General features: G+C 56.2%; 2 protein-coding genes and 1 long non-coding RNA gene across 8 annotated transcripts; 1 reads left to right on the plus strand and 2 right to left on the minus strand.

The window, feature by feature from the left end:
- The first annotated feature begins 10,110 nt into the window (after positions 1–10,110).
- HDAC7 (histone deacetylase 7) lies at positions 10,111–46,637 on the plus strand. 6 transcript variants are annotated; one of them, XM_043885934.1, is made up of 27 exons: positions 15,421–15,466; positions 16,175–16,258; positions 26,413–26,463; positions 29,706–29,893; positions 29,992–30,082; positions 30,393–30,504; positions 31,297–31,412; positions 31,582–31,707; positions 32,032–32,123; positions 32,311–32,406; positions 32,545–32,725; positions 32,909–33,105; positions 33,337–33,510; positions 34,676–34,895; positions 36,452–36,585; positions 36,740–36,860; positions 37,118–37,167; positions 38,348–38,455; positions 39,336–39,391; positions 39,582–39,669; positions 40,793–40,912; positions 41,135–41,232; positions 42,445–42,563; positions 43,175–43,308; positions 43,626–43,710; positions 45,155–45,293; positions 45,436–46,637. In XM_043885934.1, the coding sequence occupies exons 1-27, from the start codon at positions 15,442–15,444 to the stop codon at positions 45,479–45,481; spliced, it is 3,051 nt and encodes a 1,016-aa protein (XP_043741869.1). In that variant the 5' UTR covers positions 15,421–15,441; the 3' UTR covers positions 45,482–46,637. The 6 variants fall into 6 exon arrangements, with proteins under 6 accessions (XP_043741920.1, XP_043741879.1, XP_043741900.1 ...); XM_043885985.1 differs by lacking the exons at positions 15,421–15,466; positions 16,175–16,258 and adding an exon at positions 10,111–10,328; XM_043885944.1 differs by lacking the exons at positions 15,421–15,466; positions 16,175–16,258 and adding an exon at positions 10,158–10,342.
- Positions 11,520–17,150, minus strand: LOC122682813. Its single transcript, XR_006337527.1, has 4 exons — positions 16,878–17,150; positions 16,208–16,322; positions 15,131–15,213; positions 11,520–11,669 (listed from the first exon to the last, which is right to left on the minus strand). It is a non-coding gene; the product is annotated as an uncharacterized LOC122682813 (long non-coding RNA).
- Positions 46,638–47,575: 938 nt separating the features above from the next.
- On the minus strand, positions 47,576–55,605 carry SLC48A1 (solute carrier family 48 member 1). The gene is made up of 3 exons (XM_043885997.1): positions 55,336–55,605; positions 49,459–49,626; positions 47,576–48,840 (listed from the first exon to the last, which is right to left on the minus strand). Exons 1-3 carry the CDS (start codon positions 55,469–55,471, stop codon positions 48,704–48,706), a joined length of 441 nt encoding a protein of 146 aa, XP_043741932.1. The 5' UTR covers positions 55,472–55,605; the 3' UTR covers positions 47,576–48,703.
- Between the last annotated feature and the right edge of the window lie 7,084 nt (positions 55,606–62,689).

The raw sequence follows: 62,689 nt of genomic DNA on the forward strand, positions 1-62,689 counted from the left end.
AACTTGTTTTAATTGGCATCACTTAGGTAACAAGCAGGTTAAATGTTCCCCCGCATTTGCTTACTGGCAATGTTTCACCCTACCTTGAAAAATCTTTTCTGTGCATTGAGCTTTAGTCCACCCCTGTTTCAGTGTTTAATACCAACTTGTGTGAGCTCTCTCTGTAAGGATTTTAAAGCATCGTCCGCGGCAAATGAGAGTGGACACCTCTCATTTGTGACCTTCTCCCCATTTTGGACTCTGACATGGCGCTTCCTCTTGTTCTTTTAAGTCTCTGACCGTTCCCTCTCCACTCTCACCAGTGATCCCAGGTCTTTATTTGTCCTTCCCTTCTCTTCTGAGTTCTGGAGGCCAACTGTTCACTTAACTTCCCCTGGACTGCCCCACCAGCACCTCAGTCCACATGTCCACAGCTTGACTCTGCTTTTCACTCCAGATTTGCTTCTCACTCCCTATCCCCTAACTCGGCTTCCTGAAGACCTTTGGGTGATGTTTGGAAGGAGAAAGAAGAGCACAGAGGCTAACACACCTGAAGAGGAAATGAGATTCTACCAATGAGATTCTGTCTTCAGCTTAGAGGACCAGGACTGGCAGGAGGAGGAGGCAGACTTCTGTCTAGGAAGGTGGCCCACTGTGGCTCAGTCTCCCCGCTTCCCTGTACACTAGGGCTGGACCTAGGTCTAGAGATGGGTGCTTGAAAGCCAAGGTGGGATGCCGTCCTTCGACAGTAAATGAACCCTGGACATTGACCTCACTGGCCTTCCCTTTCACTTCCTGAGTCTCTTCCCCAGCAAGGGACTAGAAGGGCTGAAGAAGAGGTTAAGCTACCATCTCCTCTAAACCTGTGCAGTTTGATACAGTGCTACTGAACACCTAAAACATGGCTACAATTTACTGCAAGTAAAATACACACTGGATTTCAAGGATTTAGTATGAAAAAAGCATGTAAAATGGTTTCTCTAATAAGTTTGTGCTTTGACTGCATGCTGGAATGATGTTTTTACATATATTAGGTTAAATAAATATACTATTAAAATGAACTTCACCAATGTATTTTTACTATTTTTTTTTAAGACAAACTTACAAATATGGTTCCCATTCTATTTCTATCGGGCAGTGCTGGTCTAGCCCCTCCCAGCAAGCAAAACTCCAGGCTCTAGGCTGAGTGGCTCCATTGAGGGGTCATGACAGATGCAGATAGAGACCCACTGGAGATGCAGGCCAGCTGAAGTCCAACCAGATGTCACCAACCAGGCAGTGGTGTCTCCCCCAGGCAAGGCAGAGCAGAGCAACATTTCCTGGGCAACAACTTTTCTCCTGGACTTCACGAAGCTTCTGAGCTGGCGCGCAATTCTACAGAGCTTGTTCCTGTGGACAAGTTACTCTAAGAGAATAGTCCCCCAGAGTTTTGGATCTCTCCCCACCTCAAGAGTTCTTGAGGAAGTTCTCCATCATTCCACTGGGGCCAGACCCTTCTCCAAGAGCCAGAAGCATCCTCCCACCCACCCACTCGGGCTTTGGCTCAGCCCACGTGTGGGCTGGGAGGGGATGAGAGAGGAAGGTGGGCCTCTAGATACACCAGCTGGGCTGCAGACATGGTTTATGTTCCATTTCTAATGCCTATCCTTCCTCTTGTCCCAGTGACAGAAGAACAGAAAGGGAACAGGAGGTGGCTGGGGGGAGTGGGGGGTGGGGTGGGGGCAGGCACAACTCACTGGGCTGCCCTGCTCTGGCTCATCCTCCCATTGCCCGGGAGCCAGTCTTGCCATAGGAGGGCACCAGCAGCTCCCGCCCCCCAGCCGGGCGGACTCCACCTCTCCCAGGTCCTGGCTGGGATCCGCAGGCCCCAGGCAAGGGGGCGGGGGAGGGGAGCCACTCCTACTTTCCCAGCAGCTGCTGCTGCCTCTTCCTGTTTTGCTAAAACTCTGGCTCTGGACCCAAGGAGGTGGGGGAAGTCAGTCGCCAGCCGCTCCCGACCCCCCCGCCCCCCCACAAAGGTCAACCTCGTCCCCCTGGCCCTCTCAGCTGGTTATTTATAGCCCCCAGGCCCCGAATGAGGAGCTGGATCTCGCCTCCCTCAAATGTCAGCAGCTGTGGCCATTGCCCCAGGGATGCAGCCAGATGCTCAGCCCACTCCAGATGTGCAGTGCCAGGACAAGGGGGAGGGCAGGCGAGGGCCTCTCTTCAGGTGGTGCGGGCATTCCCTGCCGCCTGGTTCAGGGTCCGGCCCCTCCTCAGCTCTGAGTCAACAACACCTGAGTAGGGGTGGGGGGTGTAGGGGGGAAGGTCCCCCAAATGTTCTCCTCTTCCACATTCCGGATCCCAGAATGGACAGCTAGGGAAAGACCCATTTGGATGTCTTTGCATAAATTAGGTCAGTGCTCATTTTGAGACTGCCTCTGTAGGGGAAAAGTTCAACTGAGAGGGACAGAAGGGACAGCGCTGTCTCCTATTACTAACGTCAGCTCGGGCTTCATCCCTAACAGCCAGTAGACGGCAGGTTCCACACGGAGCACTTCACGTTCTGGTCCCGTCAGTTCTCGCAACAACCCGAATACGGCAGGCCCTTCATGCCCCAGTTTGCAGAAGAGAAAACCAAGAAATTCCACCCAAGCAGCCTGACTCTAGAGTCTCAGTTTTAACAACAGGACTACACAGTCTCCCTCAGCCGGTCCTCTATGAGTTTTAGTTAAATGGTTCATTGAAAGCTGCACTCAGAGAAGCCTGGGGCCCAGCCTCAGGGTCTGCTCAGGGGGAGAGCGGCTGTCTCAATGCCTCCTGTGCCCTCCTGCCCCTGCCACTCAGGCCAAGCTGGTATGAGGGAGGTGAGAGCAGGATGGGGACTTCTAGAATCACCATTCCAGGCACAGAGGGGGCAGGACAGAGCAGAGCCACTGCCCTCACCCACAAGGACCCGACGGTCCATCAGTGCCCTTCCAAGGAGGAGCTCCCACGACTCATGAACCCAGCATCCTTTGCAGCACTGGTGGTGTAGTCCCTCATCTGACAGTTTTCTCCATTCCAGGTTCTTTTCTTTGGCTGTATCCTGCTCCTGCTCTCCAGGAGATGAATTCACCAAGGATAAGGACTGTGGCTCCCTTTGCCTCTGTGCCCAAGAACCTGGGCCAGAGGAGATGCTCAAAAACTAAGAAAATATACTCACTGAAAAAGAGTAGAAGTGCTGGCCACAGGTGGGTGGATACTTCAAGGTCGTAGCAAGGACACTCCCACTCACCCCGCTGTGTAGTTACCCTCACCCCCTTTCACCCTCACCTTACATTGAAGCTCTTCTACTGCACACAGGACACCCTAAAGACACTCCTGGGGAAGAGAGGTAAGTGTTCTTAGGCCAGGACCTCCTCAAGGTCTTTCCTGGAGATTCCAGGGTCAGAGGTAAGTGCCTCTCAAGAGAAACCATTAAGATAGGTAACAGGGTGGGACCCTGCCCCCTGCCCTCCAGTCGATAGAGTCACTGGGGCTAGACAGGGCCCTTCTGGGCCATGTAGCAAGGCTGAACTCCCAAGCCCACCAGTGGGTGGACTGCAGCATCCCTGCAGGGGCCACTGGAGCGAGTAATTGTGAGCTGGCTGCAGAGAGGCATTTTGCAACTCAGACGAATTTCTTCTCGCTCATGATTAGGGTATGGCCCAGTGGCTGCCTCCGTGACCATAATCTCTGCTGGCACAGGCATCTCCGGGGCTGGGCGGTGCAGGCTGGGGAAGGAGCGCTGACCTAGAAGCTGGGACGCCTGACTTCTCTGCCTGCTCCCTACCACGGATTAACCATGACACCGCCAGCAAGGAGACTGGGTCCTCGGTTTCCTCAACTAGAAAGGAGTGGTTTGATTAGATCAGAGCATCCCGAACCTAACCAGACCTTAGAATTACCTGGGGAACGGCAGATTACTAGGTATCCCCCACCCGCAGCACCCCAAAAGATAGAGACTGTGAGAGGGCCCAGGAATCTGCTACTCACAGGTTCTCTTGCATGATTTTGATATAGTGTCAGGTTTGGGAGATCCTACAGATTGGATAGTTTTACACACTGCTTGCAGCTCTTAGGAGCAAAGATTCTAGTAAATGGAACAGCCATAACAAGAGGTTTTGGTGCTGTGGGGTTTTATCAGAGGGCAAGGGATGGGTAGTTTATTTCATCATCATCATCATCATCAATTACTATTTTTTTCAGTCTCGTTGAGATATAATTGACATGTAGCACTGTGTAAGGCATACTGCATAATGATTTGATTCGTATACATCATGAAATGTGTATTACAATAAGCTTAGTGAACACTCATATAGACACAAAACCAAAGACAGAAAAAAAGATTTTTTCCTGTGATGAGAACTCAGGATTTACTCTCTTAACAATTTCCTGGATATAAAGCAGTACTAATTATATTTATCATGTTGTGCATGATCATTATACCCCTCATACTTACTTATCTTACTCCTGGAAGTTTGTGCTTTTTGACTAGGTGTGTGCTCAGTTGCTCACCTGCGCCCGACTCTTTGTGACCCCCTAGGACTGTAACCCGCCAGTCTCCTCTGTCCATGGGATTTCTCCAGCAAGAATACTGGAGTGGGTTGCTGTTTGACTACCTTTCTCCAATTCCCCCTGCCTCTAAGCCTCTGGTGACCACAAATCTCATCTCTTTCTTGAGGAACTTGTTTGTGTGTTTGTTTTTGAAGCATAATTGACTTCCAACATTCTGTTAGTTTCTGTTACAAAACACGGTAACTGATATTTCAGTATTTTGATCATCATCATTATACTTTCTATTATTATTTCACGGCTGGCATTATTGTTGGGGAGGGATGTGGCAGTGTCCTCATCTGTCTGTTTGTGTCACTAACAGGGCTCTGGCTTGGGGGAGTGGGGGGGGGCTCTCTTACCTCCCAGCTGGAGCAGAATTGGGAGAGAAAGGAAGGGAGGAATGGGCCGTCCTGGTAGGTGGGGCCTTTTGGCCAGGGGACCTTTCTTTCTCTCCCTCCTGGGTGGAGTTTGGCTGGATGGGCTTTGGCACCAGCCTCAGGAGCTGGGAGAGTATCTTCCCATCCATATTCCTGCCCACTTTCAGTCTCAGCAGCCTCACCCCTGGGGACTGACCCTTCTCCCCCTCCTCTGGTCCCCACTTCCTCCCCAGGCTCCCTCAGTCCTCACCAACCCCATTCCTGAGCCTCACTAATCTGTTGGCCACCCTCTGCTTCCTTGCCTCGCCCTTGCACATGCCATTCTCTCTACCTGGAATGTCGCCCCCTTCCCCCACACCGATTCGCATTTCTGGGCTCCTTCAACACCCAGCTTAAAGCTCACTGACTTCATTTAGGCTGTGATCTGCTCAGGTCTTTTCTCTTTGCCATGTACATTCTAAATAACAGAATCAGAAAACTGCCTCAGACTCAGAAAAGTAAGTAGAGATGACTTAGACCAGCTCTCTCATTTAATAGATGAGAAACCAGCCTGAGGCCCAGAGAGGTCTTGATTTGGCCGAGATCACACAGTGGTGAGATTTTTAAAATAGTTGGCTGCAAAAGAGGCTTTCAAGTATTTTATGTGTTTATTTTATTTCCTCAACACAGTGTGAGCAAAATGAGGGCAGAAACTGTGCTTTTGCTTTTATTTTTGTTCTTTATCTGCACTATGGTGTGTGTGTGTGTGTGTGTGTGTGTGTGTAGGGGGCAACTGTAATATTTCTAAATCTCACAGTGGTACAGCCTTCTGCATATATTATTTGTATAATCTCAGACCAGGCTTGTGGGGTAGAAAACCAAGGCCTTGCTATTTTACAAAGCAGGAAACTGAGACTTAGAAAGGTGTGACCCAGGAAGTTAATGGCAGAACTGGGCCTAGAACTCAAGTTCCGTGGCTCCCAGTGTAGCCCAGGGCCCTGCACCCACGATGCTCTCCTGAGGTTCCTGGCTGGGGTCTGGAGTAGCCAAGGGGGTGGCCTCTGCCATCCTCCGCGATCACTGTGCCTTCTTCACCTGGGGTTGAGGAGCTTGTCTCTGGCTTCCTGCCCCTCCCCATCCTGTCCCACTGCTTTCTCCCTGTGTCCCCCTAGGTTATGGCTGGCACATACACACATACACATATGTACCCAGAACTGCAGGTGTCTAGGGCAACAGACCACAGGGGAAACCACATCACCTTTGTTGACAATGGAGGGAGGTAGGGGGATGAGGGAGGTAGGAGGATGAGGAAGGAACTTGCTTAGTTTTCTCCACCTGCCTCTGTCCCCACAGTCATCTCGCCTCCCAGCTCGGGCTATCTGAACTAGTGGCCATGACCCAGCCTCTTCTTAATTTAACTCTGACCCAGGAGGATGTATGGCTTCTTCTCTCAGATCCTAAAATCCTGAGCGGAAGTCTGCCTAGCCGCACCCCGAAGTCGCACTCCTCCATCCTAGCCAGAATACTTACATAGCACCTCTGATCCCTCCAGAGCAATGCAACAGACAAAGGTGGGGGCCAGGGAAGAGAGGACATGACTGGGGTCGTTGAGGAAGGAAACTTGGCATCTAGAGTGTCATTCCTTGATCAGCGGGGACCTCTAGTAACCAGGCTGCACTGGAGAAGGAGACCTGGCCACAACTTCTGCATTATTTTGATCTGTTAGAAGAAACTGCACAGGCTCTGAATCAGGTACATTTGTGATTGAATCACTTACTGGTTCTATGCGTGCATGCATGCTCAGTCGCTAAGTTGTGTCTGACTCTTTGTGACCCCATGGCCTATTCAGTCCATGGAATTCTCTAGGTCAGAATACTGGAGTGGGTAGCCTTTCCTTTCTCCAGGGGATCTTCCCAACCCAGGGATCGAACCTGGGTCTCCTGCACTGTAGGCAGATTCTTTACCACTGAGCCATGTGGGAAACTCTGGCCTTGGGCGAAACTCTGTCTTACTGAGCTTTAGTTCTTTAACTAAAACAATGGGGATAATAATGAGGTATAAGTGAAAGGGCCTTGAACAGCATGTGATACAAAGGAGCCGCTGGATAAATCTTAATTACCCTCCCTCTCCTCCTTCCTTCCACTTGTTATATCTGGCTCCATGAAACACTTTATTTGGAGCTGGGGATCTATCTCCCCTATTTATATTTCTAGTCCAAACCCTATGCATTGGCATCTGATTCCAGGTTCAGAAACTGGAATCCAAGGCCCAACCCACCCAAGGAAGTGGCTGTCCCTCTGAGATCTCCCCAGGCCAGGGATGAACACTTTCTGATTGGCCTTGTGGAGAGTGTGGGGGAAGTGCGGGTTACAGGAGGGATTGTGGCTTCAGCTACCACATCTAGAAAGCTGGGTCAGGAGTGGTCTCAGAGGCCTGAGGTTTAGACCGGATGACTCTGGATGGGGCTTTAAACCCTGGCACAAGATGGGCACCCAACAACATTTGTTGAATAGATGAATGCCCTCCTCAATTTCCAGTTGTGTAACTTTGGTCAGGTTTCTCAGCCTTTATGAGCAGTCATCCGTATGTTAATCACAAGCATAACAAGGATTACTATTATGAATAAATGATCTAATATTTGCCAGGGGGATGGCATAGGGCTGCTGCACGGTAAACAGTAAAAGGTAGCTAAGCGAGGGAAGGAAAGAAGAAAGGAAAGAATGTCAGGTAGCCCCAGAGCCCCAAAGAAAGCAGAAGGCAGTGCCCTCAGGCTTTGTATGGCCAGAGCCTCAAGGAAGATACCAGGGAGCCAAGGCAGGTTCTATGAGACTCATCTCTTCTACAGGGTGCTTAATTGAGCGGTCTGTGCAAAAACAAAACAAAACAAACCTCTCCACATGGTAACGAGGGTAGAAGAGAAAAAGGTAGCCTGAACTTTTCTGCCTTGGGTCTCTTTTCTGGAGACTCCTTAACACATCCCATTAAGGGAGGTGTGACTTTGAAACTGGCTTAATCACTTCTTGGCCTTTTGGCTAAGATCAAGTGTAGAAACTGGCTTAAGATTGGGCCATGAGATGCGGGTGGGGTGGTGGTAAGTAAAGGGGCAAAAGAAGGAGCGGCACAGTCCGGCTTCTGGATGTAGGACCCACCTGCTGTCTTTTTCTCTGCCTTGACTTCAGGCAGGGAATTCTGGTGCGCGTAGAAAGCCATGTGCGGAGTACCGAGGGGACAGGCAGAGGTTGAAAGGAGATAACCTTTGTGCTCAAATCTCTTAGAACTCAGTGGTTAGGTTAAAAAGAAAAAGAAAACTCATAAACAAATACATGAATGATGCACATGGTAGAAATGAGCAAACAAGGGCCTGATTTCAGTCCAGAAATAACTACAGGAGTCCTGGGGGGGGTGTCAGGAGGGAGCATTGTGAGGCTAAAGGAGACAGACAGCAGGGGAGAGGCTGAGCATCTGAAACAACCAAGCAATTTTTCTGGAGGCTGTGGGTATGGAGGCCATGGGCACAGACAGGGATTTGGTTTGGAAGCAAGGGCTGGGAAAAACACACCTGAGGTGGAAGAACATGTGTCTTTAAGAGTGTGGGGAGTCCTGAGAGAAAAGATATACTGAAGTTGTTCAGCTGGGGGATGGTCCTTGAAGTCTATGAATCTGTTCCAATTCCAAAAATGACCCAGAGGGAGCCTGAATTCTGTGCAAGGCACTCAGCAAGACACTACAAGGAATGTACCCCTGACTAAGGCAGTAGCTGGGCTCAGGGGACGTCCACTCTGGAACATTCTTGCGAAGGAGGAGAGAGCTGAGACAAGGATGCAAGTGGGTGAAGGTCAAAGTACAGAGGAAGACTGACAAGAGCGGAGTCCTTCAAGGAGAAGAAAGAGTCCCTCTGGCTATGGGAATCAGGGAAAGGCTCCTGGAGAAGGTGGGATAGACCTTGAGGATTAGACAGATTTTAACAGGAGAGAGTGGGGAGGTAGGACATTTGTTTTTGGAGGGAGCGGGCATGAACCAAAGTAGGGGAACGGGAGAGCATGAGGACATGAGGGGGGCAGCCAGTAGCCCGGTTTGGCTGAAATAATATTAATAATAGTAATAACAGCAAAATAACATCTAAGTACTTAGTACTAGCATCTAAGTACTGAGGACTAAGTATCTCCAGGCCCTGAGCAGAACCGAGGAAGGGGCGGGAAGAGAGAGAGATGTGTGGTGCCATGTTGTAGGAGGCCTTCATGTTGGGAAAGGGGTCTGTGAGGAAAAGTGAACAAGTGCAGAGGGGTGAAATCTGCCTGCTTTGGGAGAGCTGGGACCACAAAACGGCCTGAGGTAGGAAGCAGGGGCAACAGGTGGGGAGGCTGGAGCCAGGTCTGCAGGAACAGGGAGGCCATGGTCAGATGTTGGACCTCAGCATGGCCAAGCTCTCCTAGGCCCCTGGGACTCCTGTTTTTAATCTGACACGTCTCTGGCTCAGCCTCAATTTCTTCTTTTGCTGTAGCATTGTGGGACTCCAGGCTTCCCAGGATGGAGGGAAGCAGGATGGGGTCAGAGGGAAGCTGCCCTCTGCTTGCCAGGGGTGAGCCCCCCACCATCAGGGAGAGACCAGCGTTTCCTGTAGACTTCTCCACTTCGCAGGAGCCGCTGTGTCTCTGACCCAGCAGATTGCCAGAGGCACAGGGCTGACAGACCAGGCCGGGAAGCACAATGGGGAGGTCCTCAGCCCCTGACCCCTGACCCTGACCTTCTGGTCTTGCTAACAGGGGAGCCGGGGCAGGGAGGGCTGCTGTGCAAAGCCAGCCCAGAGCTGAGTTTATTAGCTGAGGGAGAGCTGGAGGCGGCTACATTCCGACTCACAGACTGGAACATTTCTATGATCCGCTGTAATGCACTGGGAGACACTGGGCACATTGCTGAAGTTTGACTCATAGGGACCGGGAGGGGGAAAGTGGGGGGGGGGAGGGTGGTGGGGGGAGAGGAATGGGAGGAAGAGAGGAAGAGGAGAGGAGGGAAGGAAATCCCTTGAGAAATTTCTTTAAAAAAAGAAAACTTTCAAAATCCTCACCACCCCACCCCCCTTTTTCTTTTAATAGGAACAGGCTGGACCCTTCTATTCCCCTCAGCAGGCACGGTGGGGGGGGGGGGGCATGGCAGAGGGGTAGGGCTGGGCAGTGATTCAAATCAGATCCTGGAACTTTCCTCAGGCACGTTGTGCTTGGGGCGGGGTCGGGGGTGTCCGTCTGGGATTCCTCGCCGGGACCGGGGACTCCACGCGCGTCCCGCGGCCTCCCGCCCCTCCCCGGGTAACTGCTGGCTGGTGGGCCGTGCGAGCTGGTGCCTGTGAGCGCGGGGGTCCCTCTCTGCGGCGTGTCTGTGTAGACGACTCTGCCCCGGGCCAACATGGATGTGTGCTCGCGGCCCCGGCCGCCCGCGAGGGTGCGTGCGCTCAGGTATCTGGGTTTCCGGGAATTGTGCGCGGGTCGCTGCGCCGCGCGGCGGCCGGGACTTGGGCTGCAGCGCGGCGGCCGCGCGCGGGTCGGGGCCGCGTCCCCCGCGTTCCGGGTTCGGCGCTGCCTCCCCGCGATCCGGCCGCGCGGGGTGTCCGCCCGCCCGTCCGCCAGCCCGGGCGTCGCGCCGTGTCTGCCGGGTGGTGTGTCCCCGGGCCGCGAGCGCCTGCCCCCTCCCTCCCCTCCCCCTTGGCCCGCTCTCAGACTCAGATAAAGCATTTCCTTCCATTGTCATCCTACCCGGCCGGCCGGGCTGCCAGGGCCCTCCCCCTCCCGGCCCCCTCCCTTCCTCTCGCCGTCTCACAGTCGCTCCGCAGCCTCCGGCGACCGGGGGGGATGTGAGGCCGGCGCCCCAGCCCCCCGCCCCGCCATGAGCCCCCCGCTCTGAGGGCCCCGGCCCCTGGATGCACAGCCCCGGCGCTGGTGAGTACTGGGCTGCCGCCCCCCGCCCGGCCGCCCCGCCCTGCGCGCGGCACCCAGCGCCGCCCGCTCGGGCTTGGGCTCGGGCTCGGGCTCGGGCTCGGGCTCCGGCTCCCGCGCGGGGCTCCAGGCGGCCCCGCGGGCCCAGCCTGGCGTGCGCCCCCGCGACCGTGCCCGCGTCGCCCGGCTCCGCGGGGCTCTGGCAGGCTCCCGGCCCGGGCTGGTTCCGGGGCCGGAGGGTTAAGGGCCTCCTGCGGGGCGCCCACATCCGCCCGCCCCGGGGCAGCGACAGGCCCGAGGGAGGGAGTTGGAGGCCCCGGGCCGCCGGTGCGCGGGCCCGGCGTCCCATCACCCCCATTCGCGGGGAGGACTGACCGGGGGACCCTGGAGGGAGGGACGGCCGCCGCGGCCCCGGGAGGGGGCGGTGCTCCCGGGCGGAAGGTTTGGAAGCGCTGGGCAAAGGGCAGGACCCGTTGAGTTGGGGCCACACTCTGAGCCACGAACGTCAGCGCCCCCAGCCCGCGGATCCCGGCTGGACATTACTCCGACCCCTCCGCTGGGGAAAGTGATCCCTGGGAGGGAGGGTCTCTGACAGCGAGGTTTCTCTGAGCAACGCCCCCCCCCCCCCCCCGCCCCCGTCCTTGCTCACCCATCTGGGTGAAGAGACACCTGTGCTCAAGTGAGCTGTGGAGGTGCTGGCGGGGCGCGGGAAGATGGGGACCGCAGGCTGTGTCCGGAGCGGTGGGGGACAGGATGTGTGCCCCCCAAACCTGGGGTCTGTTGGTCCTGGGGAGTGAGAGTAGGCGGCAAATCCGGCAGCTGGGCTGGGCTCTGATTCTGGGCCTGTGAACTAAGAGAGAGACCTCTGGGACTTGCAGGCCAGCCAGCACCCCCACCCCCATTTCCTTCTCGCCTGCTGCCCAAGCTACCCTTTCGGATCTGACCTGGCCGGCCACTGGGGCTCCTGCCACCCAGTCCAAGCCATTCCCTGTCCCTGCTGGTGGTCTTGCGTGCCCCAGAGGCCTCCCCCTGCATCTGGACACTGCTTGTCCTGCTGCTGCCCATCCCGCGCCACACCCTCATTGAGCATCTGCTTGAGGCCCAGCTCTGCCTGCCAGTTTCAGTGGCCCTGCTGGGGACTCAGCATCTGGATTCATCATCCTATTCCCTGGACATGCACCTGGGTCGATGAGGACTTTGCTCAAGACCCCTGCCCAGCCACTGGGTTGAAAGAAAGGAGACTGTGACTCGGTTTCCCTGCCCCTTAACAGTGGCCCATTTCTGCCCTGTAGGACCCCGTAGGTCAGGTCCTCCAAGTGGCTTGGGCAGCCACACACTCCTCATACCAACCCTCTTGAAAGCTCCTTCTGCAGCCTCTGCAAGACCTCTTGCAGAGCTCATTGCTCAGCATCTCAACCTCCCTACTTTCTTCTGTCTGTTCCCTTTACCCACTGAATTAAGAAGTAATGTTCCTCTTCTGTGGAGTCACTTCTGGGGAAACAAAGGCACAAGCAGTCTCGCTGTGTTGTTCCCAGTGAACCTGAACTGGAACGAGGTCCGGGACCCGCTGGGACTCTTCCTCGGCCTTTAGTCCCATGATATTTCTGGACCCCACCAAGGCCAGGCTTAGAGCTGCTTCTTGGTATTACGCCTAGAATGGCCCCAGGGCAGTGTTCTCCTGAGGCCTCTGTGTTCCTTAGCCTGAGCCCAGGGGTGGGTGTCTCTGGCCACCAAGTCTTAAGCTGTTATCCTGTGGCTGGGAAGGTTGCATTCAGGTCTTGCACTGACTGTTCCCCAGAATCTAAACTGGTCACTCCACTTTGACACTGAAGCTCAGTTTCCCCATCAATAAAATGACCACAGAGGAGAGGCTGACAATAGGAGATGGACTGGTGTCCAGGATGGGAGCTGTTATGGCCCCCATTTCCTTCAGTAATAGTGGACCCCAGCTTTCATTCTTCTCTGGGAATGAGAGTTGAAACTTTCTTTTCCACCATCCTCTCCTCAATCTGGATAGAAAGCCCTTGGAAATGAGAATCTCACGTGTGACGGATGTGGGGAGTGGGTACCCTCCTGGGGCTGCAGGCGTCCTTGTCCAAGGCAGAAGCCTGCGTAACCTCCTCCACCTCTTTACCTTCCTTCTCCTGGCCTTTCTTTTTAAGAGCTGGTAATTTTGAAGTTGTCAGGGGTCTAAGATAAGCTAAGGTAAGGCCCAGGGTCACCCAGCTAGGGAATGGCAGGCCAAGCGGGGCCAGGACCAGACCTTCTAACTCTGCCATTGCCCATTCTCCTGGCCTTCTCCTCTCCGGCCTGGCTCAGGTCCCACCCACACCCACGTCACGCCTTGGCCTGACCTGTCCTTAGGCAGACCTGAGACCAGCCTGTGGTGGGGTGAGGGGTACTGCTGGAAGCAGGGCCGGGGTGAGGCATAGGAGCTGGCATCTGTCTTCCCAAGGCTCTGAGACTGTCGTTTCTGTGTTGGATTTGTTCACTAGATGGGGCACTTCCTCTGGGGCAGGAAGCTTTGATTTCCTGTGGTGGGGGCGCTGGTAGGATTAGGAGTGGGGGACTGAGCTCTGGGCCATCCCTGATGTTGTTTGGAACCAAAAGGAGCAGGGTTTTCTGCATAAGGCAGGGGAGGCAGGAAGGAGAGCTTCGGTGAGGAGGCCCCGGGTAAGGCCCGAGAAGGAGGCCAAGAGGGCAGTGAGATGGGGAGGCGGGGCGGCGGTGGGCAACACAGCAGGAAGCCTGGTCAGCAGGTGACCCTGCCGGGTATTGTGTTTCCCTGTGATATTTCCCCCTGTTTCTGTGGCAACCTTCCCAGGGGGACCCAGGCCTTGGAACCGCAGGAAAGTGCCCCCAGACAGCCCTTTCCTTAGTGGTCTGAGTATTAGGAGGAGTCCTTAAATCTGGCCACCTCCCTTACCATTTTGGCTCTCGGGGACCAGGGCTTGGGAATCTTAGGCAAGTAAGTGAGCATTGGGGGTGGGGGGTGGGGGGCTGGGCTGGGTGGAGGCCCTTTTGCACCTCCTGGGGGGGGAAGCAGAAGAGATGTTTTGCTGGACTTTTGGGGTAGGGGGTTCTGTGCCTCTCCTCATTCCATCTCTCCACTGTCCTCCAGCTCCCCCTGTGAAAGGAACTGGACACCATGCTGCCTGGGGCAAAGTGGGGGGGTCAGAGTGGCAGAGGTGGGAGAGATGTTTTCATCAGCAGAGCATAGCTCCTTTGGTCCTGCACCAGTTCCCAGAGGCCGAATAAATTCAGGATAGTGTCTGTTTCGTGTGGATCTACACGTGATGGGTGTGTATGCACAGAGTGAGTGGTGGGGGGTCTGCACGTGTGCCCCTAGGCTTGTATGTAGAGGTGGTGATTCCGTGGCAATTTGCAATCCATGTGGTGGCTCTTTGTTGGGTGTCTGGGAAAGACGCACACATGTAGCGTGGATGTGTGTGGTCTCTAGAGTTGTGTACCTTTGCACTCATGGCTCTGCGTGGGGTGGATGGATGTGTTTGGAGGGGATGTATGCCTGTGCAGGAATGGCTTTTTTTTTTTGAAGTCCAGGTATTTGCTGGAAAGCATGCTCATCTCTCTTCAAATGCTGGTTCCCAGGCCACTTGCTTTAGAGTTCAGGACCACTTGGAACTGCAGGAAAGTACCCCCAGACAACCCTTTCCTTAATGGTCTGAGTATTAGAAGGAGTCCTTAAATCTGACACCTCCCTTCCCGTTTTGGCTTCCTAGGACATTTCCAATTCCAGGTACATTTCAATACCTGGGAATGTATTCAAAATAAAGATCCTCATGCCCCATTCCAGACTCAAAATCTGCAGGGGTGGGGCCTGGGAGCCTGGATTTTGACACGTGCTTCAGGTGATCTGGTGCCAAGCCGTGTTTGAGGACTGCTGGTCTGGCCCACCTCTTCAGTTTTTCCTTTGAGGAAACAGACCCGTAGAAGGTATGTGGTTTGTCCAAGGACACAAGGATAGTAAGACAAGAACCAGGACAAAATCCAAGCCTTTCAACACCAGTCCAGGACTCACCCATGCGTCCTCTGGGTGTGCAATTGTGTACATGTCCACACTCAGCATGACACTGTGGACCAGACGGAACTGGAGTGGATGCTTGCTGGCCTTGACCTTTTCCCTGGGGCCCCGGGCTTCCTGACCTTGCTTTTCCTGTTACATCCTGCTTCCTTCTCCCTGGGGAAATCCTGGACCTGTGGCTCATCAATCCTAAAAGTGACGTTGGCAACCAGAAGGCCCCCTTTGCTGTGCCAAGCATTCAGCTATTTATTTACTCATTGGATGCTTACTGAGACTTGCTGTATGCCAGGTCCCGGGCACAGATACACAGTGATCTCATTGGCAGGGCGTCTGACCTCAGGGAACTTCCACTCTAGTGGCGGAGACGGTAAGACAAGTAAGCAAGTCAAGAAATGAGTAGATACATCTAGTTACCCATTGTGATGAACCCTAAGAAGGAAATGAACCGGGCGCAGCAACAGAGAATAACAAGGGGGGACTTCCTTAGACAGGGAGGCCAGGGGAGGCCTGCCCGAGAAGTGACATGGATGCCTGCTCTCACGTCCCCAGGCTGGAAGTGAGCCCTCGGAACTTCTGAGCCATGCTTGGCAACCACCTGGATCCAGGTGAGGGACTTAGGCTGAGGATTGGAGCCCGAGGGCCAGCCTTTGGCCTGGCACGGAAGACCTCAGGGTCTCGGCTGCTCAGGCAATCCACAGAGGCTGATGGAAGGGGAGAAGAGGAGGGGGAACTGGGCAGGGCTGACCTCAGGCTGCTTCAGCACTTGGGGGAGCAGCCTCTTTCCCTTCCAGGGGCTGAGTCCAGGGTCCCGTGGATGTGTTGGGTGCCGGGGAGGCGGCAGCAAAGTGCCGCCCTGTTCCTGACCCTCCTGCTTCACCTTCCTCCCTCCTCATTCCCTTCCTCCCCCTCTCGCCACCCTGTAACCCCTGTGCCAAGTCCCTCCCTTCTTGGTCTAGCCTGGCTGCCTCTGTGGCCACTGGGATCTATTTACCTGGTTCAAGAGTCACTGAGAGAGGGGGATCCTACTTAGAGAGGACTTGGGCCCTGGAAGAGAGGACACACCAGAAAAAAGGACTGGGGCCGGGGCCAGTGTGAGGCCGGAGCAAAGTGAGGGCTGAGGCTGGCCGAGTGGGGCCTGGGGCAGGAGAGAGAGAGGAGGAGACCTTGGGCTGGGCGCTGCAGAGCCTCTCCTGGGCCCTTGGAATCTGCTCCTCAAACCGGGAGAGATTCTGCGCACGGGGCGGGGTTGGGAGGCATTGGGTGGGGGCGGCAGAAGACAGCTAGAAGGCCGTGCCCCTCTGGTCCCCCTGCAGGCCCACCCCTTCGGCCCCTTCTCAGAAGGTTACCTTTCACGTCAGCCAGCAGCCTTCAGACCCTCTCGCCTCCAGCCTCTTCTGGTAGGTTTTCCTGGGGGCCCCGGAGCTGTGGGCTGCAGGATGGTCCGGCCCTCTCCTGGGAGAGCTGTGTATCAGAGGCGCCCTCGTGTAAAAGAAGAGGCCTCCAACCACCCGCCTGGAGTCCCTCCGCCTGGGCCTCCTTTCGGCTTCTGATACACTCACTCCCTGGACTCCTGTGTCTCCCCGGCCTTCCGCCCAGGACGGGGAGAGAGGACGGCTCATGAGGAGGGCCCTGGGCTCAACTCACCATCCCCACCCTGTCGCCAGCCACTTCCTTTTTTCCCCATGTTGCCTGCAGGGATTGGAAATCCTGGTGGGCAGAGACCTTGGGCCTTCAGGGAGAGCCTGGCACCCTGGAGGGAGGGAGGGGGACCCTGTCCCCCTTCAGGAGGCCAGCTCAGCTCCCCCCCACCCCCAGGAGGCCAGCTCTGGCTCCTGCAGTGCCCCCCCATGCCCCCCCACCAGCCCTTGAAGTCCCATTTCTCCCTCCCCCGCTGCCAGGATGAGAGGGAGAAGCAGGGCAGGCTGGGAGTCACAGGTTCGGAAAGAGTCGGGGTGGGGGAATTCGGCGACTGGGGCGACGGGGCTGTAACCGTGTTGTTTTGCTTGCCCCACAAACCTGCACGGGCATCCGCTGCGCCCTCCTGGGCGTTCAGGTTGTGGAACTGCTCTCAGAATGACAGGCTGGTGGCACCCGGTTGGGGCAGGGGGGTGGGGGTGGGGTGAAGGGGGGAGCCCCAGGCAAGGGGGAGCTGGAGGGTTAAAAATAGCAACAGCCGGGTTTCGGTTAGCAAATGTGGAGGCGGGGAGCTGGAGGCGGGGCAGGCGGCAGGCCGTGTTTGCCCGCAGCTCAGGGCTGTGTTTCCCCTGGGTCCCAGGAGTGAGTCACGGTGGAGCTGAGGAGGCGCGCTGGCACAGCCCCCCACCCCCTCCTGCCCCGCCGGGCGAGGGGCTGGGCCTTGACTTGGGCTCCAGGGCACCGGAGGGCCGGCCTCTCCCTTCCAGGCCTTCAGAGTCATCTGGAGAGTCTGGCCATGGAGATGGTGTGGTAGTGGGGAAGAAACCATTCTCAGACCAGAGACCTGGATTTGAATCCCAGTTGAACAGGCTGAGGAACCTTGTACAAGGCTGCCAAGGACTCTGACACCTGATTTCCTAATCTTTCAAGCGGGGATTTACTCATATGTGCCTGTCAACCCTCAGTGGATTCAAAATGCACCCTGCAGATGTGAGTGATCACCTTCACTCTCCTGGGCCCATCGCAGAGCTTGCAGAAGGGCCCTCCAGTGAGGGCACAGGGAGGAATGTGGTAGCGTCCCTATTTTCCTCCTGCAAAAAGCCAAGCGTAGCCCTCTCTGGCCTCGGTTTCCTCATCCCTGTAATATGAAAGTAATCATTGCTTCAAGCTCCTTGAGTTGCTCTCAAGATTCAAGTCAGTAAGACTAGCACTGTGCCCGGTATGAGGTCAGTGCGCAGAGAACATCATCACCATTATTGATGTTATTGTTCATATTTTTGAAGGTCAGGGATAGGGAATGTTAAAGACATGAAGAACAGAAACTGGGCTCAGCCCCAGTTCACAGGAAAAACCAGGCCAAATTCACAGATTCCTCCACCCATCAGGGCCTGGAACAGCAGGAGCCTGTAGCCAGAAGTCACAGGGTGGACCCCTTCTCTCTTTCACTCCCTCACCCCCGCCTCTCCCAGTGAGGCAGGATGCAAGGGACCCTAGGGCCCCGCTGCCAGCTGGCACTGGGAGGGTCTGGGATGGGACTGGCCCCGATGGCCCTGCAGTGCAGTAAGTACCTTGCCAGCATCTGCCGGGGTGACCTTTATTTTAGCCCCTCCCTGGCAACTTTTAAGAGGAGCATGAGGCAGGGGAGGGATGAGAAGGTCAGTGATGTCAGCAGTCTCTATTCCCAGCACAGCGGCCCTGGAAGAGGCAGGAGGCATTTCTTTCAGGAAATGATCATTATTCAGGCTGCAGGCATCCATTAAGTCAGTCCTGACTTGGTGCCCAGGCCCGTGCTTGGCCTTCTGTGTGCCTCAGGGAGAGGCCGAGGATCCTGGGCTGCAGATAATGCAGAACCCCAGAGGGGTCCACGAATACGCGGAGTCAGTGAGAGCCCTGTGTCCTAGTTCTAGATCCAGAGCTTACAAGCCCGTCGGCAGTGCCATCTTGATAGTGCATGGGTATATATACACATATCAATTCTGTTTTATTGTTACAGAGGCAGTTCATGCACCTCGTAGATAGTCAGACAACAGAGGAGCAAAGATGAAAGAGTAAGAAACATCCAGTCCCAGCAACGGGAGCTCGCTGCCACGGTCCCTCCGAGCACCTTTCCATCCCCTGACATGCCTTCATGTTGTGCATTTTACCAAAACAAGACCACACAGCGTATGCCATTTTTTTCAGTCAGTGATCTCTACCTTCCACTACAGTAAATTCTCATCTCATCAAATCCCCAGTTGGCTAGAAATTTTCCAAGAGAGCTGGTTGGCCCAAATCAGTACCCAGGACCATGCATCAGGCATTTGAATTCCCTGAGAGCTGTGCACGCACCCTAGCTGGATCTGTGGTCTGGAGAAACCCCAGCTGAGCAAGCCTGAAGGGCAGCCCTGGCCGCAAAAGGGAATTGTGTCACCTGGAGCATCTACCCGCCACCTTCCAAAAATAACAGGCGAAATGAGTGGGATTCCGGGGCTTAGCTGGGATGGGGATCTGGTATTTAACTGTCATGAATATTAATGTGGCATCCTGTGAGTGCCAGCATTCATAGCTTGTTACTATTCATGGACTCATATCCGTGATGCCCCAGGCCATGGAGCAGGCAGGGTCTCCACCATGATCTCTGTCTCTCTCCGGACATCCAGGTCCAGGGGTGCTGACAGCTGTTTGCTTGTGTTCCTAGCCCCCAGGAGCCTGTCACTAAGTCATGTCCGACTCTTGTGACCCCATAGACTAGCCCGCCAGGCTCCTCTGTCCATAGGATTTTCCAGGCAAGACTACTGGAGTGGGTTGCCATTCTCTTCTCCAGAGGATTTTCCCGACCCAAGGATCAAACCCAGGTCTCCTGCACTGCAAGCAGATTCTTTACCACTGAGCTACCAGGGAAGCCCTGAGGATGCGGGCTCTTTTTTGCACGCGGGGCCCCCTCCACCCCTGCCCATGGCCTGCCCGAGTGTGTAAGGCCTGGGCAAGAGAGGGAGAGAGAAGAAGAGAGCATCCTCTCCCTGGGGATTCACTCCTGAGTAGCCGCTCTGTGGGTGTCTTGCTTGGGTTATGTAACCTGCGTTTTAGACAGGGCCTGACGGTTTCCAGAGGGCCTTCACACAGCGTTGGTCCCCCGAGGCAGCCCTGGGGGTGGGGGCAGCTTACAGGAAATGATAAAATGGTAACAAGTACATTTAAAAAGCAGGGAAAATGAAAAGGATGAAAAAGGAAGTGGAGCTGGGGTTAGGGAGTGCCTCTTGGAGGCACAGGCAGAGATGGTCCAGTCTTTATTTTTGTTGTTGTCTTCTGGACGCAGTGCCGGCGTTGTGGGAACACGTGAGTCACGCCCAGGCCTTCCGATGCTGGGACCACACTCTGTCCAGTGACCCCCAGGTGGCCTCACCTCACCTCGGTGGGTGGGGCTCATTGTACACACCAGTGTAGTGATTATGAGCTTTGATCCTGGAGTCCCAGAAGCCCCACTTACCATCTGTATGACCTCGGCAAGTTCCGTAACCTCTCTGAGCCTCAGTCACCTCCTTTGTGATTTGAGGATGGTAGCAGTGTTGACCTTGTAGGGTGCTTGTGAGGACCAAATGCGAGAGTCCAAGTCAGTACTTAGCACAGTAACCAGCACCCAGTAAGCATTCAGTACATGGTTGTTGATCCTTACTAATGTTACTCATTACTGTAATAATAAAATAATAATGATTGGTATTAATATTATAACTTAAGCTTTTCGCTGGCAGTCTCTGGAGTGGGCTGAGTGTCCTCGTGGGTGGCACGGGTGAGAGGAGCCAGAAGGGCATAGCCGAGAGAGAGACAGAACCGGCGGGAGGCAGAAATGGGGTTCGGAGGGAGGCAGGGTCTGGCCAAGGGGGGCCCAGGAGCCGAGGGATCAGTGAGGGCGGGGCGTGAACACAGACCTCAGAGGGGAGAAAGGAGCAGCTCTGAGACAGCCCCAGGGCGGTGACCGTGCTTCCTGTTGGGGCAAGCGCTGGCCCTTGAGAAAGACTGGCTGGGGCTGGTGGCTAAGAGGGAGCAGCTGGTCTCAGTGGGGCACCAGGGGGTGGGGGAGGGGGAGAGACAAAGGCAGAAGCTTGACAGAAACTCAGCTCTTCTCCCCGAATTACAGATGGGGGCCCCATCTTGACTGCTCAGGTTGTTTTGCTTGTGATAGGAAAGACAGATGGTGGGCAGACATCGTGGTGAACTTCCTATTTCAGGGATTGGCGCTTCTGGAGCAGAGGGCTGAGGGTAAGTGGCAACTCTGGTTTCCGAGGCCTTTTGGGACCTGAGAAACTTACGGCAGTCTGGACGAGGGGGCCTGGCCTGGGACTGGGGGGAGCCTGCTGCTGAGCGATGCCACACACCCTGAGCAAGTGGTTCTGCCCTCCCCTTCCCACCATCACACAGGATAGCCAGGGAGGACTAAAGTAGTGGTCCCAAGGCCCCGGGAGCCGGCCGGGTTTGGAGAGACTCCCATTTTTTCTTGCCAGAGGGCAGTGAGATGCCCCAGAGAGCGCCAGTCCCAGGAACCAGCCCCTCAGGACTCAGAAAGGCCCAGCTCCCCTGCCTCAGGGTGGTCTCCATCGGCCAGGAGAGGCCACAGAAGGGACTGGACCCCGGGGCAGGGACAAGAAGCCAGAGAGGACGCCTTCCCACCCCCAGGGAGCTCAAGCTGCCGCTGCCATGGTTACATCTGCTTCCTGTTTGATTCATCTCAAAGAGCAGAAAGGGGGGTGCCGGCTCCCAGCGCAGGCCACCGCTGCGTGGGGCTGTTTACAACAGCCGCATGTGGGATTCCCAGAAAGAGACTCCAAACCGGACATCCTGCGGCTGCAAAATACCCAGGTGTCAAGAGCTAAAAATAGCTGCCCCAGGGCCCCAGGCACGGGGAAAGGGGCATGCTTGCTGCGGAGGCGGAGGTGGAGGGCCGGCCTTTCGGCCCTCACATCCAGCCTCCTGCTTGCCGCACAGCTTCGGAGCCTGAGAGCTTGGGCCCCCCGCCTCGGCCTGACTGGAGGCCTTTGTCTGGGCAGGCCCGCGTCCCAGGCTGCTCACCTGGGAGCCTCCGCCCCAGGCCCGCCCGCCTTCCTGCCTGCCTGGTGGAGCTTGCTTTGAGACGCTAATGAGAAAGGCTCAGAGGCCCTCGGGAGCATCTAAGGAAGGGACAAGGGAGGATACCCGAGATTCTGAAGATGACGGCGGTGCTCATCCAAGTTCCCGCCTTGTCAGTTGCCAGCCCATGTTCCCACCTATAGTCCGAAATCATCGCTTGGCATGGCATCTGCAGAGTCAGCAGTTGGTATCTATCTGTGATCTGGGAGGACTGTCTTCACTGGGGCCTAGAGATGGGGCAGGCAGCTTCCGCCCTCTAACCTGCAGCAGGACTGGAGTCTGTCCCCGCTGGTTCAGGTTTCCTGGGAGCTGCGTGATTTTTATCTTTCCCTGTGCCCAGCCAGGTCCTGCATTCGCTGTCCGCCCACTAGCCTGTAGAGTGGAGGTGCTGGGGAGAAACAGCCGCCAGTGTTGCTTGAGAACATGGATTCTAGAGCCCATTTGTCTGGCTGAAGTCCCAGCTTAGCCACTTCCCTGTTATGGGCCTCCAGATGAGTTATTTAATACTGCTGGGCCTCAGTTGACTAATCTATATAATAGGGATAAAAATAGTTACCACCGTATAGGTTTGTCATCAGGGTTAGATGAATTAGCCAGCGCAGGGCGCATAATAAACTGCTAGTTTACAAAAGTTCAGATGGAGAAGAAAGAAGAGCCTGTGTTGGGAGAGTCAGGAGATAAGAGACTGGACAGGAGTGCATCTGGGGGTAGTGGACTGGGAGACGAGGGGAGAACGCAGATGGGACCAGATGCTGAGATGCTTATGCCAGAGGGCTGCTGCAGGTGTGTTCAGGGGCAAACAGTATGAATCACGACCCCACCAGGGAGTACCTGCCATCTGCCCTGTGCTTCACGCGCAGCGTCGCTCATCTCAGATGACCTCTTCCTGGTCCATATTCTTATCGTCGAATTTCAGAGGCACAACCAAGCCTTGCCCAGGCTGCAGCGTGTCCCTGGCTGTCCCTGCCGGTCACTGAGGGCGTTGGAGTGTAAACACCGGTCTATCTAACCTCAAAGACAACGTCCTCCGTGCTGCGGACCCTCACTTATTACACTTCATGGGGCCGGAGTTCCCATCCAGCTTGCTGCACACTAGGTTCTGGATAAATCTGAGTAATAAGCAGCTTGGTGCCAAGATCATGAGCAATAGAATTAGTAAGTAGCAAGAGAATGTCTGGAAGGGGGACATAAGAAACTGTTAAATGGAGTTGAGTCTAAGGAAGTCCTAGGGAGCTGGATGAGTGAGAAACTTCTAGTTTCATACTTTGGGGGGCTCTTTGAAATGTTTTTAGTGTCTACAAGTCATATACTCTTCAATTTTTAAAAAATTGTGGGCTGTCTAGAGTTGAAACTCCTGAAAGTGAAAGCCAGGTTTTATCCACTTTTCCACCCCCTTCGAGCCGAGACCAGTGTCCTCACCGAGAGGTACTTAGAACCTGCTTTTGGGATCGACTTCTTGGGTTTTCCTCCCCACGCTGGTCTGGCCTGGTGGTACCGCTGACCCGCTGGGTGACTGTGACCTAGCCCACCTCCCCTATCTCTTTCCCTTCTCTGGGAAGTGAGTGTTGCCTGCAGAATCTCTGAAGCCTCATCAGCTCCTAACATACACCGCAGTCCTCACTCTGTGTCAGTCAGGCAACTCTGACGTTCTCGCTTCTGTTTATTGATTCTTGGACCTTCCTGGCCATTTCACTCCCAGCTTTGTCTTCTCTGCCAGTCCCCTGCGGAGTCAAGCTTTGTCAGGGGAAGCAGCCCTGAGCTGAGGGGGCTGGGGGAGGGAGGGGGCAGAGTCAGCCCTGGACCCAGGGCTTCGCCTTGTGCCCGCAGGGCAGGGGTCTGCCTGCTCCTCCTTTTTCAGCTCCTCAGGAGACCAGGGAGGGGGACACAGCCTTGACAAAGACATGGGAAGCATTCGGAGGGGGCTTGTGGGTGGCGGTGCTCTTGGGGAAGCCCTCCCCTGACATAGGACTGGCAGCGCCAGGGCGAGCAGGTGGCCAGGCTGGGCTCAGGTTTCTAGTTGCATCTGCTGGGCAGGTGAGGACCAAGGGGAAACAAGGGAGGAGTGGGAGGCCAGCTCGTACAGGTGCTCAGGGACGGGAGAGCTGCATTTGTGTCTGCCCTGGAGGTGGCTGAGGGCCGGGGCAGACCCACTGGGGCAGAATTTCTGGGTAAGATCAGGTATCCAGTTGGGGAAGGTGACTAGATGGGAACTTCAGCACCAGGTAAATGGTCTCATCAGCCTGACTGCAGTTGCCCCCAAAGAAGGTAGGAATAGGGAGTGCCCAGGATTCCAGAAATGAAAGCTGTCCACACAGGCCTGGAGCAATGTGGAGAAGGGCCAGACTTATCCTGTGTTTTCCTTCCCTTGGGTCCATTCACTTCTGATTGTGTTCCACTCGTGAAAGTGTCAGTCGCTCAGTTGTGTCCAACGCTTTGTGACCCCATGAACTGTAGCCCTCCAAGTTCCTCTGTCTATGGAATTCTCCAGGCGAGAATACTGGAGTGGGTAGCCATTTCTTTCTCCAGGGGAACTTCCTGACCTAGGGATCAAACCCGGGTCTCCTGCATTGCAGGCAGATTCTTGACCATCTGAGCCACTAGGGAAGCCCACATTTCACTCCTGATGGCACCCAAATTAGTGATAATAGCACTGTGAGAGGGGCTGATGAGAAGGGCCCCCAAATCCATCCCCAAGTCTGAGATGCCAGATGGTCACTTTGTGGTTTCAGGTCAGCCGCTGACCGGGTGCCTTTTCTTCTCTCTGGGACAGAGGAGAGCTGCTCCCCAGCAATTATCTCTGTTGCTCTGGGCTCTTATGAGCCCCTGGTCTCTCAGCATGGACCCAGGGGCTTGAGAGAAGCAGAGCTCTTTGCAGGCATTGCTTCTGAAACACACTCCTGTTGGTAGGCAAAACACACATACACACAGATTTTCCAAACAGAGTTTACATCGTATCATCACAGAACATCTCTTCTGAGCCCCGTAACAAACACCGTGGAGTTCAGGGCCATTAGTTTTGTCCTCTGCAGAGGGTGCATGGTGTCCGGAACCCGTGGTTACGGGGAGTGGGGTGCAGAGAAGCTGTTTGTGCCCCCACAGTGCGTGCTGCTGGCCAGCCCTCAGGCAGGGACCGAGGGCTGTAGGGGACAGTTCCCAGCAGCAGGGGCTGGAGGCACAGGACTCTACGGTCTCTGGACATACAGCCAGGAGCCTAGTTTCGAAGCCTCTCTCGGAGAACAAGGTCCTGAGAGAGCCCTGGGGTGGGGGGCTATCCCATCCTGGGGAGGGGAGGTTGCCTCCCGCACTCCTGTTCCTTGAGGCTCACAAACCTTGAGAGATACGCATGCCATGTCCTAGGCATGGGGCCAGGAGAGTGTCATTGTGTTCGAGTCACCGGTTCCTAACAGAGCCTGCTATGTGCCCGGCAAGTCATTAGGAGCCAATGGTCATAGCTTACCAGTGGCACTGCAGAGACCTCGATTACTGGAGTGTCGAGGTGGTGGGTACCGAATGGGTGCCAGGGGAGGTCAGGTGGAGCTTCCTGAGGAGATGGGCTTGGGCTGGACTTGAGAGGATAGGCCACATTTGAATAGGTGGAGCGACATTTCCCTACCAAATGTCATCATCCGGGGTGCGGGGCAGTGTCTGGGGGCAGTTGGTGGGAGTCTGTCTGTGCGCAGAGGAGCCTCTCCCCGACAGGCACCTGCCTGCAGGGACTTTTACTTGTCCAGCTTCTAAAAGAGGACTGAGGTTGCCCTTAGGCCACATAGCAGCGCCTGCCAGCTGACCTTCAGAAAAACACCGCTTCTGCCCCAAATCTGGTCTGAGGAGGGCTTCTGTGTGTCCACCACTTGCCCCTCCAGGAGGCCTCTGGTCTCCAGCTCTGTCCCCTCTGCCCTGAGCTGGACAGCAGGAGGGCAAGGTGGCCTCAGGACTCAGCTTTCCCCACCCCAGCCAGCCCCTGGGCTCCCCTAGGCCTCTCTGCTGCTGACTGCCCTACCATGGGGTTCCATGGGATCTGAACTAGATGGTGGTGGGAGGTGGGATGGGGGGCCCTGGGCTGAACCTAGGAGTCTAGGAGAGGTGGCCGTTTCCAGAAGGAAAGACTTCTTTTTTCAGGTTATCCGTGAAACAAAGGCTGAGCGATTCCCTTCTCTGGGGGCACAGAGGCTGCAAGACCCAGGATGGGGCAGTAGGAAGAAGGAGTTCCTCTTGTGGGGTCCTCGAGCTATGCATTCCAGACCAGCCCCTTCACAGCTCCCATCAGATCTGACCTGACCTCCAGGCTACGACCTAATCCCTCCCCTACTGTGGAGGGGGGCCCAGCTCCCTTTTCAGTCCTGCTCCCCCTTTCCCTTCCCTCCAGGCGTCCTTAAAGCAGCCTCATCAGCCTGCTGTACGCCTCACCCCCAGCCCTGTCCTTCCCGTTCCAACCTTGGGAGCCTGCTTTGGCTGCCCAGAGAAGGCTGGGCAACTCAGGGATGGCTGACACTGCTGGGTAAACTGGAAACACCTAAGTTTCCTGTCCAGGACTGAGCTCCAATAGAGAGAGATATCTGAGCCACTTGATAGATTGGATGAGGAAGATGGAGCTGGGGATCACTCTCAAGCAGCATGGGAGTTCGAGGAAAGGAATGGGGTGGGGTCTTGACTTTCTGGCTAGCTTCTGGTGGAGGTGCCAGGTTTTAGCATGCTCGGGCTGGAGTGGAGCCTCCTGGACAGGCAGGCAGCCTGCCTGGCTTAGCCCTCTCTCCTCTCCCTCCCCTGCCCCTCCTCTCCTGGCAGCCGATTCACTCCATCTCTCTTCTCTGTACAGATGGGACCCAGGTGAGCCCAGCTGCCCCCTGCTCCAGCGCCCCCGTCATAGGTAAGAGTATGCCTGAGGGAGAGTGTGGTGGGGAGTGGAAGATGGGGCTGGAGAGGACAAAGGAGGCTGAGGAGCTGAAAAGGACAGCAGGTGGTTCAGCAGGGTGGCTGGAGGATGGGCCGGAGAGTTGGGAGATTGGGGTCCTGGGGGAGGGGGCGAAGTTGGGGTTTTGTGGGGAAGAGGTAAGGGTGGGGGATAAGAGAGGCAACTCTGGGTCCAGGCGGGCCCCAGAGCTGGGAAGCACAACAGGAAAAGGAAAGGCAGGATGCTCTTGTCCGCGCTGGGGCAGCGAAACAGGAAGGCAAGTAGGAAGCTAATATTTATGCTCAGATCCCTGCCTCGGGGGCTCTGGGGAGGGGGTGCATTCTTGTTTGTCGGCTCTGTGGTCCTCACGCCAACCCTGCGGGGTGGGCACAGCAGCCCTTGCAGGACGGGAAGATGCCTCGTGGTGCTTGGTGGAGGTCGAGGACCCCCATCTGTGATCCTCTCAGCGTTCCACAACCCCACTGCAGTCAGGCTGTGTTGGGCGAGGAGCGGGTGGGTGCCCATGGTTTAGGATGTGCCCGTGGTTGGGCGGGGGGTGGGGGAGGCTGGACTGGATGAGGGCTGCTTTGTCCTTAGTTTCAACCAGATCCACTGAGGGCCCTCTGGGTGCAGTTTCCACACCTGACACCCAGCCTAGGGCAGTGAGAAAGGAAGGGCACGTCCTCTTTGCTCCAGTCCTAGCTGTCAAAAGCTTGCAGACCTGGGGAGATGAGACACACAAAAAGAGAAATAATGGTAGAATGTAGTATGTGATCTGTGTGAAAGGAGGCAGCAGCTGATTAAGGGATTCATCCATCCATTCAAGAAACATTGAGTTCACCACCTACTGTCATTTAATCCTAGTTGTGTAATTATCTAAACATTGAAAGACAAATTGGAAAAAGAAAAAGAAGCATGAAGGAACTCCATCTCTACTCCAGGGCACAGAGGACATAGGGATATATTTTTGATTCAGACAATATTTGCTGAGTGCCTGTCATGTACTAGGTCCTAGTTCTAGGTGCTGGGATAGTGAGCAATAGGGAGAACCAAGTCCTTGCCCTTGGAGCTTAGCTCGGATTTGCTACCTGGCTTGCCAGTGCTTTCAGGGGACAGAACCACCAGCATGATGGAAATTCAGAGGAGGGCTGGACACAGGACCCTGGGCTGGGTTCAGGAAAGCGGAAAGACTCCAGCAAGGCTTGGAAGTCTGGCAGGATCTAGAAAAGTGGAATGGAGGGGTGAAGACAGCACCAGGGAGGGGACTTTGTGAGCAAAAGCTGAGAGGACAGGAGGTACGTGGGCTGTGACGAGATGGGAGCTGATGGTTGAGGTGGAGGGTCTGTGTTCAGATGTGGGAGACAAAGTGGAGAGAGGCCAGCTTAGCAACAGACTGTGGAGACCCTCAAATGTTAATTCACCCTGAGAGGGGTTCCCAGGGTTGAAGGCAGAGCCCCTCCCACCTTCCCAGCAGCCTGTGCTCTGGAGGCTGAGGCAGTGCCGGGAGAGAGGAAAGGGCTGCTCCCAGTCTGTGTGGCCAAAGCTGCTGGCCGCAAGTCCAGGGGGCCTACGCTGAGGACCCTCGTGCATCACTGAGGGAGTCCCTCCAGGAAGCCAGGACACCTGCCATGAGAGGACTGAGACCTTTCCTGGGGCAGAATTGCAATGGCATCAGAGGCCCAAACTCAACCCAGAATGAGAATTTGGGGGTCTCTGAGTGGAGGCGTGAGCAAGAGGTGGGGACATCAAAGTGGTGCATTGCCTGCTGTTGTCAGCATCTGGGTGCCCAGCTGCCCGCTCTGGTCTCTTGACATCCAGAGAGTTGTACAGGCACCTCCCTGCTCTGCTCCTCTCTCGTCTCCATCGCACAGTCAGAGAATATAAGAGCGGGTACCACTTACTGACCCGCTACTGCAAGCCCCTCTGCCTTACTCTAGTGAGAAACCCATCCTGGGGTGAGAGGCAGGGGAGGCGACTTCCTGAAAGTGGATGGGAAAATGGAGCCAGAGCGCCGGTCTCAGCAGGACAGAACCTGAGCTCACTGTGCCCTGGGCTTGGTGGCCTTGGCCAGGTCCCTTCACCTGAGCCTCAGTTTCTTCCTGTGGGAATAGTAGTAGCTCCCTCCCAGGGCCCCAGGGTGATGAGGCGAAAGGGTTTGCAGCAAGTCCGCACATGTGCTGTGGATGTTAAGATAATGGTTCAGCTGGACCTGGAGGCTGCGTTTCCTGAGTCCCTGGCTGGTCTTTGCCCCAGCGCCTTCCAGTCCTAGTTCAGGCCTGGAAGACAGCCTATGGCTGCCCCCATAGGGGATGCCCAGCACTGCATTAGCTGAAGGAAGCCTCTCTGAAAATGTTCCTCTGCTTGTGTGCTGTCACCTGCTCCCAGCCCCACCTGTGACCTCTTTTCTAGGATAACTGGGAATGTCTGGCTGCTGAGCGCAGCCTGGCCAAGCTGGCGGTGCTGGCAGGGGACCTAGTCTGGCAACTGGTTATATATAGCCCCTGCATCCATGGCCTTGGCAGGGTGCTCCTGGCCTGGGCGCAGGGGACACTCAAGAAGAGGCCCTGTAGCTGCCATCCTTGCCACGCCCAGCCCGGAACTGGCATGAGGGTACCCGGGAGCTCCCTGGGCACATGGGCTGTGCAGGCCTAGGGTGCTGGCCAGGTCTGGCTGTGGGTTTGAGGCACCTCTTCTTTATCCTGTGGCCTGGGATAAAATAGGGAGGATGGTGACTGAGGGCCTGGAGTGCCCTTTGGGCTTGGAGGCAGATCAAAGGGAACCGCCTGTCCTATTGCTGTTTTTGAGATCAGTTTAATCAGAGGGCATGTGTGTCCAATCCTCCTCCAGGGGGGAAGAAGGGAAGGAGAGGTCAGGGCCCAGGATGTATCACTAAAGGGTCCTCAACCCATTCCTAAATCCCCCAGCCCCCAGCTGTGGCCTGGAGAGGCAATATACTTAGTAGAAAACTACGCTTGGGGTCAAAAGGCTCAGCTCACCACCAGAAGCGATAGACTAACGGCATGGTGTATATGACCTCCTTTCTCACGGGTGAAACAGAATTGAAAATACCTACCTTGCAGGACTGTGCTGAGGGCCCCCAAGGGGAAGGCCCCTGGAGGGTGTTTGGCCTTGTCAAGTGAGTCTGAAGGAGGCTGATTAGGTAACCGCTCACCTGCGGGTCTTTTCCCACTCACCCTGCCCTCTCTGTGTGCCCTCAGGCTGGCCCAGGCCCCGCGCAGACACGCCAGGCCCTCAGCCCCAGCCCATGGACCTGCGGGTGGGCCAGCGGCCCCCTGTGGAGCCCCCTCCGGAGCCCACACTGCTGGCCCTGCAGCACCCCCAGCGCCTCCACCACCACCTCTTCTTGGCGGGCCTGCAGCCCCAGCGCTCGGCAGAGCCCATGCGGGTAAAGCTAGAGCCCCCACGAAGCCTCGAGCCCAGACCCGGCCCCGCCCTCCCTTCAGCCTCCACCTCTGTCCTCAACTCCTCGCCCCCTCCCCACAGCTCTCAATGGACACACCGATGCCCGAGTTGCAGATGGGGCAGCAGGAACAAGAGCTGCGGCAGCTTCTCAATAAGGACAAGAGCAAACGGAGTAAGGATGGAAGCCTCCCCCACCCCCCGGCGTGTCCACGGCCCCCTGTGTGGGCGGGGAAGGACGGTGCCAGCCCCGGTCGGGGTCGCTCTCTGCCTGCTAGGCACTGCGGGTGAATGCGGGAGGAGGTGAAGGGAGGCCCGTGGGCTTCACAGAAGGGGTGTAGCCTTAGGCTTGGCTGTTGCATGAAGGGCTTCTGGGAAGCCTCTTCCAGGGGGTGGCGTGATCAGGGCAATGGGCAGAAAATGTTCCAGGGAGCCCACCCCGTCCATCCCACCCCCCGAACCACTCATGGTTTCCGCCCTTGCAGGTGCCGTAGCCAGCAGTGTGGTCAAGCAGAAGCTGGCAGAGGTGATTCTGAAGAAACAACAGGCGGCCCTAGAGAGAACGGTCCATCCTAACAGCCCCAGCGTTCCCTACAGGTAACTCCCTCTCCGCCCCGCCCCCTTGTGTCCTTGCCACGCCCCCCTCCGGGTGTCCGCCAATGAGCGCACAGCACACGCAGACCGCTGCTTTCAGCTGTCCTTCACCTTATCCTCACCCCTCACCTCTAATCCTAGTGCCTTTCCTCCGACCCTCTCTCCCAGCTCATACCTGCCCTCCTCTGGCCTTTAATTATCTCTCCTCACCCCGCCTGAGGCCTTTCTTCCCTACAAGCCCTCCTTCCCCCACATACACTCTCTCACACACACCACGCTAACTTTCTCCTCTGTATCTTCCCCTAAGCACAGAAATATCCAGATTCCTAGAACAGCTTCCTCCCTTTGTGTCTGGGACCCTGGCTCCTAAGCACAGATCAGGATGGGTGGCCCAGTACTGCCCCCTGGAGATGGCCCCTGTTCCTGCTGGCCATGCACTCCGCCTGGCCCTGCTGGCTGCTCCACTCCAGCATGCCTGCATCCTAAGTCGCTTCAGTCGTGTCCGACTCTTTGTGACCCCATGGATTGTAGCCCGCCAGGCTCCTCTGTCCATGGGATTCTCCAGGCAAGAATACTGGAGTAGGTTTCCATGCCCACCTCCAGGGTATCTTCCCAACCCAGGGATCGAACCCACATCTCTTATGTCTCCTGCATTGGCAGGGGGGCTCTTTACCACTAGCGCCACCTGGGAAGCCCCGCCGCCTCCCCAGCAGGTCCCAAAGGGTGGAAGGAGGTGGCTGCCACGCCACTGGGCATCCCTGCTCCTCTGAAGCAGCCTTGGTGCTCCCTCCGCAGAACTCTGGAGCCCTTGGAGACGGAGGGAGCTGCCCGTTCCATGCTCAGCAGCTTCCTGCCTCCTGTTCCCAGCCTGCCTTGCGACCCCCCAGAACACTTCCCTCTGCGCAAGACAGGTGCGTGGACAGGCCAGCAGGGACCTCCAGAGGGCTAAGGGGAAGAGCCTTGGGGGAGAGTCAGGGAGGGGGCACTGCCTCCTCCTGCCTGTCTCAGAGAGGGCTGGAAGGGAGGGCTTAGGGCAGAGACGGGGTGGGCGTGCGCCGAGTCACCCCGGCACTCCTGCAGTCTCCGAGCCCAACCTGAAGCTGCGCTACAAGCCCAAGAAGTCCCTAGAGCGGAGGAAGAACCCGCTACTCCGGAAGGAGAGTGCCCCTCCCAGCCTTCGGCGGCGGCCAGCAGAAACCCTCGGCGGTGAGGCCCGGCAGGGTGGGTGGGTGGGGGGCAGGCCCGGTGCCCTCCCCCAGGGCTGCCGTGGGTGGTTGTCACAGGGTGCCCTACACACTTGCCGGGGGTTGAGTTGGGGCTGAACCCAGCTCTTGTTCTATTGGCTAATCTGACGTCTGCCCAGAAGAAGGGGCACCTTAAAAAAACCAAGTGTTCAGAGGTGCTGGAGGCTGATGGTGGCAGGAAGAAAGCAGGAAGCAGAGCCCACCCACCGCGGAAGGGGCTTGTTCCTGGTCCCCTCCTGGCCACCCCTGGCTCCTAACTGTGCACCCCCCTCTCCCCAACCCTCAGACTCCTCCCCTAGTAGCAGCAGCACACCGGCATCAGGGTGCAGCTCCCCCAACGACAGCGAGCATGGCCCCAACCCCGTCCTGGGCTCTGAGGTAAGGCCTTGGCAGGCTGGGCACCCCGGGGCATCTCCGGGGCTCAGTGGTCCTCAGCCGGCGGCCCGGCCAGGCTGGGGCTTCAGCATCTGGGCAGCCCCCACCCGAGCCTCTGGGGGGTTCTGGGGAAAGTGTGCCAGGGGGTGGAGGTCTGGAACCGGTGACCCCTGCCCTGCTCCCATGGCAGGCGCTCTTGGGCCAGCGGCTGCGGCTGCAGGAGACCTCTCTGGCCCCGTTCGCCTTGCTGCCCACAATCACACTGGGGCTGCCCGCCCCTGCCAGGGTGAGTGGCTGAGGCGCCCTCCCCCGCCCCAAGCACCTGAGATCTCTCCACCCCTTCTCCTACACCCCGCCCCACGGCCTTCACTGTCCTCCCCACCGGGGTCTTCTCGCCAGTGATGTTCCCCCCACTCTCCCGCAGGCTGATGGTGACCGCAGGACCCATGCGACTCTGGGCCCTCGGGGCCCAGTCCTGGGGAGCCCCCATGCTCACCTCTTTCTGCCCCATGGCCTGGAGCCCGAGGCTGGGGGCCCCCTGCCCTCTCGCCTGCAGCCCATTCTCCTCCTGGATCCCTCAGTGTCTCACACCCCTCTGCTGACTGGTGAGTCCCAGCTTCTCCAGAAGGGCTGGATCCCAGCACCCTGCCGTGGGCCAAGTATGGCCTGGGTCCCGTCCTCCTGTGCGTCTTGCTGCTGAGTCCCTGGCTCGCCTCACCCCCCACCCTGGCTTCCCTCCACTCTTCCTTGTGGTCCCCTCCTTATGGCCCCCACCCCATTCTTTCCAGTGCCCGGGCTTGGGCCACTGCCCTTCCACTTTGCCCAGTCCTTACTGACCACCGAGCGGCCCTCTGGATCAGGCCTCCACCGGCCACTGAGCCGGACCCGCTCAGAGCCCCTGCCCCCAAGCGCCACTGCCCCCTCACTGCTGGGCCCCCTGCAGCCCCGCCTGGAGCGGCTCAAACCTCACGTCCAGCTGATCAAGGTGAGGGGAACGGGGTAGGGGAGGCAGTGAGGGGTGGCTGAACTGGGCCCCTGAACTGGGGCTGAAAGAAGGGAGACTCAGGAGGGACAGGGCGAGAGGGGGGATGTGTGGGGCCCAGGGCTGTGTGATCACTAGAGTCCCAGCGGGATGCAGGACGATCTGGCCCCGATCACCACTCCCCACCACATGCCACAGCATGTCTCCTCAGTAGACATCTCCCCCCACCCCCAGAGGTCAGCCAAGCCGAGTGAGAAGCCCCGACTGCGGCAGATACCCTCGGCTGAGGACCTCGAGACGGACGGCGGGAGCGTGGGGCCGCTGCGGGATGACAGCCTGGAACACAGGGAGTCCAGCCATGGGCAGCAGGAGGCCAGAGGCCCTGTTCCTCTCCAGCAGCACCAGCAGGTATGGTTGGGCCCAGGGGCCTCTAGGAAGGTAGAGTCAGGAGACTCTGGGGCCTCGTAATGGTGGAAGGGAGGGAGATAGGATGTCAGTGCAGGGGACAGCTCTGGGACCATGGGTCCCCTGCCAAACCCACACTGAGGTACAGACAGACACACACGCAGGCATACATGCATTCACACATAGGCATACGTGCATTCCTCCACACATACATGTACGTGCACCTCCAGCAGCCTTCCAGCCTCAGGGTGAAGCCATGTCCCTTTCCGGTGGTGAGACTGGCCTTTCACAGAGCCGCACGCATTCCCGCTCTGGGACTTCTCCCCTGTGATTGTTGGTACTGTTTCCAGGAAGGTGCTAGGGCAGGAGGTGGGGCAGAGCTGGGCTTGGCCCTTCAAATGCACGAGTCAAGCCATGGCGTCTTCGTTTGCTGGGGCTCACGTAACAAGTACTACAGAGTGTGTGCCTTAAACAGCCGGTGTTCCTTTCCCCACAGTTCTGGAAGCTGGAGGTCTGACTTCGGGGTGTTGGTGGGTGGGTTCCCTCTGAGCCCGGTGAAGGAAGGTCTCTTCCCTCAGCCTGTAGACGGCCGCCTTCTCCCTGGGTCTGCACATGGTCTTCTGTCCACGTCTGTATCCCAACTTCCCCTGTTTATAAGGACAGGAATCATATTGGAGCTTACCCTGATGACCTCATTTTAACTTGAGTACCTCTGTGAAAACCCTATCTCCGTCAGGTCACGTTCTGAGGGGACTGGGTGTCTCATCCTAAATATGAGGTGGGAAGGGACACAACTCAGCCCATAAGATGTGGTGACAGTCCACAGGGTGTAGCGGCTCACACAGGTCCCTGCGTCCTTGGGCGGTGGGTAGTCCTCGGAGACCAGGAGGAGATCCTGGTCAGAGCCGACCTGAGGCCCCTCACCCCAGTTCTGGTGTTGGAGTCTCGAGGGTTCAGGGAGCTCTGGTGGAATGGGGTGGTCAGTCTGGGCTGCAGATCTTTGGGGGAGTATATGGGCAGGGAGCTCAGAGACTCAAAAGCCTAGCTGGGCGGCAGGGCCAGAGGCTTCTGCTGAAAATGGGCCTGATGGGAGGTTTCTTGGCTGTGGGCAGAGGCGGATGAAGCAGGGTCTGAGAACCTGGAGCCTGAGGCCCCCTGTGTCCCTCAGGTGTTCCTCTGGGAGCAGCAGCGACTGGCCGGGCGGCTCCCCCGAGGAGCCACTGGAGACTCCGTGCTGCTTCCCCTGGCCCCGGGCAGTCACCGGCCCCTGTCCAGGGCTCAGTCGTCCCCGGCCGCACCTGCCTCACTGCCGACTCCAGATCCCGCCAGCCAGGCCCGTATCCTGCCCAGCTCAGAGACCCCTGCCCGGACCCTGCCCTTCACCACGGGTAAGGCTTGGATTGGAGGGCAGGAGGAAGAGGCTGGGGCACACAGGGGCTCGGAGAGGAGTCCTTAATTCCCGTGTCATAATTCACTGTGGACGTGTTTCAAGACCACAGAGCCCTTTCTTAGTCTGAGGAGATCTACTCAGTGTCCCATGGAGCAGGTGGTTTCCATGTTACAGTTAAGGAGACCCAGGCTCGGGAAATCTAGGGGACAGCTGGCTGGCAGTCAGGCCAGGCTAAGAATTCAGGTCTCCTGACAATTAGTTCAGGCCTTTCAAAAATTACATCGTTGCTCTGCTTGTGAGAAGAACTCAAGAGCATTTTAGAAATTTTGAAAAATATAGAAAAGCATAAGAATGGAAGGAAAAACCTTCAGCCAGGGGCCTTCCTTGGTGATCCAGTGGGTAGGACTCTGTGCTCTCAATGCAGGGGCCCCAGGTTCGATCCTGAGTCAGGGAACTAGACCCCACACACTGCAACTAAGAATTCACATGCTGCATGCCACAACGAAGACCTGGTGCACCCAAATAAATAAATATTAAACAAGGAAAGAAAAAACATATAGGTGTGACCTTTAAATTTATTTAAAAAATAAAAAAAATCACGAGCCAGTATCCTATCACCCAGAGGCAACCCCTCGTACATGCTGCCATATTTCAGGCCAGGCTTTGTTCTAGCCACACGTATAAATCCCATATACACTACATTTCGTGGCTACATTTTATACCCTACTTTATTTATTTTACTTATTATGAGTCCTTTGTGATATAATTAATCTTTAAAAGTGGGATTTTTTTATAAAGTAATTTTATTTATTTATTGTCGGCTGTGCTGGGTCTTCTTTGCTGTGCAGGCTCTTCCCTAGTTGCAGTGAGTGGAGGTTGCCCTCCAGCTGTGGTGTGTGGGTTCCCATTGCAGTGGCTTCTGTCGTTACGGAGTACAGGCTCAGTAGTTCTGGTGCATGGACTCCATTGCTCCTTGGCCTGTGGGATCTTCCCAGACCAGGGACCAAACCCATGTCTCCTGCATTGGCAGGCAGATTCTTTACCACTGAGCCACCAGGGAAGCCCTGAAAATGAGATTCTATAGTGTGTCATCATAGTATTTTAGCTTAAACATTTCTTACTGGTCGAGCAGTCAGGTGGTTATTCATTTTCCCCCATTTGAATTTCCCCAAAGCCACGTCTGTCTGCTCACATGGCCCGGTGTCTCTGTGGGCTTCCCAGCTCCCAGTTTTGGGGGCTCCTATATGGGTCATCATATCCAGGCGAGCCCCCAGCCTCAGGCCTCCCTTCATTAGGCCCCAAGCTCTTGAGGTCACGGTCATGGTCCTTGGGCCACATGAGGGGGGTCAGTGAGTCGGGAAGGCAGTGGCACGTGGCAGTTGTGTAGGCTGGGGCTGCGTGGTGTGTGGGTGAGGTGCCCAAGGCTGCCTGGGTAAGGAGCTGGGGGTGTGTGTGCAGGCGCCGAGGGGTAGGATGGGGCACCGGGGACTGTTTGGGCTGTGGGGTGTGTCCGGGGCTCCCCGGGGCCCTGACCCCTGAGCCCACTCCCCGCAGGGCTGGTCTATGACTCGGTGATGCTGAAGCACCAGTGCTCCTGCGGGGACAATAGCAGGCACCCAGAGCACGCGGGCCGTATCCAGAGCATCTGGTCGCGGCTGCTGGAGCGGGGGCTTCGGAGCCAGTGTGAGGTGAGGAGGCAGGGGGCTGGGCTTTGGGATGAGAGTGGGTGAGGGCTGTGGGAGGGAGGGAGCCGGGAGGGCCTGGAGCCAGTCTGGGCGGTGGGAATGGCAGGGGAGGGCTGCCCAAAGCAGAGGCTCAGGGGCTCCATGGGTCCTTCCTCAGTCTCTCCGGGGCCGGAAGGCCTCCCTGGAGGAGCTACAGTCGGTGCACTCCGAGCGGCACGTGCTCCTCTACGGCACCAACCCGCTCAGCCGCCTCAAACTGGACAACGGGAAGCTGGCAGGTAGGGGCCCCCAGACCCCCCCCCCCCCCCCCGCCTCCGGCTCACCCAGCCCAAGCACCCTCCTGCGGTCTGGTCCTCGTTCTGCCAAGCTCGTCCCTTCGGCGTCCAGGCACCCCCGTGCTGCCCCTGGTTCCTCTGCTGCCCACCTCCACCCCTCCCTGCCAGCCCCTCCCCGCCCTCTTCTCAGGGCTTCCCTGCTCCGGGCCGGGCCGGAGGCTGAGCGGGTTCAGTTCATGCACCTGGGTCTCTCCCTGCAGGCCTCCTGGCACAGCGGATGTTCGTGATGCTGCCTTGTGGCGGCGTTGGGGTAAGTGTGTGGGGTCTCCAGACCTCCTCCTTCCTCCTGATCCCCCCAGGCCCAGCCCCTGCCTGCTCGTTTCAGTGGTCCTGCCGGGCCCCGTGGGCTGGGCTTTCCCCTCGTCCCCCTCTGCCGGCTAGAAGCTCCTCATTGGTGGGTGTGTCCTCCTGAGCATAAAGCCCCTTGGCCTGCACTTTGAAGGCCTCTAGTGGAGGTTGAGGAGGCTGAGAGAGCCGGGCTGAGCCTGGGGCTTGGGTGCGTCTCCATCTGGGAGCACGCTGGCCTCCAGGCCGCCTGGCCCGGCGCTGTGGGTGCCTCTGGCATCCTTGGCGACCCAGGCATGTCTCTCCGATGCCCTAGCTTTCCCTGCTCCTTCTCACTCCGCCTGGGGACTTCTGCCTCCTGGCGGTGCCCTTCCTGCCCTCAAAATGTCCCTGTGGTGGTTTCCCGGCCGGGCGTGTGGAGCAGGGGACAGAGGCCTAGTCCTGGAGGGATGGGAACTGTCGCTGGGAGGCTGTGTGGGAGCCAGTCAGCGCCCTGTTCACAACTTCCCATTTCTTGCCACTTTCTGATTTTTCCAACTGTTGTTGCTTCTGTTTTCTCCTCCCTCCTCTCCCTCTCTGTCTCTGTCTTTCTCTCTTTCTCCAGCCTCTTGCGACTCTCTCTGCCTTCCTCGCCTCTCTCGGTCCGCCTCGCCCTCCCCATCTCCCCATCATGCCCCCCGGCCCCTCCCTAGCCTTGAGGCCCAGGGACTGGGTTTGGGGGGCCTCCCAGCCTGGGCTAGGGGCCCTGAGTGGAAGACAGTGGTGCAGACGGCCCCTCGAGCTCCGACCATCCCGAGGGCCTGAGCAGAGTCAGCAGGGGCTTAAAACCCCCTCCAGGCCCAAACCCCAAGTCCCGCCCAGGTAACGCCATGCCCCCTCCTCTGACCGGGGAGGCAGGCGCGATGCTGCCAGCAGAGTGCTGGCCAGATGCGGGCTGGTGATGTGGACTGAAGCTGGGAAGAAGTTGTGCTGGGACTGGGGGACACGGGAGGCCTTGCCTTTGGGCGGTGGGGCATGGGGGAGGCAGTGCCGTCTGCCCAGCTCCCTGCCCCTGGGGTCCTAGCTGTGGGGTGGGCGCTGCCCCCGAGGCCCCGGCTCCTGTGGGAGGCCGTGGGTGAGGCGGGCCTTGACTCTGGCCCCCACAGGTGGACACTGACACCATCTGGAATGAGCTGCACTCCTCCAATGCGGCCCGCTGGGCTGCTGGCAGCGTCACCGACCTCGCCTTCAAAGTGGCCTCCCGTGAGCTAAAGGTAGGAGGCTTGAGTGGAGGGTGGACTAGCCACGGAGGAAGGAGGCAGGGGACGGGCAGCGGGGAAGGCAGACCCAACACCCAGCATCGCATTCCTCCTGGAGATCACCGCAGGGTTTCAGGAGGGAAACCTAGAGCTCTGGGGACCCAGATGAGATCTGAAGCCTAGGCTCACGTTACCTGCTGAGGAATCAAGTCACTGGGCCGCTGGTCCTGTGGTCTCTAAGAGAGGCAGGCCCATGCTAATGCGGGGTCGGTTAACATGTTTGCTGTGTGACCGCGGGCAAGTCGCGGAGCCTCTCCAGGGCCCCGTGCCCTGGCAGACTGGCCCTTTGTGGTGCTGAAGTTTTATACACCAGGCTGACACCCATGCTTGTTTGCTCCGGGTTTGGCACCTTATGGGAGCTTGTGTTGAGCCCCCACTGTTTGGGAGCTCATGGCTCAAGTCTTAGCTCTGCCATCAGGCAACTTCGCACGAGTTATTAATATTAAATCCACCTAAGGCTCCAGGTTTCTCCTGTCTGTAAACCAGATAATCGCAGTGTTTATCTTATGAAGATGTTATGAAGATTAGGTAACATTTACCTCAGAGCGTTGTGAGGGTGAAATCCAGTGTTTACCCTGTGCTTAGCACAGTGCCATGCACATAGATTTTACCCAATAAATAATAGCTGTTGTTATTACAAAGTGATAACAGCCAGGAGCCCCTAGGATGGGAGGTTCTGTGTTCACGGCCTGGGGCTCAGCAGAGGGCCCCTTGGTCAGTCACGCTGTCTTGCAGCCCCTTCTCAGGGGAAGAGCCTGCGGCTGGGGGACGGGTTCATGGAGGTGTGGGTCAGATGGTTGGCTGTTTGGTTGACAAGCATTCTTTCTGTTTCCAGAACGGTTTTGCTGTGGTTCGGCCCCCAGGACACCATGCAGACCATTCCACAGCCATGTAAGTCCCGGGGAGGCCTAGGTGGGCTGGAGCCGGGGGGCAGGTCCTCATGGCCCTCCTGCTGGGGGGGCTTGGTTGGCCAGGTTCCCCCTCCTTCCTGTCAGCCTTCTGGGGCCGGGCTGGAGACAGGTGGGGCGGGGGTGGCACGGGGAGGGAACGGGCTGGCACGACCTCCGTCTTTTCCTTCCAGGGGCTTCTGCTTCTTCAACTCAGTGGCCATCGCCTGCCGGCAGCTGCAACAGCAGGGCAAAGCCAGCAAGATCCTCATTGTGGACTGGGTAGGTCCCGGCTCCTGGCCCCTGCAGGTCCGAGAGCCCTGTGGAGAGAGCCCTGAGCCTGGCGACCTGAGACTTTGTGGCTTTGTGTCCTACCTAGTTCTGCATTCGCCTCCCCGAGCCTCGGTTTCCCTGTGTGTAAACATGGGTGAGGACAGTGCCCCCATCACGGGGCCTTTGGAAGGCCAAGGGGAGTTGGCCTGTGGGAAGGGCTCAGCTGTAATCGGCTCCCACAGGGAAGGAGCCATCTGAATGCTGCCTTTGGGCCTCTGTGGGCTTCTCTCTGTAGATCTGGTCACTTCTCTTCCCCTGCAGGTAGTGAGAGTGCCAATAATATCACATAATATCAACCAACCACTAATCAAATCTAGACACTGATGGTTTCACGCATCACATATTTAATCCTGACTCTGCCCTGGTTTACAGATAAGGGAAGTCAGCACAGAGGGGTTAGGTTGACCTGTACACGGCCGTACAGCTTGTAAGTCCTGAGACCCGAGGCCCCTTAGCCCTGGAGCACCTGTGTCTAAACACTTCGTACTAACATCTGCTTAGGGAATGTTTCAGCGCAGGAGGGAGGAAGAACGGGCCACACTTGTGCGCATGCGCAGTCCTCCTTCGCAGTCCCAGGCCAGGCAAGAGTCTGGGGGCGATGCTCGGTGCTCCTCTGAGGGTGGCGCTGGGCCTCGTTGTCCTAGCCCCTCTTTAATGGAGTGTGGTTTCCATCACTTGCATCACGCCCTGACCTTGGGCAAGACGCAGTAGTGAGGGTTCCTGATATGTGACCCTGGACTCTTCCCCCTTCCGGCACTCACCCTCCGCCAGCACGTACTCTCCCGCGGCTCTGGCTGGCCGGCCCTCGGTGCAGCTCCGCCCCTTCCGGGTCTTATGTTATCATCACCCCCACCCAGTCTTAGGTACATATCTTTACATAACATGGGGAGACTGAGGCTTAGAAAGCGCCCATGGGTCCCTTGACAGTTTAGGAGCCCCTGTGTTCTCACCCCCAGGTCTAGGCTCCTGACCTTCAGAATGGTCACTGACCTGGAGACTTTTCCAGCCTGCCTCTGTCCCCATCTCTCTGCTTTCAGACCTGCCCTAATCCACTGCCCATCTCCCTGCACAGGACGTTCACCATGGCAACGGCACCCAGCAGACCTTCTACCAGGACCCCAATGTGCTGTACATCTCCCTTCATCGCCATGACGACGGCAACTTCTTCCCTGGCAGTGGGGCTGTGGATGAGGTAACCACATCTTCCAGCCCACTGACTCTCCCGAGTGGCCCTAACTCTCTCTTGTTGCAGCTAGCTGTGTGATCCTGGGTAGGCTGCTGAGCCTCTCTGATCCTCCGTTTCTACATTTGGGAGTGAAGGGGCTGCATGAGCTGCTCTTGTAGCACTGACATCCAGGGGTTCCGCTCCCGGGACACTGCTCTCTTCACATCTCTCTTGCCTCCTGTTTTCCAGGTGGGAGCTGGCAGCGGTGAGGGCTTCAATGTCAACGTGGCCTGGGCTGGAGGTCTGGACCCCCCGATGGGGGATCCTGAGTACCTGGCTGCCTTCAGGTAAGCTCGCTAGGCGCCCAGAGGAGGCCTGGCCCAGGAGGGCCACCCTTTCCTCCCCTTTTCCAGCAGCACCAGGTTGGAGGTGATCAGGTGGTTGTCAGCTTGTCCTCATCTAATCACGAGACATTATAAGCCAGCCCTGGAGTGGGCCTGTGGACTGAGACAAAGGGAAAGGCATGCTTATGCTAGCCTCTAGGGGCATCCAGTCCCTGTGGGAAGACAGGAAGCAGACTGAAAAGGTCAAGGCGTACTTTATTATTATTATTTTTTTCAAGGCGTACTTTATAATGTCACACATTACCAAGAGCCAGTGTTGAACTGAGTGCAGGGAGACAGGCAGGGGGGAGTGAGCAGAGCTGTTCTGTTCAGGTGAAGAAGGCTGCCTGGAGGAGGTGGGCTTTGTGTAGGAGCTGAGAAGCCTAAACTGTGGAGGAAGAGGGAAAGCAAGCAGGTGATGTCCATACTGGGGTTGTTGCTTAAGAAAAGCCATTCTAGAAGAGGGACTTGGCTCAGGAGCCATTGTGTATTTCTCTCTGGGGGTTCCTAGACTCCATTTGGAAAAAGGGAAGCCTGGAAATAGGTCTCTGTATACTTTTCTGGAGTATTCTTAATGAGAGTTAATTTTGTAGGAGCCCTGGGCTGGGGTTCCTGGCATCTGTGCACCCAGAGCTTAGGTTTGCTGTCTTGAAGGACAGTGAAATGGACCCAGGGTTGGGTGAGGGATGAGGGGTGGAGGGAGGTAGCTGTGAGGGGCCGGCAGGTGCAAAGGATGAGCATGGATCTAGTGGTCCAGGACCTCAGAGGATCTATTGCCCTGGTCAGCTCTCAGGTGGTGAGTGGTGACGTGGGGCCGACTCAGTCCTAAGCAGGTGGCAGCTGAGGGCTGAGTGTTTCCAGTGTTGCCCTGAGGCTTTAGTAACCTGCCCCTTCCCTGTGGCCCTGCCCACCACTCCCCACCAAACACAGTGCACCGGCTCCTCTTTCATCCCCTCATCCTTGGCTCCTTCCTGCCTCTTGCCAGTTAAGAGCCCTGGGTGGCTGAGTCCTTAGGCTGCACCAGGGACATGGATGGCGGGCCAGGGTCAAGGAAGCCAGAGGCGTCCGCTCATCCTGCTGGGAGTGCTGAGAGCAGGATGCTCCCCTGTAAAGTTGGTGGGAGAGGACTGCCAGGCGGCCCTGCACAGCCTGTGAGCCCCCTTCCCCCGCACACAGGATAGTCGTGATGCCCATCGCCCGGGAGTTCTCTCCGGACCTGGTCCTGGTGTCGGCTGGGTTTGATGCTGCCGAGGGTCACCCGCCCCCACTGGGTGGCTACCATGTTTCTGCCAAGTGTAAGGAGGGCCCCGACTCGGGGGGTGGCAAGGTCATGAAGGCTGGGCTGGGGCGGGGGCAGCACTGCCCAAGTCAAGAGGGAGGTGACAGTGGCTGGCCCAGGGACGAGGATCGTGCACAGGCCAGGTCAGTTCATCGAGGAAGGCCTAAATCACACCTGGGGACTCAAGCCCCGCAGACTGGAGGCTCGGTCACAGGACTTCTCCCACCCTGACTGTGTCCTTCCCAGGCTGGGCGGGCAGCTTCTCCTGGGCAGGGGTGGATGGGGAGGAGCAGAGTTCTCAGAACAGAGGGAGCCCACTCAGCCTGCTGAGCCTGGAGGACGGGGAGGAATATGGTATATCGCAGGGGAAAAGACACGGGCTGGAGTCCCTACCCTGGGTTCAAGTCCTCCCCTGTCACTTACTCGCCGCCCTTAACCTCATTGAGCCTTCAGGGAGGCACCCAAATAGGATTGACGGGGGTTCCATGTGAAAGCCATTGGTAAAGTAGAGATTTGTCCCCTGAGTCACTGCTTCTAAGGGAGGAACCGAGCAGGGAAATAACAGAGGTGGAGCAAGCCCCCCTCCTCTACCCTGGCCCCTCCTAACCCTCCTCACCCACCCTCTAGGTTTTGGGTACATGACTCAGCAGCTCATGAGTTTGGCCGGAGGTGCGGTGGTGCTGGCCTTGGAGGGTGGCCATGACCTCACAGCCATCTGTGATGCCTCCGAGGCCTGTGTGTCTGCTCTTCTGGGAAACAAGGTGAGGAGCCCGCCCTCAATCCATGCATCTGTGGGGCAGGCAGTCCAGTTTTCCCAGGAGCACCCCGGGGAGCAGGCAGATGGGGCGCCTCCCTAGGGGCTTGCAGATGGGCAGGGCAGGGGTGGCCAGGCCTGGACTGAGGGCAACAGAGTGGATGCCTCTTCTCTGGGTCAGACTTCAGGTCAACGTCCCCTGCCCCAGGCAGAGCCAGGAGCACATGCCTATCTGAGCCTGGAAAGCGAGGGCCCCGGGGTGGGGGAGAGCTGGGCCTGTGGGTCCCTGCAAGGCAGGCAGTTGATGCACGCTTTCTTCTGTAGGTGGATCCCCTCTCAGAAGAAGGCTGGAAGCAGAAACCCAACCTCAACGCCATCCGCTCCCTGGAAGCTGTGATCCGAGTGCACAGTGAGTGTGGCTAGAGGACACTGTTGACCCCAGACTTGGGGAAAACTCGGGGGTCTGTTGCCCCCAGGGACCAGAGCCCCAGGTCTTCCAACCCCAGCCAGGCCAGGGGAGCTGCTGCTGCTTCAGAGTAGGTGTCCTGTAAAGTACCCCATAGTAATGGGGGGCAGGCGCCCCTACAGGTGAATACCCTTGGAGCCTTCCAGATGTACCCAGCAGGGACCGACAGACAGTGGGGACCAGGCAGGACTGGCCTCCCTTCCCCAGCTGCTGCCCTAGGCTAGGCCCCTGCCCCCAGCAGCACTCAGGTCTTGTTTGTGGAAGTGCTGGTTCCCACCCTGACCCTCAATTCTGGCCACAGAACTCTTAGAGTTCTTAGGAACTCTACCTGCTTTGGGAGCTGAGTCCTAGGTTAACTCCACATTTGGAAAGCACTTTAAATTTTCAACTTCAGCTCAGCATGGAGCACTTTATATGCTACACAGGATCTGTGCAGTGTGTGTGTGAGTCGCTCAGTCGTGTCCACCTCTTTGAGACTCCATGGACTGTAGCCCTCCAGGCTCCTCTGCTCATGGAATCCTCCAGGCAAGAATACTCACTCCAGGAGTGGGTTGCCATTTCCTCCTCCAGGGGATCTCCCTGACCTAGAGATCAAACCTGGGTCTTCTGCATTGCAGGCATACTCTTTACCGTCTGAGCCACTAGGGAAGCCCCATGATCTATGCTAGGGATACAAAGATGATTAAAACAGATTTCCCACGTCTGGGCTCAGCATGGGGTCACACATGACACTGAAGCTGCTGCTCTACTCGGCATGGAGCCCTCACACTGGCCAGGCTCTGTGCTGGGCATGTTCCGTGGACATTATGCCTCACAGCAGTAGGCAGGATGGTCATGTCCATGGTCTGGATGGGGCAGTGGGAGCCCTGGGCAGATAGGTGGCTTCCGACGGCCGCACAGAGCGGCTGCAGTGTTGGCCAGCTCTCCCGGTTCTGTGTCCTTCCCACCTCCTCTGTCCTGTGCTGGGCTGAGCGCTGCTGGGGTCTTCATGTGAGGGGGACCCTACGCTCCAGGAGGCTGGGACTCAGGGCTCTGTGACGTCACTGTGACGCCGACCCCATCCAGGGGAAGGAAGCCCAGATGGTGGGCATGGAAACCCTACACCCACGGGGATGGGTCAGCCGAGGGGGTGGGGGAGTGGCCTGGGCTTCATGAGGGCGCCTCACCGCACACCGAACCCTCACTTGCTCAGGGTTAGGGGGATCAAGTCGGGGAGGGTGTTGTGTGGAGGTGGAGGCAGCTGAGAACTGACCCCATGCTGAGGACATGCCTGCTACTCTGGGGCCCTTGCCCTGAGATGTCCAACCTCAGTACCAGTCTAGGACATGTGGCTGGCAGGTGGGGGGCCTCGTACCCCCGACTCTTTCTGAATCAGCTTCTTGCTCAGGTGAGTACTGGGGCTGCATGCAGCGCCTGGCCTCCCGTCCAGACTCCTGGGTGCACCGGGTGCCAGGGGCCGACGCAGAAGAAGTGGAGGCAGTGACGGCGCTGGCATCCCTCTCTGTGGGCATCCTGGCTGAAGAGCGGTAAGAGCCTGGGCTGACGGCCCCTCCCCTGCGGGGGTCCCCCCAGGTCCCGGCACAGCCGCTTCAGGCTTCTCGGGAAGCTGGGCCCCGCCCGCCCCAGGCCCCAGGCCCTCTGGCAGCACCACCCTTGTCCCTCCCCCAGGACCTCAGGGCAGCTGGTGGAGGAGGAGGAACCCATGAATCTCTGAGGCTCCAGAACGGATCTGCCACCCGCTGCGCCCTGCCCCGCCCCGCCCCGCGGACCTGGTTCTCCTCCAACTTCTGGCAGCAGTACCGGTTCCCGGGGTCTTCAGAGATCCTTCGGGCAGGTAGTCGGGGCCAGAGAACAGCCTTGACAGTCACCCAAGGACCCTGAGAAGGCCCAGGGCCTAGGACAGGGACCAGAGGACCTTGGAGGAGGCAGGCTGTGCTGCCAGCCGGGCCCCGGTAGGCCTCTCCCCAACGCAGAGTCTACCCCTCTGGGTCCCGGCCCCCAGCGGGGCCCAGCTCCTCAGGACTGCACAGAGGAGGACTGGGTCAGCTGGCCCCAGCCCATAACCACTATTCTAGGCTCTGTAGACCCGGGACTTTGCACACAGCCCCAGGCTTCACACAGAAATGTGAACGTGGCCTCTGCCGGAGTGGCCCTTCCTAGGCTCTGGGGGCTGGAGTCCGGGAAGGGAGGATGGTTAGGAGGAGCCGAGGGGTCCCATGTCCCTGGGTGCCGGGGAGTTCCTCCTCTCCTGCTCCCTCGGATGACTCTGGAAGCTTCTCCCCACCACGGGGCAGTGAGGCAAAGCCCCCTCTGAGAGCAGGCACGGCAGGCCTCCCATCTGCCCCTGCCAGAGGACTCCCTGCATCCACCATCTCAGTGCCCTGGGGGAGCAGACAGGTGCTCTTGGAGTTCCGTGCTTCCTGATCCAATGGTGCCAAACCCTTCATCTCCCCTCAGAAGCACAGCATGACCCCCCCAGGGCTCCCTCAGTCACCACGCCCCTCCATGAGCCTTCTCTCTTTCTGGGGTCTCTGGGACCCCAGCTGACTCTTGCCCTACATAGGACTAGCTTGGCTGAGGGGAGAGTGGGTGGGAGAGTGGATGGAAGACATGGGGGAGGGGGGGGCTACCCTGGCACAGTCTTCGAGGCTTCTGGGGTTGAGGCCTGGGGCCACGAAGGAAAGTATTTGTGTGTGTGTGTGTGTGTGTGTGCGCGCGCGAGAGTGAAAGAGTAAGAGGGAGTGTGTGTGCGTGCAAGCGCGTGTGTCTTCCCCAGGACCACTATACCCTGTGTATGTATGCATGTTTTTGTAAAAAAGAAAAAAAAAATGGAAAAAAATCTGAACAATAAATGTTTTATTTGCTTTAAAGGTGCATGTGAAAGGGCCCCTGGGGGATGAGGGGCGGGCAGTGGGCCTACAGCTACACAGCACAGTTTATACCTGATTCGATGTAGAAGAGAAGGGACGGGTTGGGCTGGGAGGCAGCTCCCTCCAGCTCCTTGATCTGTGGCAGCTGCCTTGCAGGAAGAATCTATCCTGAACCCACCCTGGCTGTCTCCGCCTGCCCCACCTCTGGGTAGCAGTGAGGCGGCAGCTCTGGGTCCACAGACAGAGGACCGGTTAAGGGGTAGGGGACAGGGAAGCCTGCAGACCCACTCACTTGGGCTTCCCTAAAGAGTCTCAGTCCCAACTGGGACTGGTAAGTCACGTCAGGTAAGTCTCATCACCTCCTGGGGCCTCTGTTTATCAGCTGAAGGCTCCTGAAATAGACACTGTTGGGTTCCTGCCTGCTCTAATGTACCTTGACTCCTTTAGCATCTACTGAGCCTAGAAGAGAAAATGGTGAGATGACAGGACGGGGCACGCTCACCCATGTGAGGTGCTGGGGCTGCCGGTGCCTGTCTTTACAGTTCTGACACAGCCAGGCTTCTTCAGGCGGCACAAGCAGCAGCCTCATTAGCTAGGATCTGGCCTCAAGTCCTCAGAGCCTGGAGAGCACAAGGAAAGCATGTCCATCCCTTCTGTCCTGGCTTCTTGGGCGACAGGCACTCGGTCCCACCGGCATTGCTGAAGCTGTGCCCCGGGACATCCTCACCCTGGCTTGGGGGTGTGCTGAGGGGGCTGGAGGAGGAGCGCTGGGCTGGGGGTTCCCCCATGGGGAGTCCCTCAAGTGGGACCAGAGGGAGAGAACCTCCTCTGTTACGGAAATGGCTTACTTAATGAGACTACTGGAGAGCCCCCCATCCCCACCCTTCCCACCCACTGCTCCCACAGCCCTCCCCGCAAGAAAGCACTGGAGGCTGGCCGATAGAAATGGCTGCTGTTACTTCTGCTAAAGTGACAGTGACAGAGATAAGGCAGCGCCGAGGGGTGGGGCACGTCGGGCAGGAGAGCGGTGGGCCGTGCACAATGGCAGCCGAGGAAAAGATCGATGGAGCCCCTTCCCTCCCGAGCGCGGTGAGCCCTTGGGCCGGTGTATAGGCAGTAAAGCAGATTTTGTCTTTCGGAAGGGAGATTTTGAAAGATAAAAAGCTCTCATGAAGGGCAGCTGGCAGGGGCGGTGCGGGGTGGGGGTGGGGGGACGGCGCGTCTGGGGGCTGCGGTGAGTCGGGTGCCAGGAGGAGTGCCAGGTGTGAGAGGTGTGAGAGGAAGTGTTGGGCTATAGAAGCCTCATTTGAGAGTTGCTTCTAGCCCAAGCTGTGCTGCCCCCTTCCCTAAAGCCCTTTGGGGGGCAGGAGCACCTCCCCCAAGACCTTGAGTCTGGCCTCATTTGGGGCATCCTGCTCTGATGTACGTGGTGAAGGGGCGATGGCTCTAGCACGATCTTGGAACCAGCGCTGTGGAAACAGGGTGGGGAGAGGGACTCTGAGCCCCACCCCCAGGTCCCCAGGCCTTGAGAAGAGAGCCAATGTCACCCACCCCTGGGACCAGTGAGTTCAACTACCTGACACTTGGGGGACACAAGGATGAGGGTGCTGGGGTGGGGGGTTGAGAAGTCTCTACTAGAGATCCCTTGTTTGACCTGACCTCCCCAGGGTCCCACCGTGCCTGAGGGAGAGGGCCCGGGGCAGCAGAGACCATACGGCCTGCCCCTGGGCCCCGGGCACCGCCAAGGCCCCACTGCCTTCACTCTTGCCCTGGCCTGCTTACAAGGACTGCCCACTGAGTGCTAAGAAAATAGATCCACGTTTTAAAGGTCTAAAGCTGCCCTCCAGCCAGGCTGATGAGCAGCATGGCAGGACCCCTTCCCACAGCACCCAGGGCTCCCCCGAAGGGGACAGGACAGCTTCACGGAGACCACCATCCGTTGTCCTGCTGTGTATTTTCCGCCTCAGTTCTGGGGTTCCCAGGGGGTGTACAAGTCCGCCTGATGTCTCGGAGGCTGAGTCCAGGTCCTGAGGACTGTCGGGGTGCAGAGCCCTCATCCTGTGGGGTCAGAAATCACTGAGGATGCTAATGTCAGCAAAGTCAGCCCGGTAGCGGTGGGCGTAGAGGCTAAGCAGGAAGGCCCACTTGAAGGAAATGAAGCTCCAGACACAAGAGAGGTAGTAGCTGTTGGGGTCTGTGAGGCCTGCAGGGCAGAAGAATCCAACTGTGACTCAAGAGCACTTTGCCCTTGACCCCTTGACCCTTGACCACGCCACAAGCCCCAGGCCATTCTTCCCTGGTCTCCAACAGAGGCTGAACTGATCCAGTGGAGAGATTAGGTGTAATAGAGGTTCCGGAGCATTCAGAGTTTGCCAGCAGGAAGCAGTGGGGATGAGGCTAGGTCAGGGCTGGCTAATCAGAGGTCTGTATCATCATCCACTCTGCTATTGTGACACTGACCTTAGACCTCTACCTTCCAATCTGCTTCAGCATCGGAGCGGGCAGAAAGGGCCTTTGGCTACTTGCAGACTGCAGCCACCAGGGGGCGCTCCCATTCCGGAGCTGGGCGGGAGGCTAAAAGGCGCTGCTAACCGCACACTCCTGGGAGCTGACTGCAGCTCACAGTTCCCCCTTCTAACACAGGGGCGGGGGGTCCATTCTCCCCACATTAACAATGAGAAAACGCCAGCACAGGGAAGTTAAGTGATCTGCCCAGTCCTGTGGGCATCAACATTGGACGTAGCAAGGTAACCCTGGGATCTACTGAGCGCCCCACCCGGCGGCCCGCCCACACTCTCTCCGCCCGGGCGGCAGCCCTTACTCTGGTGTCCAGTGATGGCCAGCACCAGGAAGGTGCAGAACGTGGCGACGGAGACGGCCGAGAAGAGCACGCCCACGAAGAAGAAGCCGCGCAGCCCCTTGAGCCACGTCCTCCAGTAATCCTGCATGTACATCACGTGCGTCACCAGCACCCACAGCGCCAGCACACCTGCCGAGGAGAGAGCGAAAGGGACTCAGGCAGGGGCCCTTTCGTCCTCACCTGCCGACCCCCAGGCCAGACTGTTCTCACAAAAACACAGTAAGGTAGTATGGGCCTTTTCTCCGTCCCTGTTGAGTGGAGTTTGCTGGAGTCCACAGTGGCCTGTGATGTAAAGAGGACATGAATGCAAAAGCAGCTGAGAGATTTTGGCTGCCTTCCAGTAAGCCAGACATTAAAGAGATTTGCAAAAATATGAAACCATGTCGTTCTTCTCCTTAGTTTTTTGTTTTGGAAAACCTGAGTATTTCTTACCAAAAATATGTTACTTATCACAATGTTATTTTTAGTATAATAGGTTAAAATGGTTAAGAATTTTTAATTCCTCAATATTAATTTCTAATACAGCACATCTTGATAGATATAACCCACATCAACAACATTTCCTTGGGGTTTCCCCACATTTTAAGAGCATAAAGGGGTCCTGAAGTCAGAAAGTTTGAGGACCACTGCAGTCCAACCTGCCTTCCAAGGACTGCCTACTACCCAACCTGGGGGCCACAGATGTGGGGGCATTGCTCCCACCCTGGTGCTGCTCCTGGGCTTCCCAGGCGGCTCAGCAGTAAAGAATCTGCCTGCGATGTAGGAGACACAGGTTTGATCCCTGGGTCGAGAAGATCCCCTGCCTGCGATGTAGGAGACACAGGTTCGATCCCTGGGTCGAGAAGATCCCCTGGAGAAGGGAATGGCAACCTACTTCAGTATCCTTGCCTGGAGAATCCCATGGACAGAGGAGCTTGGTGGGCTGAAGTCCATAAGGTCACAAAGAGTCAGACATGACTGAGTGACTAGCACCTCTTCTGATGCTCCTGCTCCCCCACCTTCAGAGGCCGCCACCACCACATTGAAAGGCTAATGGTGTGGGCAGTGGGGCTCTTCCCCACTCCATGTATTGGTTTTATGGGATGGGGAGGCCCAGTGGTAAAACCCCCAGGACCACCCAATGCCCAAGTGGCCGCCTTCTTGCTCTTGGCCAGACTCCGTTTTATTTATTTATTTGGCTTGCCATGTGGCATTCAGGCTGTAGTTCCCTGACCAGGGATCAGTCCATGTCCCCAGCAGTGGAAGCAGAGTCTTGATCACTGGACTGCCAGGGAAGTCCCCTGCTAGACTCCACTTCCTAAGTTGTTTGCTGAAAGGGCAGGCCAGTTGCCCCCAGCTGGTCCTAGGTTTGCCCTCTGGGCCTGGCCGGGCTCTTCCCCTCCGATGCCAGCTGCCAGTCAGCCAATACAATGAGTGCCCTCTGTGCCAGGCGCTGCCTGCCACTGCAGCCCAAAGACAGAAGCAAATGTTAATTCCATTGGCAAGGGTCTGGGGCAGAGCTGCAGGGTCCCGACAAGGGAGGAATGAGGAATGAGGCAGAGTCAGCGGTGTGGAGGCTGCTGTATCCTGAGAGTCAGGAGGCCTTTCAGAAAGTGAGGCGCACACGACATGCAGAGGAGCACTGGGAGGCTGGGGAAAGCAGTGGTCAGCTCTGGCAGGGGAGAGAGGGAGGGGAAGCAGATACGGAGATCGGGGTGGGACAGTGCTTCGACTGAATCTACGATATCTAAGGAAGTTCACTAAATTGTCTATCCCTTTTTACGTGCCTGAAATATTTCATAATTTTTTTTTTAAGTTGGGGGAAAATAAGAAGGTGGGGGTGGGGGGGAGTCACCACAGATCTCTATTCTGCTTACCACCTCAGAAGCTGTCACAATTCAGGCACCCTGGCAAGGGACAGAGAACCACAAGACTGCCAGCCAGGAAGCCTGGGCTTGGCACTGTGGGGCTCTCATGACTCTCAGAGCCTCCACGTCTGAAAGCAGGGACGCTCGAAGGTCCCACCAACCTGGGAACTGGGTGACCCAAGGCTCCCCGCGAGTGAGGACTCAGCTCCGCCAACACCTGCGGCTTCCTCTCCCATGATGTTCGACCCACGTTCTCCCAGCTCAGCCCCCGCTCAACCCCCACCTCCCTCAGGGGTTAGGGGCCTGGAATGCGGCCCTAGAGCCAGGTCAAGCCAGGACAAGCATGTCCTCATCCCTGCCTAGGCAGGAAGCGGGTCCAGGCCGGAGATGGACAAAATACCAACCCCCCGGCTTCTGCGTATGTCTTCCACAATCTGAATGGATGCGGTGCTAGTCACCCTTCCCAGAAGTCTTTCCCAATCATCTCACGTGCATCCTAAGTGTTCACTGGGGGAGCTGTCTGGTCTCTTAAAGGGCCCTAGGAAGGAAGGGTATTGTCACCATGTACATCCAAGGGGCCGTCAGATGGGCACCTCTGTGGCAGCTCCACTTGCCCTCTGTCACCTCACTGTGCCAGGGAGGGGCTGAAATAGATGGCTCTCTGATGTTTCACACTCAAAGATTCTGGAAGCCAGCTTAAGGGAAAAATAAGGAGGTCAGAGCGATTCCCCTGTGACTCAGCAATTTCTGGGTTAGGAAACTGAAATAAGGGCCTATGAGATGCCTTCTCTTAGTCCACTAGCTGCGCTCCAGCAGTGCCTCCCAAACACCCATGTATCCACCCTCACATCCACCCATGTAGCAAAAAGGGCTGAGCAGGAGGAAGAGGAAGACGACCATTCGGGGTGTTCCAGATCCCAGCTCTCCGTTAATAAGCAGGCACAACCTGCCCCCGCTGCTCACTTCCCCTGCTCATAGGCCTGGCCTCCAGAGAAACACCAGCCACATCTGGAAGCAGGCCCATCCCCACTCACCCTGGTTCCTGCCTCTGCCCTTCTACCTGTAGAAGAGGGACCGCCCCTAACTCCACCCAGGTGGTCAGTGAGCCAGCCAGAGCCCCCGGGGTCCCTCCCACGCCTCAGCCCTGCTCCCTTCCCTGGGACACTCTCGACTGCAGGAAGCCTGGTCTGCAAGGCTCTCTTGGGGCAAAGCGGATAGTTTCCCAGGCCCACCTAGCTGCGTGTCCATGCCAGACCTCACTCCTTGCTCCAGCCCACCTGCCTCAAGGAGCAGGGCCCTGCTTGGCCCGGGGCAACAAAGGCACACAGCTGGTCAGTGAAAGAACCCCCAGTGGCTGGGTTAGGGGTGAGGAGCTAGGAGGAGCCCAGGGGGGCCCACAGGGAAATGCAGACAGTGAGCCACTGAACCCGGGGCCCACTCTGTTCCCACAGCCCTCCCCCCACCCCTGCTTGTCTCACAGCTCACGGGAAGAACCCAGAGCCCGATAGACACCCCGCCAAGCTTTCCAATCTTACTCTCTATTTTGGTCTCCTAGACCTAGAGTCGGTCTTCTTCCCAAGGGTTCCCAAGCAAAACCATTTCTCCAGCCTCTCCTCCAAGCCACTTCTTCCCAGACACCCACCAGGATCGGGGAGAGTGGGTCTCCACCCAGGCACATTTTCCCAGGGGCTCCAGGAAAGCAACAGCCCCCAGCGGCCCCGCCTGGCACACAGGGGAAGGAGTATGCTGGGGCTGCCCTCTGGTGACTCGGCAGTTTCTGAAAATGCCAAGTCAGAAGTGGGGTGCTCACAAATCTGCTGATGATTCACCCCCAAAAGAGGAAGAGGCTGACTGGCTGCAGACGCACTCAGCACCCACTCACGTGGCGCGGGCGTGTGGCCCTCACCGCCCCTGCCCCACCTGCCACGCTGCTACCACGAGGGCCACAACCACGGCCGCCACTACCACCATCGCCGGGCATCTTTGGTGCTGCGACGGCTGTCAGGGAAGTGCCAGGACCCTGCCCCAGCGGTTGCTGCCCTCACACCTCTCCCCATGGGCAACTCCATAGCTGGCCTGTCTCAGAGCCTAAGGGATGTTTTCTGGGAGGGAGAGAAGGCAGGACTGGGTCAGAGGGAAACCCTGGGACTCCCCAAGGCTGCCCCCCAACAGGAAGCTGCAAGATGGGTGATTCAGGGAGAGGACAGGCAGCTGTTACATTCTAGACCTGAATGGGGGCCTCACACAACACGTCTGTCAGCAGCATCTCCTCCCATTCCTTAACAGAAGAGGAAACCAAGCCCCAAGAGGCATCGATATGCCTACGGTCACTCGGCTCCGTGGGGCTCACTCCATCAGGTCAGACTCCACACACCCAGCTCGGCTTCCAGGGTGGCCCTTCCTCCTCACCCCCAACCAGCCCCCTCCGGTTAGGTCTCATCAGGGCAACCCCCGGGCCTCGCCTGAGGAGTCACACCGCCATCCAGAGGGGAAAGCAGCAGGGCTAACGGACATGGGAACACACTGCAAGGACAAGAGAAGCAGGAGGAACATGGCAGGCGGGGGGGGAGGGGCGTGCGGACGGGAAAGGAGCCAGGGGTCTGTAGATAACTGAGCAGAGGGGGGCAGGCTGGTTCCCCAGGAGGACAGGAACCCACAGGTGGGGAATCCAGGCAGGCATGAGGAGCAGCCCAGCCGGGCACCCGCTCACCCTTCCTTGGAGACCCCCAGTGCTGGGCTTGGCATTGCTCAGGCTGCGGTAACCTAGGCCCCTCTTACAAGGCAGAAACCCCACCTCCCTTCCTCCTCTATCGGGAGAGTAGTCAGTAAGCTTCAGGGCAATGAGCAAATCTAGTTATTTTTAGTTAGTCCATTTAGGGCTCTTTTGGCAGAGTTTAGTTACCAATAAGCTCATCCTAATGTAGAAGCATTATCCTCACATGTACTTTTTTCCCAGAGTGCTTTCCCACAAATATTATTTCATGGAGCTGTGTAACCCTGGGTAAGCTATTTATTTACACTAAGCCTCAGTTTAAGCCTGACCTGTAAAACGGACACAGGAATAATGCCTAACTAACTAAGGATTCAGTGAGATGACAGAAGCAGTTTGCTTAACAGGGTGCCTGACACATAGAAAGCGTTTAAAAAAAAAAGTGAGCAAGTAGAAAAAAATATGTTTCGTCTTCTCACCAACTCTACAACACAGAGAGGTTAACATCATGCCCGAAGATGCAGAGCAAGCACGGAGCATTGGTAGGCACGGGACCTCCACCAGCGCGCGGGCGTTCTCAACACCAGTGCTAGCCTCCTCTGCCCTGCTGGAGGCACAGAAAGGGAGGCTGGCGGGGTTGAACCGATCTTGGCCCAGCAGCCACAGCAGAAGGGTGGTACAGAGACACCGACGTGGTGGAAAGAAAACGTCAGCTCCCCCCAGACCCCTAGCGCGGTCCTGAGTCCCCGCTGAGGACTCTGCCGGGGCTGGGCTCCACCCTGGAAGGAGGCAGCCGGGCTTCCCCGGGAAACCCAGCCCTCCTTTCCACTGACTCCTTCTCCGCGCTCACCCAGCCTCCAGGGAAGGGGCGCGGATCCCCCAGAACAAGTGCGTGTGTGTTTGGGTGTCTTCACGCCTGGCCGCCCATAGGAGGTGGTGAGGGCAGCGGGCGCGCAGGGGCGCTGTCACCGAGGCACAGGGTGGAGAGTGGACGGGCTCACCCGGGGGCCGCGGGGCTCGTGAAAACTGCAGAGGCGGGACATCGGGGCCCCGGGCCTGGGGCGGGCATCGGGGCCCCGAGGCCCCCGAGGGATGCCCAGGAGCCCGGGCCCACGCGGGGCCTGCTCTACCCACGGACGTTCTTGGGTAAACACGCCACCCACTCCCCGGGGAAGCGCCGCCCGGGAGGAGCTTCCCGGAGCAGCCGCCGGCGCCTCCCCGCAGCCGGGAGCCCGAGCCGCGGGAGCCGGACCCCAGCGCCCCCCGCGCGCCCCGGGGTACCTGCGAGCCCCCCCATGGCCGCGGTGCCCGGCTGTCTGTAGACCACCGTCCAGACGAGGAAGATGGAGAAGCCGGCCACGGAGCTGAGACCCGAGTAGGCGGCGCGAAGGCCGAGCTGCAGGCGGGACGGGGCCATGGGGCTGCGGGCTGCGGACGCCGGGCGCGGAGGGCGAGCGCGGCCGCTGGTCACAGGTGCAGGGCCCGGAGCCGGAGCGGGGAGCCGGGAGCCGAGCCGGAGCCGCCGGCCGCCCGCGCTCCGCCCCCGGCCCGCCCCCTGCGCCGCCGGCACAGCGCCCTCCCCGGCCGGAGGCCGCCCGCGCCCGGAACCACCGCGGCTAGCGCGGCCTGAGCTTGCCTGCAGTCTACGGCCCGGATCTCTTGGGGATGCCGCCTAAAACGGCAGGTTCCGGGGCCCGTCGTCCGAGCTACCGTTTCAGGATATTTAGGCCTCGGCGGGGCCCGGAAACACTCAGCTCTACAAACCAGCCGCGGTGTTTGCTTTTAAAATTTATCACGTTCCCGTTTAAAATTTAAGATGTAAATTTCTCTTTAAAAATCAATTATAAAAAATTAAGATATAGGAAATTACACAGCGAATATGATTGCTTTCGCGCCTATTCATCCATCAGGTTCCCTCCTCAGGCGTTAAGCAAGTCTCAGCAGATGCTTCTCTTGGAACCCTTCTCGTCTTCTGACCTCAGACTCCCTCCCTTCAAGGACAGCTCCTTTCTTTTATCTCCACAAGCGTACCTCTCCCACCCCAAATCTACCCGAACGCCACTTCCATCAGAGTCAGACAAAGCCAAGGAAGAGACTGGAATCTGTAGCAGGTGTATCCTGAGCTTCCGCTGCGGGTCCAGCGCCATGCTGGGAGCCCGCAGAGAAGATAAAAATGTAGCACACGAGCCCTCGAACACTTAAAATATAGTGGAGGAGTCTCATCGCATACTGGCACCAAGAAAGTATCCATTATACCTTGTATTTTTTATTTTATTTTTTATTTTATTTATTTTTTTCCCCAATATACCTTGTATTTATTTCTTTTCCCTGCTGTAGCAAATTACCACAGATCTAGTGGCTTCAAACAACATACATTTACTATCTCGTAGTTCTGTAGGTCAGGTGTCCAAAAATGGAACTCAGAGGGCTAAAATCTAGGGGAGAGCAGGGCAGCCTTCCTTTTGGAGGCATGAGGGGAAAAGCTGTTTCCTTGCATTTTTAAGCTTCTAGAGCTGCCCACATCCCTTGACTCCTGAGTGTCTTCAAAGCCAACTCCTTCATCTTCAAAGCCAACAATCACACCACCCCGACCTCTGCTTCTGTCATTACATCATCATTTCTCTCTCACTAACTCTGCTGCCTCCTTCTTTTCCCTTATAAGGACCCTTGTGATTAAGAACCTGGATAATCCAAAGTAATTTCCCCATTAAAATCCTTAACTTAATCACACCAGCAAAATCCCTTTGGCATGTGAAGTAATAAATTCACAAATTCTGGGGATCAGGACACTGACATCTTGGTGGCCCATTATTCAGCTATCACATCTCTCTGGAATGTCATCTCCATGAACAGCAACTGTGCCTCTTTTATTCACACCAACACATAAAACAGTTTCCGGCACATCAAATCCCCTTGGTAAACATTTGTTGAATGGATGAATGTGAGTGAATGAAGGTAAGAATTAAATAACAATAAAGGAGATCATATACAAGAAATCTAGTTAGGACATGATTAGTTGCCAAGTGAATGATGTAAACCACATTTGCCTCACTTTTTTTTTTTTTTTTTTGGCTGCACTGGATCTTCATTGCTTTTGCACAGACTTTCTCTAGTTGCAGCAAGTGGGGGCTACTCTTCCTTGGGGTGCAGGGGCTTCTCACTGCGGTGGCTTCTCTTGTGGAGCACAAGAGAAGAAGGCTCTAGCGTGCCAGCTCAGTAGTTGTGGCCGGGGCTTAGTTGCTCTGAGGCATGTGCGGTCTTCCTGAGACCAGGGATCTAACCTGAGTCACCTGCATTGACAGGCAGATTCTTATCCTCTAAGCTACAAGGGAAGTATTTGCTTCACTTCTGAATAGTCTGGGGAGCTTCTTTTAAAAAAAAAAAAAAAGACCCCAGAATCCACCCCTGCCTTATTAAGTTTGAATCTTGGAAGTATATATATATTTTTAAATGAGAAGCGATTTTAATTTGGTGATCTCGGTATACAGCCCTCCTTTGGGAGCTACTGATGGAGGGAGTTACTGCTGGCTGTTCCAAGGAGGGAGCAGGCCCTGTGGTCCAGAGTGCACTGCCGTGGGATGACTTCAGAGCTGGCCTGCGGGGTTACACTCCACGCGGTGGGAGCAGCCTGGGTGACAGCCCAGAAGGAAGAAATAATGTGGCAGGTTTGGGAAACTGTAAGTAGTTTGTGGTCTGTGGGTGGTGTAAAGGGTTTTGAGGTTGGAATTATTCTGAATGAAAATGGCCTTGCTTGCTCTTCTTAGAAGGTTTCCCCCTCTCTGTGGAGCCAGGGGAGGGAAGTAACAGTTCTGTGTTTAAGACATGTGGCCAGGGTAATAGTGTGAGGGTGAACTTCCTTTGAAAAGACCAGAAAGCAGAGAGGCCATTCAAATCCTTCATCTCCCTATGCTTTAGTTGTCCCCTCTGTAAAATGGAGACAGCTGTGTTGTTTGCTTCAAAGTATTTTGTGAGGAGTCAGTGCTTAGAAGTGTGACTAGTATGCAGTAGGTGCTTCGTAAACGTTAGCGAGTATGGTTAGTAGCAGTGGAAAGGCTGTGAGGGCAAGAGATGATGAGGGGAGAATGGAAGGTGGTTCGGGCTGAGTCAGCGAGAATGGGGAAGAGGGAACTGATTCAAGAAATATTTATGCTATTTGAACCTTAAGGTCAGGTAGCAATTAACTAGCTGGGCAGATAGAAAGGAGGAGAGCAAAAATATTTATGAATGCACATGTCAGGACTATTGGAGAGGAGTGAACAAACTTGTTACACTGGAGAGTGAGGTTGTGCAAGAAAATAACGAGAGATAATTATGTAACAGTAGCTTGGGCCCAGGATATAACACAAGACGATTAAGAGCAGGCTGAAACTTTGGCTTAACTGTGAAAGCAATAAGGAGCTGTTGAAGAATTTCATGCTCAGATGTGGTTACCACTTACTATGTCACATGAGCAGGTTTCCCCTAACTCAGGAGAACTTTCTGCCCAGAAGAAAATAATTTTCTATATCTGCTCTCTCTGCAATGGTAGCTACTGGTCACATGTGGCTGTTGAGTATTTGATATGTACCTAATATGACTGAAGAACTAAGTTTTTAATTGATTTTAATCTAAATGGCTACACATGGCTTGTTGTTGTTCAGTTGCTCAGTTGTGTCTAACTCTTTGTGACCCCATGGATTGCAGCACGCCAGGCTTCCCTGTCCTTTACTATCTTCCTGGAGTTTGCTCAAACTCATGTCCCTTCAGTCGGTGATGCCATCCAACCATCTCATCCCCCCCGTCACTCCCTTCTCCTCCTGCCCTCAATCTTTCCCAGCAACAGGGTCTTTTCCAATGAGTCAGCTCTTCACATCAGATGGCCAAAGTATTGGAGCTTCAGCATCAGTCCTTCCAATGAATATTTAGGTTTGTTTCCTTTAGGATAGACTGGATTGATCTCCTTGCAGTCCAAGGGACTCCCAAGAGTCTTCTCCAGCACCACAATTCAAAGGCATCAGTTCTTTGGTGCTCAGTCTTCTTTACGGTCCGACTCTCACATCCGTACATAACAACTGGAAAAACCATAGCTTTGACTATGCAGCTTTTTAATATGCTGTCTAGGTTTAATATACTGTCTAGGTTTGTCGTAGCTTTTCTTTCAAGGACCAAGCATCTTTTAATTTCGTGGCTGCAGTTACCATCTGAAGTGATTTGGGAGCCCCAAAAATAAAATCTGCCACTGTTACCACTTTTCCTTTGCCATGAAGGGATGGGACCAGATGCCTAGTGGCTAGTGGCTACACATGGCTAGTGGCTGCCATATTAGACAGCACATTAAACAGTACAGGAACCTCTCAGAATCTCTGCTGCTCTATCTGCAGGGTGGGAATGATGTGTAATCAGCTTGTTACAGCAACTGAGAAATATTGAGATGCCGAAGTTAAAGCACTCAGCGCAGTAATCTGACAAATTATTATTGCCATTTTTAAAATTCTTGTTATTGTTATTACTGAACATGGATAGCACAACAAAAACCATGTCTTAGGAAAGATTATTTAGACTTTAGTATCCAAGTTAGATTTGATGGGAAAAGAAAATTGTAGAGGGGAAAGCATTCACAATGCTATTTTAACGATATGATGTGGGATAAAGATCTTATCTGGGGACTTTCCTGGTGGTCATTTAGACTCTGAGCTCCCAATGTAGGGGGCCTGGGTTTGATCCCTGATCAGGGAACTAGATCCTGTATGCCACAATTAAAAGATCCTGCACACCGCAACAAAGATCCTATATCCACAACTAAGACCTGGAGCAGCCAAATTTAAAAAAAAAAAAAAAAAAAAAAAGATCTTACCTGGAGAAGCCAGGAGAAAGGAAAATCATGAGAGGATTATGAAGCTGCAAAGCACATAGGTGTGTGTCACACATGCTCTTCTCCCCACATCAGCTTCCTTTCCAAGGGGCTTTCAGAGAGCGAGCTCTCATTGCAATCCTAACCCAAGAAAACACCACTCCCCTCACCCAACATCCCTAAGAGAGGCAGCCATTCTCCCTGCCTGTGGCAGAGACCAGCAGTGCTTACCAAGAGCATCTCTTTTTCTGACCCATGACCTACTGAATTGGAACTTTGAACACTTCCCAGCTTCCTTGCAGTTAAGTTGATGCTATCAGAGATGGTTCTGAGCATTGGAATCAAAGCAGAAGCAATGTGCTCCATTTCCAGGCTGGACCCATACAGTCTCCTGTGCACCATGCATTCCCTCCTCCCATTCTGTGATGATTTTAGAAGCCACATGTTGAAGACAGCTGTGCCACATGATAGAAAGAGCCTGGGACCCTTAAATGAATGAATGAACAGAACTACCCACTCCATTCCCCCAGACCCTCCCTGGACTGTGAATGAAAAACTTTTTTGTGTGTGTGCACTAAGTCACTGAGATTTCGGGCTTGTTGCAATTAACCTCATTATCCTAATTTACCTTCCCTCATTCCATTTCAGGTCATGTAAACATCTCTTACATGGATAACCTCTGATGTCACTTTTAAATTGGACCACATCAATATTAAGACAGACTCCTAACTCCCACCCACGGGGCATCTTGTCTCCTAAGACATTTCTTTCTCACTCCTCCTAAGCAGGCACATTCCAGACATAGATCTCCTCCCACAATGCCGACTCACTGGAAAAGACCCTGATGCTGAGAAAGATTGAGGGCAGGAAGAGAAGAGGGTGACAGAGGATGAGATGGTTGGATGGCATCATTGACTTGATGGACACGAATTTGAGCAAACTCCGGGAGGCAGTAAAGGATAGGGGAGCTTGGCATGCTGCAGTCTACAGGGTAGCAAAGAGCTGGACATGATTGAATGATTGAACTACAATAGCACAATGCTAGGAGCTATATGCCAGTTGATTGAGTTTATTGGATGTGTCGGGGTTTCCTCCTTGCTGCTTCTTAATCCCCACACAGAGGGAACTCTGATATCCTTTGGGATATATCCTTATTCACTATGGCTTCACCCCATGTCCAATTCATTAGCAAGCACAGTTGGGTCTGCCCTCTCTTTCCTCTCTGTCCCCATGCTTAGTCAGAGCACCATCGTCACTACCTGCCCTTCTGCAGCAGCTCCCTAACCCGTCTTCCTTCCTCTGCTCCTTCTTGCCCCTCCAATCCACTCTGCAGCCAGCAGCTGGAATGGTCTTTTAGAGACAGCAACCAGAATACAACTCTCCCCTGCTTAAATCCCTCAATATTTTCCATAGCAATTCGGGTAAGCAAATCAGAGCCTTGCCGACTCCAACCAGTCTCACCTCTGTCCATTTCGGTTCAGGTACACTGGCCTTCTTTCTGTTTCTTGAATGTGCCGAGGTTGTTCCTGCTCTGGGGTGTTAGTAACTTTGTGTCTAGAAAGCTCTTCTCTCTTTTTTTTTTTTGGCCATGCCTTGTGGCAGGCGGGATGAAGTGAAAAGTAGTGAAAGTGTAAGTCACTCAGTTGTGTCTGACTCTTGTGACCCCATGGATTATAGCCCGCCAGGTTCCACCATGGGATTCTCCAAGCAAGAATACTGGGGTGAGTTGCCATTCCCTTCTCTGGGGGATCTTCCTGACCCAGGGATCGAACCTGGGTCTCCTACATTGCAGGCAGATTCTATACCGTCTGAGGCACCAGAAAAGCCCAGCGAGCAGGATGCGGGATCCTAGCCCTTGACCAGGGATCTAACCCACGCCCCCAGCAGTGGTAGTGTGGAGTCCTAACTACTGGACTGCCAGGGAAGTCCTGGAAAACTTCTCTGAGTGCTTATAAGATTGATCATTCATCATTCAAGCCTCAGGTCACATGTTACTTCATCAGAGAGGCAATCCTGTCCTTATTCTCTAAAGTACAGTCCCTACTCGGAAAAGGCAATGGCAACTCACTCCAGTACTCTTGCCTGGAAAATCCCATGGACGGAGGACCCTGGTAGGCTGCAGTCCATGGGGTCGCTAGGAGTCAGACATGACTGAGCGACTTCACTTTCACTTTTCACTTACATGCATTGGTGAAGGAAATGGCAACCCACTCCAGCGTTCTTGCCTGGAGAATCCCGGGGACGGTAGAGCCTGGTGGGCTGCCATCTATGGGGTCGCACAGAGTCGGACATGACTGAATCGACTCAGCAGCAGCAGCACAACCCCCTACTCTGTCTTACACGTTGTGATAAGTGACATCTTATCACTACATGAAATTGTCTTATGTATTTGTTTAATCTTTTCACCCTCACCCTTGCCATCCCATTGAATATAAATCTCCATGAGGGCAGGGGCTTTATCTGTTAGGGATCAGCTCCTCTAGGTTTATCTGGGACTGTGCTGATTTTACCATCACAGGTCCAACATTTCAAGAAATCCCTGAGTCTATGGAAAACTCTCATGGTTAGTGGTCTTATTGCCTGCCTTGATCACTTCTGTATTCCCAGTTCCTAGTCTAATGCCAGGGGCTTAGGTAGGAACTCAATAAATATTTGTTCTATAAATAAAGGAAAGAATGGCCAGCTGTCTGTGAAGAATTCTTTAATCCTGCTCTAGGGGGCAGCATTCTCTAATCTTGTGCCTTGAGACTTAGTTGTGCCAAGACTGGGCTAAGAATCTCCTGTGCATGTATTTAGGTGGCAAAT

Source organism: Cervus elaphus, chromosome 3, assembly GCF_910594005.1.
Source record: "Cervus elaphus chromosome 3, mCerEla1.1, whole genome shotgun sequence".
NCBI classification, from domain to species: Eukaryota; Metazoa; Chordata; class Mammalia; order Artiodactyla; family Cervidae; genus Cervus; species Cervus elaphus.

Excerpts from the sequence above, each read along its gene's own strand:
- HDAC7 (XM_043885934.1), top strand. The coding sequence starts at position 15,442 with ATGCTTGGCAACCACCTGGATCCAG. Across the intron at positions 29,894-29,991 it reads GCTCGGCAGAGCCCATGCGG|CTCTCAATGGACACACCGAT; the intron begins GTAAAGCTAGAG and ends CCCTCCCCACAG. Across the intron at positions 42,564-43,174 it reads CTACCATGTTTCTGCCAAGT|GTTTTGGGTACATGACTCAG; the intron begins GTAAGGAGGGCC and ends CCCACCCTCTAG.
- SLC48A1 (XM_043885997.1), bottom strand. The coding sequence starts at position 55,471 with ATGGCCCCGTCCCGCCTGCAGCTCGGCCTTCGCGCCGCCTACTCGGGT. Across the intron at positions 49,627-55,335 it reads GGCCATGGGGGGGCTCGCAG|GTGTGCTGGCGCTGTGGGTG; the intron begins GTACCCCGGGGC and ends TCTCCTCGGCAG. Across the intron at positions 48,841-49,458 it reads GGCCATCACTGGACACCAGA|GCCTCACAGACCCCAACAGC; the intron begins GTAAGGGCTGCC and ends TCTGCCCTGCAG.